Below are 63,278 nucleotides of genomic sequence, written 5' to 3'. Positions count from 1 at the left end.
TGAACATGTATATGTCTCAGTACCTTATGAACTTGAGAATTCTAGTGAGTAGATGATGAAAGCCTATTCCAGAACTGGAATCGGTAAATAATTGTAGGTGGAATCTAAATGAAAAGATGGTACAAGTGTTATCATGACACGTGGGCTATAACACAATGGACCGTGTGACAAAGAAGAAAGGAGAGAAAGAAGAGGAAGAAAATGGAACTACCTGTAACATTACGTGATAGTCACTGGTAAGTATCACTTGACAATTCAGGTGAAAAAGGATTCCTTTATTAAAGGGTTCTCAGTCGCCTCAGGATCATGAAATACTAGGGTAAATGATATGAGAATGGGTAAGAAGCACCACTAAAGGAAATATGAGATGCAGGACATATATCTATAAACCCCTGAACTACATGATAGAAATAAAAAGAAGAAAAAAGAAAAAAAAGAAGAAAGAAGAAGAACACATAGAATGCGGAAAGAGAATGGGTACAACTACCTGAGTTACTGCAGGGAGGCCCCTGGTAGGTATTGTGAGGGTTAGTGGAATTCCTTCACTGAAGGGTTCTCAGTTGCCTCAGGTTCGTGAAAAATGCTATAGACAAATAATGCCCGGAGAAAAGGGGTTCATATACAGCGAATAATGGTAATACAAGGTACATGTGTCCCATGTAATAGTATAAATATATATATATTGTACTAAGCTCTACACCAGAAATAGAAAGTAGTCCCTCTGCCTTCTGTCTAGGTGCCCTGAGTTATGTCCTGTAAACTGTCACAGTGACCTAGACACACATGTGTAGTAGGGGAATATCCCTGCTGAGATGCCAGTGCTAGAGCACTCGTTTGCTGTGGAGTTGAACGCTATGTGAGTAGTTCTTACCTTCAATGAGCAGAAGTCTCTTTTTTCAGATTTCAATATCTCTGTGGGTATCTGGCAGAAATATGGAATACTCTTTACTGCTAAGACCCTGTACACCACTCCCACTAAAGGGGGCTTTACACGCTGCGACATCGCTAATGCGGAGTCGTTGGGGTCACGGAATTTGTGACGCACATCCGGCCGCATTAGCGATGTTGCTGCGTGTGATACCGATGAGCGATTTTGCATCGTTGCAAAAACGTGCAAAATCGCTCATCGGTGACATGGGTCTCCATTCTCGATTATCGTTACTGCAGCAGTAACGATGTAGTTCGTCGCTCCTGCGGTAGCACACATCGCTCCGTGTGACACCGCAGAAACGAGGAACCTCTCCTTACCTGCCTCCCAGCCGCTATGAGGAAGGAAGGAGGTGGGCGGGATGTTCCGGCCACTCATCTCCGCCCCTCCGCTGCTATTGGGCCGTCGCTCAGTGACGTCGCTGTGACGCCGCACGGACCGCCCCCTTAGAAAGGAGGCGGTTCGCCGGACACAGCGACGTCGCCGGGCAGGTAAGTATGTGTGACGGGTCTGGTCGGTGTTGTGCGGCATGGGCAACGATTTGCCCGTGTCGCGCAACAGATGGGGGCGGGTACCCACACTAGCGATATCGGGACCGATATCGCAGTGTGTAAAGTAGCCTTTAGTCACATGACCAAGACTGTATCTGTGTCCCTACAACACACTTGAGACAAATGTGTGTGTGAGCCTGCATTGTGGGGTATATATAATATATTATAGAGCTGGGAAGGATCATTCTAAGCAGTGAGCTGTTCCAGTATTTGTAGGAAAATACCCAGTAGAAGCATCAAACACAGCACCAATACCTCCCATCAGTATTCCACCACAGTGCCATGTAACCCATGCCCTACACTCCCATCTACACCAATACTATACAGGCACAAACTAGTATATCTGACTAAAAGCCCCCAAAATATGAAGAACGGCCTATAGTTGAGTGTGGATATAAAATCTATGTGAGCAGAGCTAGAATAGAAATCACTGATCGCATTGAAGTCATTCTGACCATAAATCACCATGATATCAAGGTGAGGAGTTGTGTGTTACTGCTGGGAGGAAAGGGTTAACAGTGGAATATTAAGGTGCATTTCTGTGTGCAGTGTTACTAGTCAATGTAACAATTCAGTATGAGCTGCTCTTGGTGCCGGGGGAGGGAGATGCTCTCCTGAGCAAGATAGATGGGGAATAAACATGATATCTATATAGTGTAAGGCAGGGGGTCTCAAACCAGGTGATCATGTCTGATCAACTGGTTACATTATGTCTGATTACCTTGTCTAACAGTTTTTTCTCCCCTTTCTTTACCTTCCAGGTTCCCATAGTCACGTGAAATATCCCTGTTGCACTTGATTACGGCTCACTATTCACTATAGGATGTCTTATATCTAACATCACACTCTCACCCATCAGCACTCTATAGGTTTGTATAAGGTATGCGCTTACACATCCGGTCCTCCATAGGTATTTCCACTTATGTAACACTATCCCTATGATCACTCATAACTCATACCCTTGTAGTCAATTACAGCCTCCTCTCTCCCCCCTCCCCTTCTCCCTTTCCATCTATAATTTTGCCAGTACAATATTAGTTTACATTAGGCACACACTCACATATTCCTTTCCTTAGTGATTTATTGTAATTCACATTCACATACAATTCTCTATGCCTGCCCCATTACTACATTCATACCTACTTGACCCTATCCTGATACCCCTTGTCTCACCTTGTTGGTCCCTACACCTGTTATCATGTCCTTTCCTGTGTCTGTCTTGTCACACAACACATTTTAGCATATAACTTGTGCTCCTTATTACCTGTCCTGCCTATTAGAATTATGTCCATTATGTCCATGCATGGCCCAATGAATCAAGTCTGTACTTCATATTCATGGTTTAAGCCTTTGGGTTCCAATGTGCCCAGAGTATATATCCAGAAAGATTCCCTTTCTTTGAGCTTCCTAATTCTATTGCCTCCTCTGCGTATGGCTTGGACATGTTCGATGACTTGGAATCTTAATTGGATCACTGTGTGATTATGCGTCACAAAATGGTGTGGGACTGGTAATAGAATCTGCTTACAATGTATTGTTGACTTGTGTTTAGCTCAAAGAAAGAGAATCTTTCTGGATATGTACTCTGGGCATATTAGAACCCAAGGGCTTAAACCGTGAATATGAAGTAAAGACTTGATTCATTGGGCCGTGCACCATGTCACCAAGTGTCCAATTGCATTGTCCAATGGCTCACAATTGTTATGCGTTTTCATTGGATGGATAATCGAAGCCATGTTTTTTTCCTTTCTGTTGGGTTTGTTGTGTGAGTAGCCTATAGGATTAAGTTGGTTACCGCAGGCAGTGGATTTAACTTCCTGTCTTTGGTCCAGTGGTAGATGGATTGTCTGGTCTATGAGCTGTTATTGGTTTGAATGCAGGTGAATGCCCATGGGCTGCTTATGACTGTGTAAAATAGTATTGATTCATGATGGATTTCAGACTACATGTAGATATCTTCAGTCTTTCTATCCACATCATTTAAATGAACATTATCCATGCAGCTTGAAATCCATCCAATAAGAGAAGCAACCTTGTACAACCAATCTGATAAGGGCACAGTATATCCTAAGGGAAGGTTATGGCTATAAAAGGGGACTTCTTGGAGTCACCAGGTTGTTGATGGATGTTGCATGATCTAGTCTAAGCTCTTAGGAGCTGGCTAGGGGATCAGAACCAGGATGCCTTGTGGACTCGGTCTAGGGACTTTGGCTTCAACTAGAGGATCACTTGGCTACATGGCTTCAATCTAGGGGCTCCAATTCCGATTGGAGATCATAACCGCAATCTAGGGATTTCGACTCCGGCTGCCAGGATTATACCATATCATCATACCAGAGACTACTTAAGGAAGAAACCCAGGTTGGACAATTTTGTCACCTGGCTACAGACTTTGCAGACCTCAGCCAGCTTCCTAAATCTGGCGCTATTCTATTGTCGGTGGGTGCCCGACAAATTACACAGCTATGTAAAATTTTGGTTTATGAAACTTCAAATCCAGTGACTGATTATTATGTTTTCTAATGTCCTGATTTAAAAAAAAAAATAAATATTTTTTTTTAACCATCAAATATTGATTTTGTACAATCCATGTGTGAAGTTACATACAAGTGACATGAACAAGAAAAATACTTATTGTAACCAAAAATATTCACAATTTTATATATAAAATACATTTATTTATTGTACAGTCATTCTGCAACTTTATTAGAAATTTATTCTTGCACTTTTTCCTTTTCTCTAGATCCCCCTTTTCTCTTATAGAAGGCCTGTGGATCTTCTCTGTGAAGCATCCGGCAATCATGTTCACGTTTCATTTACTTTGGTATCGTCGTTCCATCTCCTTGATATTCCGATGAAAACCTTCTTGTTCTTCCCACCAGCACCAAGGTTTTCAGACAAGTAGTCCAAATAGGAATGTAAAAAATGTAACTTCAAATTCATTAGACAACCCAAGGCTTTGAAACGTTTCAGCATGTTCTCCACGATGGACTTAAATTTTGATTCTTTGTTGTTACCTAGAAACGTATTTATTGCTTCTTTCAAAGAGTCCCAAGCCCTTTTTTCAACAGTTTTCATTATTGTTTAAAACACGTCATCCTTCATTCATGGGTTTCTGAATATCCGAACCCACAAAAATGCTTTTGTGCTGCCCCTGTGCCAGCAGCCGCCGTTGGTCGGATCCAGACCTTCTAAGAGAGTGGCTCGACCCGGGGGTCTCGCGGACATGTCGAATAAAAGGAGGAATGTAGATGTATGGGCTAGGCCGTATTAAGTTTGTGACGCCACCAACGGTGTGTGGTGAGGTGGGACACCACCGCTGCCGTTATGGGATACCCGGGAGAGATGTAGTGGCAGCTGGATGTTAACCCCTCCGTGTGTAGGGATGATTGCCCCGGGGCCCAGTGTCTTTGTGCAGGGTATGGTGATGGCAAGGGCCGGCGCGCCTGAGCAAGCAGGGGGATGTTTGGTTACTCACAGTAAATGAATCACACGAGTCTTTCGGTAAACCAAAGGTGCTGGTGGCCTGCCGCCCCGGCCGGTTGCATTCAGGTCCCCCACCCAGGCTGGTGGTCGCTGTCCTTTACTCTGCACTTGTTTTTGTGTATGGTGGACTGCCTGGTCTGGAACTCAGGAGTCCGCTCCCGGCTGGATATGGCCTAAGGAGCCGTGCCCGCAGGCGCTGGCCCGTGGGATCTAAGGGCCCTGGCGGTGGCCTTATCCCTATCAGTGGGCTGTTGTCTTCTTTGAGGGACTTTAGGTGGGATAGGACCTATAATCCTGCCCTCAATCATTTAATTAGCTAGGCCGCTGTTTTCGGTCCTGGCTTCAGGGTCCTAGGTGACTAGGGTTTCAGGTCGGCTGTGTGTTTCCTAAGTGAGGAAAGGTGTTGTGCGGGGGCCTATCTGTAACTACCTGGTTTTGCCAGGGCATCACACCTTCCTTCAGACTTGATTCTGACAGTCCCTGAAACTTGGTACACAGGTACTTAAACATCTCTCCTTCTTTCAGTAGCGCTTTCACAAACAGCTTCATCAGTCCAAGCTTACAGTGGAGTGGTGGCAAGAGAACTTTAGGTGGGATCAACTAAGCTTTATGCAACAATGTTCTTGAGTCCCGGTTACAAAGATGTTCTTGTTGGCCAATTTTTTTTGCTCCAGTGAAGAGTCCTAACCTGGCTTTCCAATTCACACAAAAAGCATGTGTTCTGCCTTCTTTTACGTAATGCTGTGAATCTCTAGCATACAGCTAAACCCTAGTTCACATTTCAAATAAACAGACTGTGGAGTTCAATAGCCTTGATTTATTAGCTGGTAACGTGAACTTGATTGCAGTATACATGGAATATACAGTGAATATAGGAATATCCAAGATGCAGTTGAAGACAGAATACGGTATATCCAAGATACTGTTTTATACGGGTAAAAACTATAACAAGAAAATGATTACAGTCAGTACAGTGTTAATACAGAGTTAACATAGCATAACAGTACATGAGATGCAGTTCTTACGAGAATGTAGGTGAAAGGTCACTGCATCTGCAATACATAGAAATCTTATCTAGACAAACAAGACAGGGATGACACTAAAGGTGTAGAAGTACAATGTACAATGCATTTACTACACTCTTCCATCTAGGATTCTATCACTAACACATGTAATTTGCTTTGCTCACCGGATTACACTAGGCAGGGGTGAATGTACAGAGAGGTAAGTCGGCATGTCCTTTCCTGACAAATCCAAAGAGAAAATGGCTGCAGGCTTCTTCTCAGCTCAGGGAGGCATTCCTTACCCAGAATACATTTAGCTTAAAGGGAAACTCAGCAATTCAAAAGAATAACAATGACCTCTAGGGGTTGTAACAGAAATTTTAATGAATGACTATTAGCAGGCTGCCATGAGGCAGAACAGCATGGGTATTTAATATATCCTCCTTGCTGCCCAAGAAGCAATGAGAACATTTTTAGACCACCACATATTGACCATCCATGCTCCTTGTAGTTAAGTTTCTTGAGAATAAAGTCTAAATTCTCACAGCTTTCTTCCAAGTGCATAGCATGTGTGACGCCCTGGACTAGCCAGGTAGTCACAAACACAAAATCACACACACCCCCTCCCCTGGATAGTCTACATCAGTCACACAAAATCCTTGTTGCCTCCTCCAGGGTCTGATGTCCACACCAGGTGGGGCGGAGCCAGGCGGTTGGCCCCACCCACCGAGGAGTTCACAGGCCTGGAGGCGGGAAAAAGCAGTTAGTTTAGTTTTGTAGTGGAAAGTGAGAGGACAGAAACTGTTAGTGTCTGGGTAGGAGCCCAGGCACTGTCAGCAAGGTCGGCAGACGGTGGTGGCCGTCTGCAGGAGGTGGTACAAGTCAGCTGAACCGTAGGATCGGGGACGGGCGGTGACCCGAAGGGAACTGAACCGGTGAGCGGATCTGTACCAAGCACAAAGGCAGGGCCATTGGACCCTGACCAGGCTAGGAGCCGCCGACAATGGTCAAATCCGAGAGTGACCGGAATCCCAGGGGTTCCCTAACACCCAAGACCCGACAGAAGGCAACCGTCCACACCGTGAGGATAAAAAGCCACCGCCATAGGCTAGAGATCCAAGGGCCAGCGCCTGCGGGCAAACGGGCTCCCTCGGTACGTACACCCCAGCCATCCAGCCTCCCCGTACCGCCACCGGGCCCCGGGATCACCAACCCCTACCCACGGAGGGGGAACCAACATCCTAGCTGCTCCCTGCCATCGCTCCCGGGATCCCCGTCACCAGCAGTGGTGGTGCCCATTATCACCACGACCTGTGGGTGACGTCACTAACTATCTCCCCAAACAAACCACCCCCTTTTCACTCGTGGGCGAGGAGCGCTGCTCGAGTCCCCGGATCTGGCCCTCCGCTCGAGCCACCGAGCAGCAGCAGCAGCAGAAGTCCCCGAACCCGAGCGTAGCGTGCGTGGCCCCTCTGCCCGCGACACATGCCCTACACACACTGAAGAATACTTACTGCCATTGAGCAGTAGCACAGCTTTCAGACTTTTTGGATGAAACAATGACGTGTCTCCACTCGCTCACATTGTACTTAATGTTACATTTTCCATCAGCACAGGAACATCGCTTGAATACACTAGAGCACCATCTTCAGAAAAGTATGGAGGGAATCTTTTCAGAATTCTAACCTTTTGGAAACCTATTGTCACGCTCTCCGGGTCCCCTGCTCTGCCCCCCGGCTCACCTGCCACGCTCCCCGGCTTCCCTGCTTCGCTCCCCGGCTCCTCTGGCAGACATCCCCCGCTCCACGGTCTCCAGCCTCCACCACCTGCGGTCCCCAGGCGGCCCGGTCCCCACTCCCGGCGCCCGTCGGCAGCCCTGCTCCAGGCCGGCTCCCCTGCTTCCTATACACCGCTCCCTGCCCTGGCTTCTGGCACCCGGGCCTCGCGCATGCGCATTAGGGCGCGCGCGCGGTCATTGACCCTCTCTTAAAGGGCCAGCGTCCACTGACAGGAAATTGAACACACAGGTACAGGGTATAAAGGGGTTTAATGTCCAAGTGGGCGGGGCCTGTTCTTCGTGTTTCCTAAGCTAGGAGTCAGGTCTCCTTGTGTCTCTGTGATATACTTACCTATCTCTCTTCTAGAGCCGCTCCTGCCTCGCCATCCGGTCCTGCCGATTCCCGAACCCCGAACGCTGACTATCTGCCATCCCGTCAGTCCGTACCATCTCTGATCCCTGTGGTGACCCGTCCTCTCGCTCCATCGGTTCCGGACTCTGCCTGACATCTCGGCCTCCGAACCTGAGCTCCGTCACCCGGACTACCATCAGTGACTCCGTGGTCCCAGGGACTTCTCCATTCCACTCTTTTGCACGGACTGTCCTGCTACCCGTAGTGCTCCGGCTACCGGACCCCTTGCCTTCATTAAGGTGTTCGGCCCAGTGGATCCACCTCCTGGGTCTGCCCGTCCACCTGGCCCTAACACCTATAGAATCAGTGTTTGTGAAAAAACTGTACGTGATGATATTTTTTCAATATTTTTACTGAGTCCAATGATCAAAAGTATGAAAAAAATCACATCTTTCAAAAATTTTTACCCTTGGAAACCTGTGTTATTATTACTATGCACGAGCCCTAAATTGTCTGAAAAACAACAAATATGCTGGTTGGATAGACCTTGACCCAACAATTCAACGGCCACAATTAAGGAGAAAAGTGCTAAGAGAGTTAAATTTGCCCCTGAAATAACCCATGATACGGGCCAAGGAGGGACACACCATTTTGATCCGAAAATAGCCCAACACCATGAGAGACGGGCAAATCCGTGAAAAGACAAAGTTCCAAGCTACAACTGACGCAGGATCTACAGCACATACGCCCATTGTAATTGTTCATGATTTCCGGCCACTACGCATTTCAGCCTTCAGGGACCTGGTAATTCGAATGCTATGTCCAGGAGTAGAGATGAGCGAACCGGTCCCGGTTTGGCTCGAGGTCGGTTCGCCGAACGGAGCTCCCGTTCGAGTTCGGCTCGTCGAACGTTCGACGAACCGAACTCGAGCCAATAGGAAACAATGGCAGGCAATCACAAACACAGTAAAACACCTAGAAAACACCCTCAAAGGTGTCCAAAAGGTGACAAACAACTCACAACACAACACAAACACATGGGAAAGTGACAAGGACATATACTCATGCGAAAACAAAACAGCTGGACAAGGAAAAAGAGGAGGACACACAGATATAGGCATGGCACGCCATTCTAAAATCATGTAAAACACCGCAAGGTGACTCCAAGCGGAGTCTCCCTTTTTTCCAAAAATTGGGCCCCACACACACCCACCCATTCAGTGGCAGCAGTTGTGCCCCAGTTGTACACTTCACAGCTACATTTGCATCAAGCACATTCAAAAATACGCTATTCTTAACCGTCCCCAGGATGACACCGGGGTAGGTAGCAAAGTCTTTCCTGATCCCAGCTCTGTTCATCTTGGCTTCAAGCACATTCAAAAATACGCCATTCTTATCCGTCCCCAGGATGACACCGGGGTAGGTAGATAAAGTTTTTGCTGACCATGACTTGTTCATCTTGGCTTCTTTTAAAAACACAGCAAGCAAGGGTTACTCCAAGCGGAGTCTCCCTTTTTTCCAAAAATTGGGCCACACAGACACCCACCCCATCAGTGGCAGCACTTGGGCCCTAGTTGCAAACAGGATGTTTTGATTTGCATCAAGCACATTCAAAAATACGCCATAATTAACCGTCCCCAGGATGACACCGGGGTAGGTAGCAAAGTCTTTCCTGATCCCAGCTCTGTTCATCTTGGCTTCTTTTAAAAACACAGCAAGCAAGGGTTACTCCAAGCGGAGTCTCCCTTTTTTCCAAAAATTGGGCCACACAGACACCCACCCCATCAGTGGCAGCACTTGGGCCCTAGTTGCAAACAGGATGTTTTGATTTGCATCAAGCACATTCAAAAATACGCCATAATTAACCGTCCCCAGGATGACACCGGGGTAGGTAGCAAAGTCTTTCCTGATCCCAGCTCTGTTCATCTTGGCTTCTTTTAAAAACACAGCAAGCAAGGGTTACTCCAAGCGGAGTCTCCCTTTTTTCCAAAAATTGGGCCACACAGACACCCACCCCATCAGTGGCAGCACTTGGGCCCTAGTTGCAAACAGGATGTTTTGATTTGCATCAAGCACATTCAAAAATACGCCATTCTTATCCGTCCCCAGGATGACACCGGGGTAGGTAGATAAAGTCTTTGCTGACCCATGACTTGTTCATCTTGGCTTCTTTTAAAAACACAGCAAGCAAGGGTTACTCCAAGCGGAGTCTCCCTTTTTTCCAAAAATTGGGCCACACAGACACCCACCCCATCAGTGGCAGCACTTGGGCCCTAGTTGCAAACAGGATGTTTTGATTTGCATCAAGCACATTCCAAAATTCGCCATAATTAACCGTCCCCAGGATGACACCGGGGTAGGTAGCAAAGTCTTTCCTGATCCCAGCTCTGTTCATCTTGGCTTCTTTTAAAAACACAGCAAGCAAGGGTTACTCCAAGCGGAGTCTCCCTTTTTTCCAAAAATTGGGCCACACAGACACCCACCCCATCAGTGGCAGCACTTGGGCCCTAGTTGCAAACAGGATGTTTTGATTTGCATCAAGCACATTCAAAAATACGCCATAATTAACCGTCCCCAGGATGACACCGGGGTAGGTAGCAAAGTCTTTCCTGATCCCAGCTCTGTTCATCTTGGCTTCTTTTAAAAACACAGCAAGCAAGGGTTACTCCAAGCGGAGTCTCCCTTTTTTCCAAAAATTGGGCCACACAGACACCCACCCCATCAGTGGCAGCACTTGGGCCCTAGTTGCAAACAGGATGTTTTGATTTGCATCAAGCACATTCAAAAATACGCCATAATTAACCGTCCCCAGGATGACACCGGGGTAGGTAGCAAAGTCTTTCCTGATCCCAGCTCTGTTCATCTTGGCTTCTTTTAAAAACACAGCAAGCAAGGGTTACTCCAAGCGGAGTCTCCCTTTTTTCCAAAAATTGGGCCCCACACACACCCACCCCTTCAGTGGCAGCAGTTGTGCCCCAGTTGTACACTTCACAGCTACATTTGCATCAAGCACATTCAAAAATACGCTATTCTTAACCGTCCCCAGGATGACACCGGGGTAGGTAGCAAAGTCTTTCCTGATCCCAGCTCTGTTCATCTTGGCTTCTTTTAAAAACACAGCAAGCAAGGGTTACTCCAAGCGGAGTCTCCCTTTTTTCCAAAAATTGGGCCACACAGACACCCACCCCATCAGTGGCAGCACTTGGGCCCTAGTTGCAAACAGGATGTTTTGATTTGCATCAAGCACATTCAAAAATACGCCATAATTAACCGTCCCCAGGATGACACCGGGGTAGGTAGCAAAGTCTTTCCTGATCCCAGCTCTGTTCATCTTGGCTTCTTTTAAAAACACAGCAAGCAAGGGTTACTCCAAGCGGAGTCTCCCTTTTTTCCAAAAATTGGGCCACACAGACACCCACCCCATCAGTGGCAGCACTTGGGCCCTAGTTGCAAACAGGATGTTTTGATTTGCATCAAGCACATTAAAAAATACGCCATAATTAACCGTCCCCAGGATGACACCGGGGTAGGTAGCAAAGTCTTTCCTGATCCCAGCTCTGTTCATCTTGGCTTCTTTTAAAAACACAGCAAGCAAGGGTTACTCCAAGCGGAGTCTCCCTTTTTTCCAAAAATTGGGCCCCACACACACCCACCCCTTCAGTGGCAGCAGTTGTGCCCCAGTTGTACACTTCACAGCTACATTTGCATCAAGCACATTCAAAAATACGCTATTCTTAACCGTCCCCAGGATGACACCGGGGTAGGTAGCAAAGTCTTTCCTGATCCCAGCTCTGTTCATCTTGGCTTCTTTTAAAAACACAGCAAGCAAGGGTTACTCCAAGCGGAGTCTCCCTTTTTTCCAAAAATTGGGCCACACAGACACCCACCCCATCAGTGGCAGCACTTGGGCCCTAGTTGCAAACAGGATGTTTTGATTTGCATCAAGCACATTCAAAAATACGCCATAATTAACCGTCCCCAGGATGACACCGGGGTAGGTAGCAAAGTCTTTCCTGATCCCAGCTCTGTTCATCTTGGCTTCTTTTAAAAACACAGCAAGCAAGGGTTACTCCAAGCGGAGTCTCCCTTTTTTCCAAAAATTGGGCCCCACACACACCCACCCCTTCAGTGGCAGCAGTTGTGCCCCAGTTGTACACTTCACAGCTACATTTGCATCAAGCACATTCAAAAATACGCTATTCTTAACCGTCCCCAGGATGACACCGGGGTAGGTATGTCCAGGAGTAGAGATGAGCGAACCGGTCCCGGTTCGGCTCGAGGTCGGTTCGCCGAACGGAGCTCCCGTTCGAGTTCGGCTCGTCGAACGTTCGACGAACCGAACTCGAGCCAATAGGAAACAATGGCAGGCAATCACAAACACAGTAAAACACCTAGAAAACACCCTCAAAGGTGTCCAAAAGGTGACAAACAACTCACAACACAACACAAACACATGGGAAAGTGACAAGGACATATACTCATGCGAAAACAAAACAGCTGGACAAGGAAAAAGAGGAGGACACACAGATATAGGCATGGCACGCCATTCTAAAATCATGTAAAACACCGCAAGGTGACTCCAAGAGGAGTCTCCCTTTTTTCCAAAAATTGGGCCCCACACACACCCACCCCTTCAGTGGCAGCAGTTGTGCCCCAGTTGTACACTTCACAGCTACATTTGCATCAAGCACATTCAAAAATACGCTATTCTTAACCGTCCCCAGGATGACACCGGGGTAGGTAGCAAAGTCTTTCCTGATCCCAGCTCTGTTCATCTTGGCTTATTTTAAAAACACAGCAAGCAAGGGTTACTCCAAGCGGAGTCTCCCTTTTTTCCAAAAATTGGGCCACACAGACACCCACCCCATCAGTGGCAGCACTTGGGCCCTAGTTGCAAACAGGATGTTTTGATTTGCATCAAGCAAAATCAAAAATACGCCATAATTAACCGTCCCCAGGATGACACCGGGGTAGGTAGCAAAGTCTTTCCTGATCCCAGCTCTGTTCATCTTGGCTTCTTTTAAAAACACAGCAAGCAAGGGTTACTCCAAGCGGAGTCTCCCTTTTTTCCAAAAATTGGGCCACACAGACACCCACCCCATCAGTACTTTACCCTCCACACCAGTCCCAAGCTGGAAGCACTGCAGCACTGCCTCGGCGAAGCGGCAACAGGCTGTGCTGCAGCTAATCTGCATAGGTGACAAACCCCACAATGCAGAAGAGGTGTGGACAGCTCTAAAACAGCATGCAGATCACTGGCTCACACCTCTGAACCTAAAGCCAGGAAAGGTTGTGTGTGACAATGGCCGGAACCTGGTGGCGGCTTTGAGGCGAGGCCAGCTGACACATGTTCCATGCGTGGCCCATGTGCTCAACCTCGTGGTTCAGCGGTTTCTAAACTCATACCCAGAGCTGTCTGATCTGCTGGTAAAAGTTCGCCGCCTGTCTGCACATTTTCGAAAGTCACCTACTGCTTCAGCCGGCCTTGCCGGCTTTCAGCGTCATTTGCATCTTCCGGCTCACAGACTGGTGTGTGATGTCCCCACGCATTGCTGATATGTGCCCGTTCAAGTGTCTCGGGAATTTTCAACAGATCCGTCCGAAGGTGGATGGCCCCTTATTATGTCACGAGGATGGGTCCTTTTTATCGAGATACCAATTTGTGAGTGTTTTTAGGGCATGTTTGAAGTCGTTGGGGTTAGATCCGAAGTCTTTCGGATTGGGGCAGCGAAGGAGGCCTCTATATGCGGCCTACCGGAGGAGACAGTTAAGCAGATTGGTAGGTGGAAGTCGCAGCGCTTTAAGTCGTATGTACGTCCCCAGGTGGTTGTTGGCAATTGAGGGGAAAAGGGGGGGGTATTAGGGTAGCAATGGGGGGGTGAGAGTGTGTGTTTTTTGTCAATTTGGTTTGGTGAGGCAATAAAATGGTGTCGTCTGTACATTTTGTATTGCAGAAGCACCCCCCCTTCCTTCCCTGGTCTGGATCCTTGGCCACTCTTATGTGTATTGGGGAGCCCGACGAGCGGACGCGAGATGGAACGGGAGACAGCTAGGTTTTGAGAAGGACCTGGCTCTCGTGCGATGGCTCGGTGTTCGGGGGTTAGGGTGGAACAGGGTGTTGCAGGAGGTGCATAGATACGCCCGGTTGGACAGACCTCCTGACATCTTAGTGTTGCATGCCGGGGGGAATGATTTGGGTGGGCGTCCTTTTCGAATCTTGATAACGGACATCAAACATGATTTGTTACGGTTATGGGTGTCGTTTCCAGGTCTAACGATAGTCTGGTCGGAGATAGTAGCGAGAAAGAGTTGGCAGAAAGCGCGGTCAGTTGACAGGTTGAACAAGGCGCGGGCGAAGGTTAAAAGGGCGATCTCGAAGTTTGTTAGTCGGAACGGGGGTATAGCAATACGGCATGTTGAGTTGGAAAGGACGGAAGAGGAATTTTGGTTGGCTGACGGGGTACACCTTAATGCGGTGGGAACTGACTTATGGGCTCTTGGCTTGCAGGGAGGTATTGAGAGGGCCCTTTGCTTGCGGGGGGTCTCAGGCACTTGAAGGGTTTCAAGGTGCCTTCGTTGTGGTGTTGTTTATTGGTGGGTCCTTGAAGTTGGTTTAAAATTGGTTCGGGGATTCATCCGGGTATGGATCCCCTCATTGGCAGAATTGATGGTCCCCTAGTGATTTTGGGGGGGAACCCCGACGGGGTATGTCGGGGCCCCTGGGGGTGTGGTTGGGGTTGACGGAGGATTAACCCTAACCATTTGGTGCTACTGAGTCAGTGTGGGTAACGGCTGGGAGCAAGTTGAGGTTTTTTATTGCTCGGTTATGGGAATCACCAGGGTTTTGGTAGCTTCAAGGACCTTACCACATTGCAAATTTTATTGGTTATGTATTCTTGTTAATAAAATGGCTGCTATGGCCAAAATTATCCAAAGATAAATTTGTGTCTGTGTAATTACTTTTAAATAAGAAATGGGAATGGAGGTGTGGGGTATGAAAGGAAGACCGGAGTCAACAATTCCAGGGTCAAGCATGTTTATTTGCGTAAGCTTCGTTCCAGGGTAGAAAGGGTAAGAGTGCCTTTCAGAATTCGAAGTGGTCGGACTGTACGGACCACCAAGAACTGCAGGAGAGCTTGAACATCTTCCCATGGATGTGCGACATCCTCCCTCATCAGTTACGTAGGTAAGCAGGTTCTCAGCATTGCAGCCCATTTGTTGTCTTAAGTTAGTTAAGCGGGGTTAACTAACCTGTCAGTTCAGCCTCAGGTCTAAAGCAGAGGCCTGGACTCCACTCCTTACTCCTCACTCCACAACTCTCCTTAAAAACAACTGACTCCTTTTTCCTGCCCCGGGGTCTCCAGACCCTTAGGTGGGCGTTTCCTTCCGTCTGGTCCTGCCCACTGGTGTGCCTGTCTTTCCCTGGGGGAGGTGACTAGGGTTTTCTGGTTGGCTTTGTGTGACTTAGGTGAGGGAAGTTGTTATGCGGGGGCCTATGTGTGACTACCTGCAGTGTCAGGGCATCACATATGTATGTGTGTATGTCTGCTAAAGGAATCCGCACCGTCATATTTACAAACACAAAATTTTGACTCTATGCACAGAAGAGAGTCATGCTATTTACATGATTTGTGTTTTTTTACCTTTTAAAACTATCATTAAATGTTAAGTTTTAGTTAGGGATTTATGCTTCTGTCTGTCTCTCTCCCAGTCTCTGTCATCTGTCTGTCTCTGTGTGTCTCTATCTCTATCCATGTCTCTCTGTCTCTCTATCTCTGTCTGTCTCTCTGTGTCTGTCTGTCTTTCTCTCTTTGTGGCTGTCTGTTTCTATGTCTGTCTGTCTCTTTTCCAGGTCTGTCTCTTTTCCAGGTCTGTCTCTTTCCCTGTCTGTCTGTCTCTTCCCCTGTCTGTCTCTTCCCCTGTCTGTCTCTTCCCCTGTCTGTCTCTGTATTTCTTTGTCTGTCTCTGTCTGTCTCTTCCCCTGTCTGTCTCTTTCCCTGTCTCTCTCTGCCTGTCTCTCTTTGTCTCTCTCTGTCTGACTCATTCCCCGTTTGTCTCTTTCCCTGTCTATCTCTGTATTTCTTTGTCTGTCTCTATCTGTCTGTCTCTCTCTGTCTGTCTCTTCCCCTGTCTGTCTGTTTCCCTGTCGGTCTGCCTTTTCTCCTGCCTGTCTCTGTATGTTTGTCTTTGTCTGTTTCCCTATCTGCCTCTGTCTCTTTCTCTGTCTCTGTCTGTCTGCCTTTTTTCCCTGTCTATCTCTGTCTGTCTCTTTCCCTGTCTGCCTCTGTCTGTTTGTCTCTGTCTCTTTCCCTGTCTGTCTATGCCTATCTGTCTCTGTCTGTTTGTCTCTCAGTCTGTGTCTGTCTCTCTCTATCTGTCTCCCCACTGACATCATATTATCTCACACATAAGCTTCTTATACTATGAATGTCCTTTGTTCCTATAGCAACCAATCACAGCTGCTATTAATAACTTGCAGCTCCCACCTCCATTCAGTTTAATGGAGGCAGGTTTTTTGGAGAGTAACTGTAAAGGTTAAATATTCCTGTTAAAACATAGTCTACAACGTTCCCTGAGTCACATGAGGTGTCTGCAAAATTTTGTGTTTGTAAATATGACGGTGCGGATTCCTTTAGCAGACATACACACATACATATGTGACGCCCTGACACTGCAGATAGTCACACATAGGCCCCCGCATAACAACTTCCCTCACCTAAGTCACACAAAGCCAACCAGAAAACCCTAGTCACCTCCCCTAGGGAAAGACAGGCACACCAGTGGGCAGGACCAGACGGAAGGAAACGCCCACCTAGGGGTCTGGAGACCCCGGGGCAGGAAAAAGGAGTCAGTTGTTTTTAAGGAGAGTTGTGGAGTGAGGAGTAAGGAGTGGAGTCCAGGCCTCTGCTTTAGACCTGAGGCTGAACTGACAGGTTAGTTAACCCCGCTTAACTAACTTAAGACAACAAATGGGCTGCAATGCTGAGAACCTGCTTACCTACGTAACTGATGAGGGAGGATGTCGCAAATCCATGGGAAGATGTTCAAGCTCTCCTGCAGTTCTTGGTGGTCCGTACAGTCTGACCACTTCGAATTCTGAAAGGCACTCTTACCCTTTCTACCCTGGAACGAAGCTTACGCAAATAAACATGCTTGACCCTGGAATTGTTGACTCCGGTCTTCCTTTCATACCCCACACCTCCATTCCCATTTCTTATTTAAAAGTAATTACACAGACACAAATTTATCTTTGGATAATTTTGGCCATAGCAGCCATTTTATTAACAAGAATACATAACCAATTAAATTTGCAATGTGGTAAGGTCCTTGAAGCTACCAAAACCCTGGTGATTCCCATAACCGAGCAATAAAAAACCTCAACTTGCTCCCAGCCGTTACCCACACTGGCTCAGGAGCACCAAATTATAAGGGTTAATCCTCCGTCAACCCCAACCACACCCCCAGGGGCCCCGACATACCCCGTCGGGGTTCCCCCCCAAAATCACCAGGGGACCATCAATTCTGCCAATGAGGGGATCCATACCCGGATGAATCCCCGAACCAATTTTAAACCAACTTCAAGGACCCACCAATAAACAACACCACAACGAAGGCACCTTGAAACCCTTCAAGTGCCTGAGACCCCCCGCAAGCAAAGGGCCCTCTCAATACCTCCCTGCAAGCCAAGAGCCCATAAGTCAGTTCCCACCGCATTAAGGTGTACCCCGTCAGCCAACCAAAATTCCTCTTCCGTCCTTTCCAACTCAACATGCCGTATTGCTATACCCCCGTTCCGACTAACAAACTTCGAGATCGCCCTATTAACCTTCGCCCGCGCCTTGTTCAACCTGTCAACTGACCGCGCTTTCTGCCAACTCTTTCTCGCTACTATCTCTGACCAGACTATCGTTAGACCTGGAAACGACGCCCATAACCGTAACAAATCATGTTTGATGTCCTTTATCAAGATTCGAAAAGGACGCCCACCCAAATCATTCCCCCCGGCATGCAACACTAAGATGTCAGGAGGTCTGTCCAACCGGGCGTATCTATGCACCTCCTGCACCCTAACCCCCGAACACCGAGCCATCGCACGAGAGCCAGGTCCTTCTCAAAACCTAGCTGTCTCCAGTTCCATCTCGCGTCCGCTCGTCGGGCTCCCCAATACACATAAGAGTGGCCAAGGATCCAGACCAGGGAAGGAAGGGGGGGTGCTTCTGCAATACAAAATGTACAGACGACACCATTTTATTGCCTCACCAAACCAAATTGACAAAAAACACACACTCTCACCCCCCCCATTGCTACCCTAATACCCTAATACCCCCCCCCTTTTCCCCTCAATTGCCAACAACCACCTGGGGACGTACATACGACTTAAAGCGCTGCGACTTCCACCTACCAATCTGCTTAACTGTCTCCTCCGGTAGGCCGCATATAGAGGCCTCCGTCGCTGCCCCAATCCGAAAGACTTCGGATCTAACCCCAACGACTTCAAACATGCCCTAAAAACACTCACAAATTGGTATCTCGATAAAAAGATATATGTAATAAGGGGCCATCCACCTTCGGACGGATCTGTTGAAAATTCCCGAGACACTTGAACGGGCACATATCAGATGCCACAACCATCCCCAAACGGACTAGTCTACCCACACCTCTCTGATCAGTTTTCGATTTCCTAATCCAAAATTCAACTCCGTTTTCCACTGACATAATGTCACCCCAATCCAAGCCCCCGGGGAACGCCTTACTGGGCGATACCAACTCCCCAACCCGCAGGGCTCCAAAAAACGCCAAAGAAAAGGCTAACTTAAACAAACTCACCTCAAACGGAGATAGACAAACCCCCCACAACGCCCTACCCAGCCGGGTAGGGACCCAGCCCAGCCCAGCTGGGACCCAGTTTGAGCGAGGAACGGAACAAGTCCTTCCCACACCAAGGTTTGCAGGCCCTACCTCAGTCAGGGTTTCACCCACACTCTACAGCTCCGGAATGTCATGCTCTTCAGCCTCCTCCTCCTCCTGCGCATCCTCATCCACTTTACCCTCCACACCAGTCCCAAGCTGGAAGCACTGCAGCACTGCCTCGGCGAAGCGGCAACAGGCTGTGCTGCAGCTAATCTGCATAGGTGACAAACCCCACAATGCAGAAGAGGTGTGGACAGCTCTAAAACAGCATGCAGATCACTGGCTCACACCTCTGGACCTAAAGCCAGGAAAGGTTGTGTGTGACAATGGCCGGAACCTGGTGGCGGCTTTGAGGCGAGGCCAGCTGACACATGTTCCATGCGTGGCCCATGTGCTCAACCTCGTGGTTCAGCGGTTTCTAAACTCATACCCAGAGCTGTCTGATCTGCTGGTAAAAGTTCGCCGCCTGTCTGCACATTTTCGAAAGTCACCTACTGCTTCAGCCGGCCTTGCCGGCTTTCAGCGTCATTTGCATCTTCCGGCTCACAGACTGGTGTGTGATGTCCCCACGCATTGGAATTCAACTCTGCACATGTTGATCAGGATATGTGAGCAGAAGAGGGCAGTTGTTGAGTACCTGCATCACCTAAGCCATCGGGAAATGGGTCAAACTCCACACATAACACCTGAGGAGTGGAGATGGATGTCCGACCTATGTACCATCCTCCAAAACTTTGAGGACTCCACCAAGATGGTGAGCGGCGATGACGCCATTATTAGCGTCACCATACCGCTTCTCTGCCTTCTAAAACGGTCTCTGCTCAAAACCAAACATGATGCATTGCAGGCGGAACACGATGAGTTGGAGCAAGAAACAGTAGTGGGTGTGGGTGATAACACACAGCCCAGCCTCGTCTCATCACAACGTGCAGTGGAGGACTATGACGAGGAGGAAGATGAAGACATGGAGCAACTCTCCGACCAAATTGAGGATATGACATGCATACCAGTCATATGCTCAGTTCAGCGTGGCTGGCCAGAGGACAGGGTAGATGAGGAGGAGGAGGAGGAGAAGGAGGAGGACAGCATGTTCAGTCATCGTGTTGGTCTGGATATTGAAGTGATGGCTGTTAAGAGTCTGGCGCACATGGATGACTTTATGGTAAGCTGCCTGTCTCGTGACCCTCGCGTTAAGAACATCTTGGCCGACAATCATTACTGGTTGGTAACACTGTTAGACCCACGCTACAAGGAGAACTTTATGTCTCTTATTCCCGAGGCGGAGAGGTCAGCCAAAATGCAGCAGTTCTGGAAGGCCATAGTCACGGAAGTAGGCAAAGCATTCCCTTCACAAAACGCTAGCGTCATAATAGTAACACTATTAGTTAAAAGAAAGGGATAAACTGTAAAAAAAACAAAATAAGGCATAACTTTTTTTTAACATCAATTTTTTTTTTTTAGATTTAACCAAAGAATGTGCACATTTGTTATAATAAACAAGTGAAAAATGTTGAAAATCAGTCATCCAAAGGTGTGTGAAAAAAAAATATATATATGGTACCAATAAAAATGTCACTTTGTCCTGCAAAGAATGCAGCCCCCCACATTATTTTTTTCCTCTGTGCGGCCCATACACCCAGCCGAGTTTGAGACCCCCTGCCTTACACTATATAGATATCATGTTCATTCCCCATCTATCTTGCTCAGGAGAGCATCTCCCTCCCCCGGCACCAAGAGCAGCTCATACTGAATTGTTACAATGACTACATTGACACCCCCATACTTTGCACTGACGAGGGGCAAGCACCCCGAAACACCGTGTCTGCAAATTGGGATTCTGATCTGGCTTATATATCCTGAGTCATATTGCAATGGATTGTTGAAAATCCACTTGTGACTTTTAGGATCGCTACTTCCAATAGGTGGCGCTGTGCTAGAGTTTGTCTCCTTTACTGGAGAGACAATTTGTACATTGACTAGTAACACTGCACACAGAAATGCACCTTAATATTCCACTGTTAACCCTTTCCTCCCAGCAGTAACACACAACTCCTCACCTTGATATCATGGTGATTTATGGTCAGAATGACTTCAATGCGATCAGTGATTTCTATTCTAGCTCTGCTCACATAGATTTTATATCCACACTCAACTATAGGCCATTCTTCATATTTTGGGGGTTTTTAGTCAGATATACTAGTTTGTGCCTGTATAGTATTGGTGTAGATGGGAGTGTAGGGCATGGGTTACATGGCACTGTGGTGGGATACTGATGGGAGGTATTGGTGCTGTGTTTGAGGCTTCTACTGGGTATTTTCCTACAAATACTGGAACAGCTCACTGCTTAGAATGATCCTTCCCAGCTCTATAATATATTATATATACCCCACAATGCAGGCTCACACACACATTTGTCTCAAGTGTGTTGTAGGGACACAGATACAGTCTTGGTCATGTGACTAAAGGCTACTTTACACACTGCGATATCGGTCCTGATATCGCTAGTGTGGGTACCCGCCCCCATCTGTTGCGCGACACGGGCAAATTGCTGCCCATGCTGCACAACACCGAACAGAACCAGTCACACATACTTACCTGCCCGGCGACGTCGCTGTGACCGGCGAACCGCCTCCTTTCTAAGGGGGCGGTTCGTGCGGCGTCACAGCAACGTCACTGAGCGACCGCCCAATAGCAGTGGAGGGGCGGAGATGAGTGGCCGGAACATCCCGCCCACCTCCTTCCTTCCTCATAGCGGCTTTGAGGCAGGTAAGGAGAGGTTCCTCGTTTCTGCGGTGTCACACGGAGCAATGTGTGCTGCCGCAGGAGCGACGAACTACATCGTTACTGCTGCAGTAACGATAATCGAGAATGGAGACCCATGTCACCGATGAGCGATTTTGCACGTTTTTGCAACGATGCAAAATCGCTCATCGGTGTCACACGCAGCAACATCGCTAATGCGGCCGGATGTGCGTCACAAATTCCGTGACCCCAACGACTCCGCATTAGCGATGTCGCAGCGTGTAAAGCCCCCTTTAGTGGGAGTGGTGTACAGGGTCTTAGCAGTAAAGAGTATTCCATATTTCTGCCAGATACCCACAGAGATATTGAAATCTGAAAAAAGAGACTTCTGCTCATTGAAGGTAAGAACTGCTCACATAGCGTTCAACTCCACAGCAAACGTGTGCTCTAGCACTGGCATCTCAGCAGGGATATTCCCCTACTACACATGTGTGTCTGGGTCGCTGTGACAGTTTACAGGACATAACTCAGGGCACCTAGACAGAAGGCAGAGGGACTACTTTCTATTTCTGGTGTAGAGCTTAGTACAATATATATATATATACTATTACATGTGACACATGTACCTTGTATTACCATTATTCGCTGTATATGAACCCCTTTTCTCCGGGCATTATTTGTCTATAGCATTTTTCACGAACCTGAGGCAACTGAGAACCCTTCAGTGAAGGAATTCCACTAACCCTCACAATACCAACCAGGGGCCTCCCTGCAGTAACTCAGGTAGTTGTACCCATTCTCTTTCCGCATTCTATGTGTTCTTCTTCTTTCTTCTTTTTTTTCTTTTTTCTTCTTTTTATTTCTATCATGTAGTTCAGGGGTTTATAGATATATGTCCTGCATCTCATATTTCCTTTAGTGGTGCTTCTTACCCATTCTCATATCATTTACCCTAGTATTTCATGATCCTGAGGCGACTGAGAACCCTTTAATAAAGGAATCCTTTTTCACTTGAATTGTCAAGTGATACTTACCAGTGACTATCACGTAATGTTACAGGTAGTTGCATTTTCTTCCTCTTCTTTCTCTCCTTTCTTCTTTGTCACACGGTCCATTGTGTTATAGCCCACGTGTCATGATAACACTTGTACCATCTTTTCATTTAGATTCCACCTACAATTATTTACCGATTCCAGTTCTGAAATAGGCTTTCATCATCTACTCACTAGAATTCTCAAGTGCATAAGGTACTGAGACATATACATGTTCACACCATTATAAAGAACACAGTATAAACATTGAGGTTTTTCTCACACCCATGTTCCTGTGTTCTTTGATATGATATGTGTTCATTTCCTTCACTATATAGGATTGCAAGTTTTCCATTTGTACCTTAATGGCAATGACGCTATACAATTGAACACATATCATCCTGTTATCCATATAGGTGTGTATTTACCTGCTTGACTATTTTTGGTTGTTTGATCCAGAATGTTTCTCCAGATAGGTCATGTGGAAATTTTCTTTCCTCAGTACAAATGTTTTCACTATGGCTTTGGAAAAATTTTTTGTATGTGCATCATGGTTATTTGACCCATTGTACTCTCAAGTAGCAATATATTGTACTGTTATGTTGTACTATGTACTAATTACGTGTTTATATGGTTTTGTAACCCTTTATGATCTTAGATAACTTTATCCTTGATAAAGACCTAAAAACAAGGTCGAAACGTTGGATGAATTATCCTTTTGCACAAATAAAGAATTTTCAGCATTCCAAGAGTTCTTTTCTTACGTTATTGATCACTATAGTGTGCCAGAGCTATTTCTATTGAATTGACTCTTATTTTTTCTGAGCACCTGCTATATACACAGTGAGCCAGACATATTCAAGTTTCATTCAGAAGGCAGAGGGAAGCCTTAGCAGCTGAGCCTATATCTTGGCTTGTGAGCATTAGAACAGGCCGGCGATTACAGGGTAACATGAAAAATGTCCAGCTTGCATTATGACTAGAACATGACAATATCCTTTTAAGTACTAACCTATGATGCGTTCCTAAGCAGTTGATGTTATATGTTCTACATTTCATTTTCTGCATACTTTACAAGTAGTAGAATTTGCTTTGATATAGGCAACTGGATTTTCACAATGAAAAGGCAAAGGATAACGCCCGAAAAAGACGCCATACATTATGTCAGTGCCATCACTGACAAACCTGGATTGACCATGAAATACATCAATCCCCTTAAAGGTGAGTTAAAACAAGTTTTAACTAAATTGCCTTAATATTGTCATGCATTAGAATGACTGTCTTAGGTAATGATAAATATTTTCTACAGGAAGAGGAGTGTTTGCTGAAACTGAAATCGAAAAAGGGAGTTTTGTTGCAGAATATCGAGGCGAGCTCACGTATGCACTTACGATGGTAGACAACTACTCGAGATTTATGGTTGTGGTACAAGTCAAAGATCTAATGGCCCATACTGCAGCGAAGGTCTTCCAAGCACACTTATGCAGACCTCATGGCTACTCAGAGAGAGTCCTCACAGATCAAGGCACTGCCTTTGAAGCGGAAATCTTCAAGGACTTCTGCAGCTTTTACCGATGCAGGAAGATGCGCACTACACCCTACCATGCTCAAACCAATGGTTATCAACCTGCTCAGGACTTTACCCCATATTCCAGATGTGGCCTTACAAGTGATTTATAGAGGGTTAACAATACGTTGGGATCACCGGATCTAATCTCCCTTTTTATACACCCTAAAATCTTGTTTGCTTTAGAATAAACAATAACATCATAAAGGTATAGCAGTACCGTTTCAAAGTTTCGGTGTCCCAAGCAGCATTCCATCAGCCTCTGGAAGGTTCCTGGCAAATTGCACAGCTCGAAGGGCATGCTTTTGAACTCGCAGAGACCCATCGGGGTGGCAAAGGCGGTCTTCTCCCGGTCTGCCTCAGCAACGGACACTTGCCAATAGCGACTAGTGAGATCAAGGGTAGAAAAATAATTTGCAGTTCTCAATGCAGCTAGCTATTCCTCAATACAGGGGAGTGGTGCTGTCCTTCTTCTTTAACAGGACCAACGGAGCTGCCCAGAGGCTACAACTGTCACGGATAACCCCAGCCTCCTTCATGTTGCTCAACATGTCCTTGGTACACTGGTAATGTGCAGGTAGTTTTGGCTTATATCTCTCTTTGATGGGTGGGTGTGCACTTGTGGGGATGTAGTGTTTGACCCCTTTTATTCTTCAAAAGTCTAGCGGATGTTTGCTGAAGACTTGCTCGTATTCTTGCACTAGCCTGTAGACCCCCTTCTTGTGATGTGAAGGTGTGGAGTCAGTGCCTACGTGTAATTCCTTACACCACTCCTCTGGCTGACTTGGTGAGCTGTCACTGAATGGGTGGGCTGAAGCAATGGTGGATGCTGCTGTTTGGATAGCATGTGTATCTACTGAGAACAGCTTATCAATGGTGGCAAATCGGAGCAGCTTAATCTCTTGCTCTCCGCAGTTCAACACTCTCATGGGCACTCTTCCCTTCCATATTAATGAATAAAACTATGATGTAAATAGCATATAGATACCCCACAAATGCAGATAAAAGTAGGTTATGGGAAAAGGGGGAAGAGAGAAACAGGAAAATAGTGGAATAAAGTATACCTTCCAGGTGGGAGAGGAAATGGCAGCACAGCCAGTGGAGGTGAAGCAAGGGGAGCCTGCAACTAAAGAGTTGAGAGCGTTATCACATGGTGACTGAGCCTGATTGTAACGGGAGCATAGAGGTGCCGATCCTGTCTTACCTGCGTTGGTGTAGAAGTGGGTGTCCTGTGGTGGAGTCAGCTGTGTGCAGTGGTGGCCGTGGGTTCTTTTATGTGCGACCGTAGTAATAGCTGCGCCCACTTCCTGTATGGGAGTGGAATGCAGTGAGGCTAATGGAACGCACGCCTGCGCATTTGTGTTTAACGTCGCGCATGTGCAGAACGGAGAAAAGGCTGCGCTCACTTCCTAATGAAAGGGAGTGAGACGCAGCTGGGAAGGGAAGGGAAAAGATTAGGGTTTGGGGATGATGAAAGGGCTTTCTACGGGCAAGGATGGCAAAGGGTGGCAGTGACGGAAAGTCAGGCAGCCTGTCCTGTCCTGTCCTGTCCGTCCGTCTTTTTGTATCATGAATTGGAAAGACTGCAAGGGGGAGGGGAGGTGCTTGGAGGAGGAGGAGTTATTCAGATTAATTGCAGTGGGCGGCGGCTGCAAAAAGCATCATTCTTCTTGTTTTTGCTCTGCAAAACAGCCTTTTCAAGGGTTGGCTTGGGTGACAAAATGTCTTCTGTAGGCGTGGGTTTGTCTCCCTCTCCCTAAGATGTGTCCGGTATAGGCCAGGGTGCCACTCAAGGCCGTAACCAATTCGGGTTATAGCTTCTCGGCCTTTTGGCTAAGATCAAGTGTAGTTTCGGAGGACGCTACCTTGGTCGGTACTGGAAGGTGCCTGGGATTGCACGTCTGCCGGCCTTGAGGAAGTGTGTGCGCCTTCTGGTGACACATAGCCCTCTTGTGCCTGGACGGTTCCCAGGCAACGGGAGGCGATCACCTTTGTTATTTTGAAGTCCTACTGATAAACAGAAAAAAAAAAAAATTAAATCTGTTCTTATCAGTTTAATATCTGATACGTCCCCTCTCTGGGGACCATATATTAAATGGATTTTTAGAACAAGGAGATGGAAAAAATCTTGCTCTGTCCACTCCACGCATTGACCTGGTATTGCAGTACCTCCAGGACCGGTGCACCCCTTCTTAACCCAGTTTCCAAAAGCAGAACTCAATTCACCTGATTCAAATGAGCCCCATTAGTGAATTGAAAGAAAGCAAAAACTTTATATGCACCTCAATTTGGCCAATTCACTTTTCACACTTTCACCCTTTTTTTTATCTTTCACACCTTTTACTTGCTTTATTGATGCAAAAGCTGTGCCAAATAGCAAACTCATCTCCACTCAACTTGACCAACTCTGCTATGTCCCGTGCAGTATCTTATTCTCAGTCTTATCTAGATCATTTGCAATTGAATAGAATAGATCCCTTTTGGACACATTGGATTCAGCTGCTGCAGTGACTGCAGGTGTTAGAAGATGCAGACTTGGCATCAGGTGCTGTCTATCAGATTCCACTCCAATTAAAGCTTCCATTGTTTTTCGGTGTTTTCTTTGAGCAATGATGATGTCTTTAGTGATCTGTTGGCTCCCTCTCCTGGAGGAAGAGTTTGCTTGCTCTTGGACTTTCAAAAAGAGAGGTCATGATTAGAGTTGAGCGCGGTTCGTGGTTCGTGGTTCTCCAGTTCGCGGCTCGAGTGATTTTGGGGCATGTTCTAGATCGAACTAGAACTCGAGCTTTTTGCAAAAGCTCGGTAGTTCTAGAAACGTTCGAGAACGGTTCTAGCAGCCAAAAAACAGCTAAATCATAGCTTGGTTTCTGCTGTAATAGTGTAAGTCACTCTGTGAATCAAACTATTATCACATTTCAGTGTATAGTGTGCGTGAACAGCGCCTTCAGATCACTGCTGTTTCTATAATGGCGATCGCCATTTTTTTTTTTTTTTTTTCTTGTCTTCCTTCCCTAAGCGCGCGCGTCTTGTGGGGCGGGCCAGCATGTCAGCCAATCCCAGACACACACACAGCTAAGTGGACTTTGAGCCAGAGAAGCAACGGCATGTGTGATAGGATCTGCATGTCACATGTCCCTGCATTATAAAACCGGACATTTTCTTCACGGACGCCATTATCTGCCTTCTGCGTCTTTGGTGTCAGACATCACTGTCGCAGCTCCGTCTTCCTGAGTCCTATAGCCGATACAGCTGTATGCGCTGCATACACAGCGTTAGACAGCTTAGGGAGAGCACTTTATAGCAGTCCTTTTAAGGGCTCCAACCGGCAGGGTCAGAGAGCCATAGGTGACAGGTCCTGCAAACAGCAACAGCGTCTGTGTAGCCCAGGTCAGGGATTTCCTACCTGCATTTCACCATTAGGAGGGAATAGAAAGGCAGGCTTCCATTCCTCTACCCAGAGCACCACAATCCTGCCACTGTACCCTCTTGTCCTCTGCACACTCCAACTGATAACTAAGCCATTATACTAGCAAACACTCAGTGTACCTAGTGGCATCCTATACGTGGCTATTGGACTTTGCTATAGTCCCACTAGTGCAAAGACATTTGCAGAGCGCGTCTGCCTGCATTGCACACTACAACTCATTCTAACCAAGCCATTATACTAGCAAACACTCAGTGTACCTAGTGGCATCCTATACGTGGCTATTGGACTTTGCTATAGTCCCACTAGTGCAAAGACATTTGCAGAGCGCGTCTGCCTGCGTTGCACACTACAACTCATTCTAACCAAGCCATTATACTAGCAAACACTCAGTGTACCTAGTGGCATCCTATACGTGGCTATTGGACTTTGCTATAGTCCCACTAGTGCAAAGACATTTGCAGAGCGCGTCTGCCTGCGTTGCACACTACAACTCATTCTAACCAAGCCATTATACTAGCAAACACTCAGTGTACCTAGTGGCATCCTATACGTGGCTATTGGACTTTGCTATAGTCCCACTAGTGCAAAGACATTTGCAGAGCGCGTCTGCCTGCGTTGCACACTACAACTCATTCTAACCAAGCCATTATACTAGCAAACACTCAGTGTACCTAGTGGCATCCTATACGTGGCTATTGGACTTTGCTATAGTCCCACTAGTGCAAAGACATTTGCAGAGCGCGTCTGCCTGCGTTGCACACTACAACTCATTCTAACCAAGCCATTATACTAGCAAACACTCAGTGTACCTAGTGGCATCCTATACGTGGCTATTGGACTTTGCTATAGTCCCACTAGTGCAAAGACATTTGCAGAGCGCGTCTGCCTGCGTTGCACACTACAACTCATTCTAACCAAGCCATTATACTAGCAAACACTCAGTGTACCTAGTGGCATCCTATACGTGGCTATTGGACTTTGCTATAGTCCCACTAGTGCAAAGACATTTGCAGAGCGCGTCTGCCTGCGTTGCACACTACAACTCATTCTAACCAAGCCATTATACTAGCAAACACTCAGTGTACCTAGTGGCATCCTATACGTGGCTATTGGACTTTGCTATAGTCCCACTAGTGCAAAGACATTTGCAGAGCGCGTCTGCCTGCGTTGCACACTACAACTCATTCTAACCAAGCCATTATACTAGCAAACACTCAGTGTACCTAGTGGCATCCTATACGTGGCTATTGGACTTTGCTATAGTCCCACTAGTGCAAAGACATTTGCAGAGCGCGTCTGCCTGCGTTGCACACTACAACTCATTCTAACCAAGCCATTATACTAGCAAACACTCAGTGTACCTAGTGGCATCCTATACGTGGCTATTGGACTTTGCTATAGTCCCACTAGTGCAAAGACATTTGCAGAGCGCGTCTGCCTGCGTTGCACACTACAACTCATTCTAACCAAGCCATTATACTAGCAAACACTCAGTGTACCTAGTGGCATCCTATACGTGGCTATTGGACTTTGCTATAGTCCCACTAGTGCAAAGACATTTGCAGAGCGCGTCTGCCTGCGTTGCACACTACAACTCATTCTAACCAAGCCATTATACTAGCAAACACTCAGTGTACCTAGTGGCATCCTATACGTGGCTATTGGACTTTGCTATAGTCCCACTAGTGCAAAGACATTTGCAGAGCGCGTCTGCCTGCGTTGCACACTACAACTCATTCTAACCAAGCCATTATACTAGCAAACACTCAGTGTACCTAGTGGCATCCTATACGTGGCTATTGGACTTTGCTATAGTCCCACTAGTGCAAAGACATTTGCAGAGCGCGTCTGCCTGCGTTGCACACTACAACTCATTCTAACCAAGCCATTATACTAGCAAACACTCAGTGTACCTAGTGGCATCCTATACGTGGCTATTGGACTTTGCTATAGTCCCACTAGTGCAAAGACATTTGCAGAGCGCGTCTGCCTGCGTTGCACACTACAACTCATTCTAACCAAGCCATTATACTAGCAAACACTCAGTGTACCTAGTGGCATCCTATACGTGGCTATTGGACTTTGCTATAGTCCCACTAGTGCAAAGACATTTGCAGAGCGCGTCTGCCTGCGTTGCACACTACAACTCATTCTAACCAAGCCATTATACTAGCAAACACTCAGTGTACCTAGTGGCATCCTATACGTGGCTATTGGACTTTGCTATAGTCCCACTAGTGCAAAGACATTTGCAGAGCGCGTCTGCCTGCGTTGCACACTACAACTCATTCTAACCAAGCCATTATACTAGCAAACACTCAGTGTACCTAGTGGCATCCTATACGTGGCTATTGGACTTTGCTATAGTCCCACTAGTGCAAAGACATTTGCAGAGCGCGTCTGCCTGCGTTGCACACTACAACTCATTCTAACCAAGCCATTATACTAGCAAACACTCAGTGTACCTAGTGGCATCCTATACGTGGCTATTGGACTTTGCTATAGTCCCACTAGTGCAAAGACATTTGCAGAGCGCGTCTGCCTGCGTTGCACACTACAACTCATTCTAACCAAGCCATTATACTAGCAAACACTCAGTGTACCTAGTGGCATCCTATACGTGGCTATTGGACTTTGCTATAGTCCCACTAGTGCAAAGACATTTGCAGAGCGCGTCTGCCTGCGTTGCACACTACAACTCATTCTAACCAAGCCTTTATACTAGCAAACACTCAGTGTACCTAGTGGCATCCTATACGTGGCTATTGGACTTTGCTATAGTCCCACTAGTGCAAAGACATTTGCAGAGCGCGTCTGCCTGCGTTGCACACTACAACTCATTCTAACCAAGCCATTATACTAGCAAACACTCAGTGTACCTAGTGGCATCCTATACGTGGCTATTGGACTTTGCTATAGTCCCACTAGTGCAAAGACATTTGCAGAGCGCGTCTGCCTGCGTTGCACACTACAACTCATTCTAACCAAGCCATTATACTAGCAAACACTCAGTGTACCTAGTGGCATCCTATACGTGGCTATTGGACTTTGCTATAGTCCCACTAGTGCAAAGACATTTGCAGAGCGCGTCTGCCTGCGTTGCACACTACAACTCATTCTAACCAAGCCATTATACTAGCAAACACTCAGTGTACCTAGTGGCATCCTATACGTGGCTATTGGACTTTGCTATAGTCCCACTAGTGCAAAGACATTTGCAGAGCGCGTCTGCCTGCGTTGCACACTACAACTCATTCTAACCAAGCCATTATACTAGCAAACACTCAGTGTACCTAGTGGCATCCTATACGTGGCTATTGGACTTTGCTATAGTCCCACTAGTGCAAAGACATTTGCAGAGCGCGTCTGCCTGCGTTGCACACTACAACTCATTCTAACCAAGCCATTATACTAGCAAACACTCAGTGTACCTAGTGGCATCCTATACGTGGCTATTGGACTTTGCTATAGTCCCACTAGTGCAAAGACATTTGCAGAGCGCGTCTGCCTGCGTTGCACACTACAACTCATTCTAACCAAGCCATTATACTAGCAAACACTCAGTGTACCTAGTGGCATCCTATACGTGGCTATTGGACTTTGCTATAGTCCCACTAGTGCAAAGACATTTGCAGAGCGCGTCTGCCTGCGTTGCACACTACAACTCATTCTAACCAAGCCATTATACTAGCAAACACTCAGTGTACCTAGTGGCATCCTATACGTGGCTATTGGACTTTGCTATAGTCCCACTAGTGCAAAGACATTTGCAGAGCGCGTCTGCCTGCGTTGCACACTACAACTCATTCTAACCAAGCCATTATACTAGCAAACACTCAGTGTACCTAGTGGCATCCTATACGTGGCTATTGGACTTTGCTATAGTCCCACTAGTGCAAAGACATTTGCAGAGCGCGTCTGCCTGCGTTGCACACTACAACTCATTCTAACCAAGCCATTATACTAGCAAACACTCAGTGTACCTAGTGGCATCCTATACGTGGCTATTGGACTTTGCTATAGTCCCACTAGTGCAAAGACATTTGCAGAGCGCGTCTGCCTGCGTTGCACACTACAACTCATTCTAACCAAGCCATTATACTAGCAAACACTCAGTGTACCTAGTGGCATCCTATACGTGGCTATTGGACTTTGCTATAGTCCCACTAGTGCAAAGACATTTGCAGAGCGCGTCTGCCTGCGTTGCACACTACAACTCATTCTAACCAAGCCATTATACTAGCAAACACTCAGTGTACCTAGTGGCATCCTATACGTGGCTATTGGACTTTGCTATAGTCCCACTAGTGCAAAGACATTTGCAGCACGTCTGCCTGCGTTGCACACTCCAACTAATTATAACTAAGTTGCATTGTCAGGGATATTTATTCTTTATTATTCTGCTGTTAATAAAGCTAGACCACCACTGCAATCTTCACCACCTCTCAATTTTTACTACCACATTTTCAGTCCACAATCTTGTCGCAATCAACATGAGTGGCAAAATGACAGATGCTGGTGGAAAGGGGAAGAGGCGTGGTGGAAAAGGCAAAAAAGGTTTTGTCCGTGGGGAAGGTGGCAAAGCTCCATTATCATCTGCTGAAGATAGACCATCTACCAGCAAAAGTAAGATGTCTACTACTTACCGTGGACAATCCGATGTGCTCCCTTTTTTACGGACACGAACAACAGGAAGAAAGGTAGATGATGGGCAAAAAAGGAAAATGCTTGAATGGATCTCAAGTGGTCCAACAAGTGCCCTCTCAGCCACTTCAAGTACCGCATCCAAAAAACACCAGTCCTCTGAGTTGTCATCCCAATCACACTTGATTTCTCCCAGCTCTGAAGTCTCCATCAGCCCTGCACAGTATGGTGGAACTGAGATGGCTGAGTCTGCAGAGCTGTTCAGTCACACTATAGCCTGGGAATCAGAGGTCTGCTCCCAAGCTACAGTGAGTACAGAACAGGAAATGGTCTGCAGTGATGCCCAGAACCTTTGTGACTCAGATTCAGGCCGTGAGGACCAAGTTTCTGAGCATAATGTTGACCCTTTGTCACAAACTGTAACACCTGTGGTTATAGACAATGAGGAACATACTGATGAAGATGAGACGCAGATACCCGATTGGGATGACAACTTAAATATTCCGTCAGGGCAAGAAGAGGCTCGGTCTGAGGGGGAGGGGAGTGCAAACACAACAATTGATGATGACGTTCTAGATCCCACCTACTGTCAACCCCCAGTCAGGCACTCGAGGAGGTCAACAGAGGCGGTGGAGGAGGATGCAACCGACGACGAAGTTACCTTGCGCCTTCCTGGACAGAGTCGGAGCACTGGTAGCACGTCTACAACTGCATCCTCAGCCACCACTCTGCCTATGAGCATTATTCGGGGTGGATCAACAGGTCGCATGGCCTCTAAGCCTTGCCTAGCCTGGTCCTTTTTTCACATCGAAAAAGATCGCCCAACTCATGTGATATGTAACATTTGTCATGATTCTCTTAGTAGAGGTCAAAAGCTCAGCAGTTTGACAACTTCTTCCATGAATCGTCACATGAATAAATATCATAAGTCCCGGTGGGAAGCTCACCGTGCTGCAATGCGGCCTAGCGGAGCGAACCATCCACCGCCCGCCCCTTCCACTGCATCCGCGCGCTCTTCATCTTCTAGGACTGTGGGGACAGCTGCCACACCTGTTTTTCCACGCAAAACTTCCACCACTGTAACCGCAACAGGCAGTTTGCTTGTAAGGTCGTCAGTTGGTTTGGAAGGGGAAACAAGTGAGTGTGTACAGCTCTCTCAGACATCGATAGCACCAACGTTGGATGAAGGCAACATCATGTCTCCGCCTGCACTTTCCTCACAAACCTGCATTTTTCCAGGGACACCCTACTCAACACCGTCTACACACAGCAGCCAGATCTCTGTCCCTCAGATGTGGTCAAATAAAAGGCCACTTCCTCCGACCCATGACAAAGCTAAGAGGTTGACTCTATCCCTCTGTAAGCTGTTGGCTACCGAAATGCTGCCTTTCCGCCTAGTGGACACACAGGATTTTAGAGACCTTATGTCTGTCGCTGTGCCCCAGTACCAGATGCCTAGTCGCCACTACTTCTCTAAGAAAGGTGTGCCCGCGCTACACCAGCATGTCGCACACAACATCACCGCTTCCTTGAGAAACTCTGTGTGTGAACGGGTGCATTTCACCACCGATACTTGGACCAGTAAGCATGGACAGGGACGTTACATGTCGCTGACTGGGCACTGGGTAACTATGGTGATAGATGGTGAAGGGTCTGCTGCACAAGTCTTGCCGTCCCCACGACTTGTGTGTCAATCCTCTGTCTGTCCAAGTTCCGCCACTGCTTCTGCATCCTCCACCTCATCTGGGTCCTCCACCTCCGCCCCAAGCCTGCCTGGTCAGGCCACCAGCGTTCTCACTGCGCAGAAGGAATCACGCACCCCTCATTACTATGCTGGCAGCAGAGCGCAACGGCATCAGGCGGTCTTTAGCTTGACATGTCTTGGTAATAAGAGTCACACAGCTGAGGAGTTGTGGTCAGCTTTGCGGTCCGAGTTTAATAAATGGTTGTCTCCACTCAAACTGCAGCCTGGTAAGGCCGTGTGCGACAATGCTGCAAACCTGGGTGCGGCACTTCGCCTGGGCAAGGTGACACACGTACCTTGTATGGCTCACGTTTTGAACCTTGTCGTGCAGCAATTTTTAACACACTATCCCGGCCTAGATGGCCTTCTGAACAGGGCACGAAAACTGTCAGCTCACTTCCGCCGTTCAAGCGCCGCAGCAGAGCGACTTGCATCGCTCCAGAAGTCTTTCGGCCTGCCTGTTGGTTCATCGCCTGAAATGCGATGTGGCGACACGCTGGAATTCAACTCTCCACATGTTACAGCGACTGTGGCAGCACCGCAGAGCCCTGGTGCAATACGTCATGACGTATAGCCTGGGCCAACGAGATGCAGAGGTGGGGCAGATCACCCTGATGGAGTGGTCTCAGATCAAGGACCTATGCACCCTTCTGCACAGTTTCGACATGGCGACGAATATGTTTAGCGCTGACAATGCCATTATCAGCATGACGATTCCAGTCATTTACATGCTGGAGCACACGCTAAACACTATTCGGAGTCAGGGGGTGGGACAACATGAAGGGGAGGAACTACAGGAGGATTCATATGCGCAAGGGACAACAACATCACGAAGGTCCAGACGTTCATCATCACCAACGCAGCAGGCATGGGACCATGGGGGACAGGGATCGACAAGGGCGCATAGTAGCAGGCGAAATGTTGAGCAAGGTGCAGGAGAACATGAAGAAATGGAGGACGAACTGTCCATGGACATGGAAGACTCAGCGGATGAGGGAGACCTTGGTCAAATTTCAGTTGAAAGAGGTTGGGGTCAGATGTCAGAGGAAGAAAGAACGGGTAGCACCTCTATGCCACAAACACAGCATGGACTTGGTCCGCATGGCTGCGCAAGACACATGAGTGCCTTTTTGTTGCACTACCTCCAACATGACAGTCGTATTGTCAAAATTAGAAGTGATGATGACTACTGGATTGCCACACTATTAGATCCCCGGTACAAGTCCAAATTTTGTGACATAATTCCAGCCATAGAAAGGGACGCACGTATGCAGGAGTATCAGCAGAAGCTGTTACTAGATCTTAGCTCGGCTTTTCCACCAAACAACCGTGCAGGTGCAGGGAGTGAATCTCCCAGTTGTAACTTGACAAACATGGGACGGTCTCGTCATCTTCAACAGTCTACCCGTACCAGTAGGACCTTTTCTGGTGCCGGTAACAGCAATTTTATGGAATCTTTTCATAATTTTTTTAGACCCTCTTTTGCAAGGCCACCAGAGACAACAAGTCTGACACATAGTCAACGGCTGGAGAGGATGATACAGGAGTATCTCCGAATGAACATCGATGCCATGACTGTGCAACTGGAGCCTTGCTCCTTTTGGGCTTCAAACCTACAAAAATGGCCAGAGCTCGCAACTTACGCCTTGGAGATTTTGTCGTGTCCAGCTGCCAGCGTTGTCTCTGAACGTGTATTCAGTGCTGCTGGGTGTGTGCTGACAGATAAGCGCACGCGTCTGTCCAGTGACAATGTGGACAGACTGACGTTCATCAAAATGAACAAGTCATGGATCCAGAAGGAATTTACTACCCCTGTGTCATCCTGGGGAGAGTAAATGCTTGTGGATTTGGAATGTGCTTGATGCAAATCAAAACATCCTGTTTGCAACTAGGGCCCAAGTGCTGCCACTGATGGGGTGGGTGTCTGTGTGGCCCAATTTTTGGAAAAAAGGGAGACTCCGCTTGGAGTAACCCTTGCTTGCTGTGTTTTTAAAAGAAGCCAAGATGAACAGAGCTGGGATCAGGAAAGACTTTGCTACCTACCCCGGTGTCATCCTGTGGACGGCTAAGAATAGCGTATTTTTGAATGTGCTTGATGCAAATCAAAACATCCTGTTTGCAACTAGGGCCCAAGTGCTGCCACTGATGGGGTGGGTGTCTGTGTGGCCCAATTTTTGGAAAAAAGGGAGACTCCGCTTGGAGTAACCCTTGCTTGCTGTGTTTTTAAAAGAAGCCAAGATGAACAGAGCTGGGATCAGGAAAGACTTTGCTACCTACCCCGGTGTCATCCTGTGGACGGCTAAGAATAGCGTATTTTTGAATGTGCTTGATGCAAATCAAAACATCCTGTTTGCAACTAGGGCCCAAGTGCTGCCACTGATGGGGTGGGTGTCTGTGTGGCCCAATTTTTGGAAAAAAGGGAGACTCCGCTTGGAGTAACCCTTGCTTGCTGTGTTTTTAAAAGAAGCCAAGATGAACAGAGCTGGGATCAGGAAAGACTTTGCTACCTACCCCGGTGTCATCCTGTGGACGGCTAAGAATAGCGTATTTTTGAATGTGCTTGATGCAAATCAAAACATCCTGTTTGCAACTAGGGCCCAAGTGCTGCCACTGATGGGGTGGGTGTCTGTGTGGCCCAATTTTTGGAAAAAAGGGAGACTCCGCTTGGAGTAACCCTTGCTTACATTGTTTTTAAAAGAAGCCAAGATGAACAAGTCATGGGTCAGCAAAGACTTTGCTACCTACCCCGGTGTCATCCTGGGGACGGCTAAGAATAGCGTATTTTTGAATGTGCTTGATGCAAATCAAAACATCCTGTTTGCAACTAGGGCCCAAGTGCTGCCACTGATGGGGTGGGTGTCTGTGTGGCCCAATTTTTGGAAAAAAGGGAGACTCCGCTTGGAGTAACCCTTGCTTGCTGTGTTTTTAAAAGAAGCCAAGATGAACAGAGCTGGGATCAGGAAAGACTTTGCTACCTACCCCGGTGTCATCCTGTGGACGGCTAAGAATAGCGTATTTTTGAATGTGCTTGATGCAAATCAAAACATCCTGTTTGCAACTAGGGCCCAAGTGCTGCCACTGATGGGGTGGGTGTCTGTGTGGCCCAATTTTTGGAAAAAAGGGAGACTCCGCTTGGAGTAACCCTTGCTTACATTGTTTTTAAAAGAAGCCAAGATGAACAAGTCATGGGTCAGCAAAGACTTTGCTACCTACCCCGGTGTCATCCTGGGGACGGCTAAGAATAGCGTATTTTTGAATGTGCTTGATGCAAATCAAAACATCCTGTTTGCAACTAGGGCCCAAGTGCTGCCACTGATGGGGTGGGTGTCTGTGTGGCCCAATTTTTGGAAAAAAGGGAGACTCCGCTTGGAGTAACCCTTGCTTACATTGTTTTTAAAAGAAGCCAAGATGAACAAGTCATGGGTCAGCAAAGACTTTGCTACCTACCCCGGTGTCATCCTGGGGACGGCTAAGAATAGCGTATTTTTGAATGTGCTTGATGCAAATCAAAACATCCTGTTTGCAACTAGGGCCCAAGTGCTGCCACTGATGGGGTGGGTGTCTGTGTGGCCCAATTTTTGGAAAAAAGGGAGACTCCGCTTGGAGTAACCCTTGCTTGCTGTGTTTTTAAAAGAAGCCAAGATGAACAGAGCTGGGATCAGGAAAGACTTTGCTACCTACCCCGGTGTCATCCTGTGGACGGCTAAGAATAGCGTATTTTTGAATGTGCTTGATGCAAATCAAAACATCCTGTTTGCAACTAGGGCCCAAGTGCTGCCACTGATGGGGTGGGTGTCTGTGTGGCCCAATTTTTGGAAAAAAGGGAGACTCCGCTTGGAGTAACCCTTGCTTGCTGTGTTTTTAAAAGAAGCCAAGATGAACAGAGCTGGGATCAGGAAAGACTTTGCTACCTACCCCGGTGTCATCCTGGGGACGGTTAAGAATAGCGTATTTTTGAATGTGCTTGATGCAAATCTAGCTGTGAAGTGTACAACTGGGGCCCAAGTGCTGCCACTGAAGGGGTGGGTGTGTGTGGGGCCCAATTTTTGGAAAAAAGGGAGACTCCGCTTGGAGTAACCCTTGCTTGCTGTGTTTTTAAAAGAAGCCAAGATGAACAGAGCTGGGATCAGGAAAGACTTTGCTACCTACCCCGGTGTCATCCTGGGGACGGATAAGAATGGCGTATTTTTGAATGTGCTTGATGCAAATCTAGCTGTGAAGTGTACAACTGGGGCACAACTGCTGCCACTGAAGGGGTGGGTGTGTGGGGCCCAATTTTTGGAAAAAAGGGAGACTCCGCTTGGAGTCACCTTGCGGTGTTTTACATGACTTTAGAAGGGCGTGCCATGCCTATATCTGTGTGTCCTCCTCTTTTTCCTTGTCCAGCTGTTTTGTTTTCGCATGAGTACATGTCCTTGTCACTTTCCCATGTGTTTGTGTTGTGTTGTGAGTTGTTTGTCACCTTTTGGACACCTTTGAGGGTGTTTTCTAGGTGTTTTACTGTGTTTGTGATTGCCTGCCATTGTTTCCTATGGGCTCGAGTTCGGTTCGTCGAACGTTCGACGAGCCGAACTCGAGCCAGACCCCCCGTTCGGCGAACCGCCTCGAGCCGAACCGGGACCGGTTCGCTCATCTCTAGTCATGATAGACATTTAGCTTCTGAGCCCAATTGGGGACAGTCATGGGTGATGAATGTTTTGCAACCTGCTGCGAAGCCTGATACCGCAATATAAGGAACGTCAAATACTAAGAATGGGCGGCCTATGAAAGAATTAGTACTTTCATTAAGCATACTTAAACGGCTAATTGGGAATAGACAAACTGTAAAAAGCCCTCTGAGAAAGCCCCTCTCTAACCTTTGTTAGTAAGCTTTTCTGTAGTCTGCCTGTTGATGTATTTTCCGTTTGAACAGTGCACAACATGAAGTGACGGAACACTGGCTTGTCACAATGTCCCCCGCTGACATCACGATAGCGCTGCTGCCTAGAAAGCCAGCTGCGCAGCAGAAGTTGCTCTTTGGGTGGGATGGTGGGCTAATGTATCTATTCCTACTTGGTGTGAGTTTGACATGATCTAGAGCAACGAGTTCCAGCGGCTAGCGGTTGATTATTGGCTGTAATGGGGCTTTCTGGCTGGTGCCAGCCTTTCTTCTTAGCACACAGGAACCACAATCCCTACACCATGCTTCGATGGATTCTCTCATCCCAGCCCAGTAAAACTACATATTTCACACAGTTATAAGCAGCCCATGGGCATTCACCTGGATTAAAACCCATAACAGCTCATAGACCAAACAATCAATCTACCACTGGACCAAAGACAGGAAGCTAAATCCACTGCCTGCGGTAACTAACTTAATCCTATAGTCTACTCACACAACAAACCCAAGAGAAAGGAAAAAAACATGGCTTCGATTATCCATCCAATGAAAACGCATAACCATTGTGAGCCATTGGACAATGCAATTGCACACATGGTGACATGGTGCACGGCCCAATGAATCAAGTCTGTACTTCATATTCACGGTTTAAGCCCTTGGGTTCTAATGTGTCCAGAGTACATATCCAGAAAGATTCCCTTTCTTTGTGCTAAGCACAAGTCAACAATACGTTGTAAGCAGATTCTATTACCAGTCCCACACCATTTTGTGACGCATAATCGCACAGTGGCCCAATTAAGATTCCAAGTCATCGAACATGTCCCAGCCATACGCAGAGGAGGCGATAGAATTAGGAAGCTCAAAGAAAGGGAATCTTTCTGGATATATACTCTGGGCACGTTGGAACCCAAGGGCTTAAACCATGAATATGAAGAACCGACTTGATTCATTGGGCCGTGCACATTTTTTCTAACGCCCGGTTCTTTTTCGTGTTCACACTATATATGGTTCCAGTATGTATGGAGTTCCATTCTTCCTTGTTTTTTATTTGTCATGTTTGTCTGATTACCTTGTCTAACAGTTTTTTCTCCCCTTTCTTTACCTTCCAGGTTCCCATAGTCACGTGAAATATCCCTGTTGCACTTGATTACGGCTCACTATTCACTATAGGATGTCTTATATCTAACATCACACTCTCACCCATCAGCACTCTATAGGTTTGTATAAGGTATGCGCTTACACATCCGGTCCTCCATAGGTATTTCCACTTATGTAGCACTATCCCTATGATCACTCATAACTCATACCCTTGTAGTCAATTACAGCCTCCTCTCTCCCCTCTCCCCTTCTCCCTTTCCATCTATAATTTTGCCAGTACAATATTAGTTTACATTAGGCACACACTCACATATTCCTTTCCTTAGTGACTTATTGTAATTCACATTCGCATACAATTCTCTATGCCTGCCCCATTACTACATTCATACCTACTTGACCCTATCCTGATACCCCTTGTCTCACCTTGTTGGTCCCTACACCTGTTATCATCTCCTTTCCTGTGTCTGTCTTGTCACACAACACATTTTAGCATATCCCTTGTGCTCCTTATTACCTGTCCTGCCTATTAGAATTATGTCCATTATGTCCATGCATGGCCCAATGAATCAAGTCTGTACTTCATATTCATGGTTTAAGCCTTTGGGTTCCAATGTGCCCAGAGTATATATCCAGAAAGATTCCCTTTCTTTGAGCTTCCTAATTCTATTGCCTCCTCTACGTATGGCTTGGACATGTTCGATGACTTGGAATCTTAATTGGATCACTGTGTGATTATGCGTCACAAAATGGTGTGGGACTGGTAATAGAATCTGCTTACAATGTATTGTTGACTTGTGTTTAGCTCAAAGAAAGAGAATCTTTCTGGATATGTACTCTGGGCACATTAGAACCCAAGGGCTTAAACCGTGAATATGAAGTAAAGACTTGATTCATTGGGCCGTGCACCATGTCACCATGTGTCCAATTGCATTGTCCAATGGCTCACAATGGTTATGCGTTTTCATTGGATGGATAATCGAAGCCATGTTTTTTTCCTTTCTGTTGGGTTTGTTGTGTGAGTAGCCTATAGGATTAAGTTGGTTACCGCAGGCAGTGGATTTAACTTCCTGTCTTTGGTCCAGTGGTAGATGGATTGTCTGGTCTATGAGCTGTTATTGGTTTGAATGCAGGTGAATGCCCATGGGCTGCTTATGACTGTGTAAAATATGTAGTTTTACTGGGCTGGGATGAGAGAATCCATTGAAGCATGGTGTAGGGATTGTGGTTCCTGTGTGCTAAGAAGAGAGGCTGGCACCAGCCAGAAAGCCCCATTGCAGCCAATAATCACTTAATAACTTTTTCAACTTGTCATCATATGGGAGGCCTTCCATTCCTTGTAGTAGTCTAGTTGCCCACCTTTGAACTGACTCTAACTTCTGAATGTCCTTTTTAAAATGTGGAGCCCAAAACTGGTTCCCATATTCCAGATGTAGCCTTACAAGTGATTTATAGAGGTTGATCATCTTTACTTATCATTTAAAACTTTCAAACTGGTACACTCAACACATAAAGCCCCCCCCTTTTAAAGAGTAGTTTCCCTGTACCTAAGTGGGGGTCTACCTAGGTTGGAGCGAGTGGACCTTCGGGGTCCGGTGTCAGTGGTGACAGGCAGTGGGGCAGAGGGAACAGTCAGTTCCTCCTCCCTGCTATCATGTGGGGCAGGCGGAGGCGTAGGGGAGCTGGGTACAGGTACATCCCTGGGCACTGGCTCGCGGTTAACCGTTTCCATCATTTCTTCATCCACGGGTTGTGGGAACAGTATCACTGGAAGGATCACCGCACCGTTCTGTGTAGGCCAGTCTGCTGGAAAATCACCCATCATGGTGTGGATTACCTCTTTTTCCTTCTCCACTGGACTGGGAACTGGAGCCTCATCCGCTACTCTCAATGCTGGTGGGCACTTCTTCAGGTGGTCTCGGGAAACCGTGGCCAAAGTCCCCCCCTGGTCACGGCTGATCTGGTAGGCCTTCCCATTCTCCCATCCTGTGGGCTGGACTACATACGGGGTTTTTTCCCATTGATCATCCAGCTTGTGGGCCCTTCTTTTCCGCTTCAGCACTACATCCCCAGGTTGGAAGGAACCGGCAGGCGCCTTCTTGTTGAAGCACTGCTCCTGTTGTCCCTGACTCCGGCACAAGTTCTTTTCAACATACTCCTGGACCTGTCGGTACTGTGTCCTCCGCCGAGTGTCCCATTCAGCTGTCGACAGGAGTGCTTCTGAAGCTTCCAAGCCCATTTCCAGATCCACTGGTAGCCGGCCGGGACGAGCTCTCATCAGGTATGCTGGAGTGCATTTCGTAGAGCTGGAAGGGATGTTGTTGTACATATCGACCAGGTCAGGTAGCTTCTCCAGCCACAGGTTCCGCTCTTCCAGTGGTAACGTCTTGAGGAGGCCCAGGACCAAGTGGTTCATCTTTTCACAAATGCCATTGGTTTGGGCGTGGTAAGGCGTGGTCCGGATTTTCTTGCAGCCGTACAACTGGCAGAATTCCTGGAATACCTCTGCTTCAAAGGCCGGACCCTGGTCGGTAAGCACCCTCTCCGGGTACCAATGCGGTCAACAGAAATAAGCCTGGAAAGCCTTAGCAGCGGTGCGGCCGGTTAAGTCCTTAACTGGGACAACCACCAGGAACCTCGAGTAGTGGTCTACGATGGTCAGAGCGTAGGTGTACCCACTTCGGCTGGGGGTGAGCTTTACATGGTCAAGGGGAACCAGCTCCAGCGGTTGGTGTGTAATGATCGGGTGTAGGGGTGCCTTCTGGCTGGCCTCGTCCTTCCTTCTCAATGCGCAAGGGCCACATTCTCGGCACCAGGCCTCCACAGATTCCCGCATTCCACTCCAATAGAACCGCTCTCTTAACAACATCTCTAGCTTCTTCCACCCGAAGTGCACTGCACCATCATGGTATGCTTGCAGGACGGTGGGCACTTTAGCCTGGGGAATCACCAGCTGGCGGATCTTCTCGTGAGTCTTTGGATTAATCAGCTCGCGATACAACTTCCCCTGGTGTAGGTATAGCCGGGTCCGTTCTTGCCACAGACGTTGGGCTTCGGCAGGGGCAGCAGGGTCTATCCCAGCAGAACCCTGTTCCACTAGAGTCTTGACCAGGCGGACAGCAGGTGCCTGGTCCTGAGCTTCCTGCCAGTCCTGTCGGGGCAGCGGATCCAGGTTCACCCGTTGTTGGTAGACGTGCACCTTCTCAGTGAATGGCCGGTGAAATGCAGGCAACTCGATCTCTTCGAGGTCATCATCCTCTGGCCCCTCTTCCGACAGGTGGGGCATCCGGGAGAGTGCATTGGCATTGACGTTGGTACGGCCGGCCCGGTACTTGATGGTGAAATCGTAGTTGGCTAACCTGGTCACCCACCGCTGCTCCAACGCGCCCAGCTTGGCCGTATCTAGATGGGTCAGCAGGTTATTGTCTGTGTACGCGGTGAACTTGGCTGCTGCCAGGTAATGGCGGAAACGCTCGGTGATAGCCCACACCAGTGCCAAGAGCTCAAGCTTGAAGGAGATGTAGTTCTCAGGGTTCCTCTCAGTCGGTCGGAGTTTTCGGCTAGCATAAGCTATTACCTTTTCCCTTCTGTCTTGGACCTGGGATAGAACAGCCTCCAAGCCCACATTGCTGGCGTCGGTGTAGAGGATGAATGGGCGGCTGTAGTCAGGGTACGCTAGGATTTCCTCTCCGGTCAGGGCTGTTCTCAGCTGGCGGAAGGATTCCTCATGCTTTTCTTCCCACACCAATGGGGCTACTAGGGATCTACCACCCTTGGTCTGTCCTACGAGGAGGTCTTGCATGGGGGCAGCCATCTTTGTGTACCCCTTAATGAAGCGACGGTAATATCCCACCAGGCCCAGAAACTGCCTCACTTCCCTCACTGTGGTCGGTCTCGGCCAGTCTTGGATGGCGGTGATCTTCTCGGGGTTGGGGGCGACACCTTCCGCACCAACCACATGTCCTAGGTACTGCACTCTGGGTTTCAGCAGATGACACTTTGAGGGCTTCAACTTCATCCCATACTTGGCAAGGGACGCGAACACCTCGGCTAGGTGCTCCAGGTGGGCTTCATACGTCTGTGAGTACACAATCACATCATCCAAGTACAGCAAAACGGTCCCATAGGCAGTCTTCTCTCGGTCTTCCGGTGCCACGGCCACCTGCCAGTACCCGCTGGTGAGGTCAAGGGTGGAGAAGTAGTTAGCGGTTCTCAGCGAGGCCAGGGACTCTTTGATGCGGGGCAGAGGGTAAGCATCCTTATGCGTTATCTGGTTAATCTTCCGGTAATCCACACACATCCGCATGGTGCCATCCTTCTTCTTAACCAGCACCAACGGAGCGGCCCAGGGACTACAGCTGTCCCTAATAACCTCTGCCTCCTTCATGTTCCTCAACATGTCTTTGGCGCATTGGTAGTGCGCAGGGGGAATAGGCCTGTATCTCTCTTTAATAGGGGAGTGTGTACCGGTAGGGATGTGGTGTTGAACCCCTTTAATCTGCCCAAAATCTAGAGGGTGCTTGCTAAAAACCCGCTCATACTCCTGTACCACCCGGTATACCCCTTCCTTGTGGTGTATGGGGGTATCATCAGTGCCGACATGTAGCTCTCGATACCACTCGCCTAACTCCCCCAGGGATGAGTGGGAACCGGCAGCAGGCGGTGTGACCGGGGGAACGGCTTCATGGATCGTGTGGGGATCTAGAGTGAACAATTTGGCAAGGGTAGCGTACCGGGTGGTGCATGAATGCACACATATTGGTTTTATAATCTTATTGTATTACTTTATATTCTTATTTCACTTGTGCATATCTCCACCATAATCCTGGCTAAGAAATATAGCTTTTTTTGGGGTACACAGGTAGTAAGGTCTTCTTTCTATTTCTTTAGGGGTGATATAGCCTGGTGGAACTCTAGACCTCTAACATTATATATGCACCCTTTTTCTTTATGGTTCTTGGACACCTTATAACATTCTTCCATACATATATATCTTTCTCATAAATTATAAATAATTAGGCATTTTTATATATTTTATTTACATTTTCATAAATAACTTTTTACAAAGCATGGGGGACATTCTCACATACATATAATTTTCATGTACGCATTCTGAAAATTTACGCATAAACCGTACACACTCCTTTTTGTAACAATTTCTATAACTCATTCGCTGAACTCTCATCCCGGATATTCATTCTTACACCGAATTTCCTGTTATAACACAACATTCATGATTTTTATTCAATTTATTTTTATTTTTTAGGTTTATTAGTAGTGATGAGCGAGTACTAAAAAGCTCGGGTGCTCGAAGCTCGGGCCGAGCCTCCCAAGATACTCGTGTACTCGGCCCGAGCACCGAGCCCAATGTTATCCTATGGGAGACCCGAGTATTTTTGTGAAATGACCACCGGCAGCATGTAGAAACCCTAAAAATGGCACAAAAGTCTCCGAAGAGTGCTCAAATGACATGGCAACAGCATGGGGAAGACCCCTTGAAGCATTTATCACTCAAAAGTCACAGCTGTGAATAATTTTGTCCACGTTTTACGCCATTTTTACGGACTCACCAGAAAACCTTCCAAAATGACACCAAAATGATTTTTCATAGCGGAAATGTTAAGGGCACATACCCAATAGTGAGATAGAGCTAATGTATGTTACTTTTTGAGATCAATACATGAAAGATTTTACGTAAAACATTGTGTGGCACTCCGATGTCCCTGAGAAGAGACGTACATAAAGGCCTCTGAGTCTAATGTGCCCATTTTGAGGAACTGAGTCTTTGTAGTATTTTCCTTTGCCAGGGCAGTCCAAAATTGTGAGGTTCACCAATGCCCCTGCATACAGACGTGCATGATGGCCTGTAAACCTGAAGTGCCCATTGTAAGGAAGTGGGTCTATTGTAGTATAGCCCTTAGGCAGGGCAGCCAAAAATTGGGAGGCTCCACGTTGTCCCTGGATAGAGACGTGCATGAGGGCCTCAAAACATTAAGTGTCCAGTGTCAGGAAGTGGGTGTATTATAGTATAGCCCTTAGGCAGGGCAGCCAAAAATTGGGAGGCTCTACGTTGTCCCTGGATAGAGACGTGCATGAGGGCCTGTAAACCTGAAGTGCCCATTGGAAGGAAGTGGGTCTTTTGTAGTATAGCCCTTTGGCAGGGCAGCCAAAAATTGGGAGGCTCCACGTTGTCCCTGGATAGAGACGTGCATGAGGGCCTGTAAACCTGAAGTGCCCATTGGAAGGAAGTGGGTCTTTTGTAGTATAGCCCTTTGGCAGGGCAGCCAAAAATTGGGAGGCTCCACGTTGTCCCTGGATAGAGACATGCATGAGGGCCTCAAAACATTAAGTGTCCATTGTCAGGAAGTGGGTGTATTATAGTATAGCCCTTAGGCAGGGCAGCCAAAAATTGGGAGGCTCCACGTTGTCCCTGGATAGAGACGTGCATGAGGGCCTGTAAACCTGAAGTGCCCATTGGAAGGAAGTGGGTCTTTTGTAGTATAGCCCTTTGGCAGGGCAGCCAAAAATTGGGAGGCTCCACGTTGTCCCTGGATAGAGACGTGCATGAGGGCCTCAAAACATTAAGTGTCCATTGTCAGGAAGTGGGTGTATTATAGTATAGCCCTTTGGCAGGGCAGCCAAAAATTGGGAGGCTCCACGTTGTCCCTGGATAGAGACGTGCATGAGGGCCTCAAAACATTAAGTGTCCATTGTCAGGAAGTGGGTGTATTATAGTATAGCCCTTAGGCAGGGCAGCCAAAAATTGGGAGGCTCCACGTTGTCCCTGGATAGAGACGTGCATGAGGGCCTCAAAACATTAAGTGTCCATTGTCAGGAAGTGGGTCTTTTGTAGTATAGCCCTTTGGCAGGGCAGCCAAAAATTGGGAGGCTCCACGTTGTCCCTGGATAGAGACGTGCATGAGGGCCTCAAAACATTAAGTGTCCATTGTCAGGAAGTGGGTGTATTATAGTATAGCCCTTAGGCAGGGCAGCCAAAAATTGGGAGGCTCCACGTTGTCCCTGGATAGAGACGTGCATGAGGGCCTCAAAACATTAAGTGTCCATTGTCAGGAAGTGGGTCTTTTGTAGTATAGCCCTTTGGCAGGGCAGCCAAAAATTGGGAGGCTCCACGTTGTCCCTGGATAGGGACGTGCATGAGGGCCTCAAAACATTAAGTGTCCATTGTCAGGAAGTGGGTGTATTATAGTATAGCCCTTTGGCAGGGCAGCCAAAAATTGGGAGGCTCCACGTTGTCCCTGCATAGAGACGTGCATGAGGGCCTCAAAACATTGTTCCCATTGCAAAGGAGCGGGTCTCCTGTCGTTGTAATGTCCATTCTGCAAAGAATGGGCGAAAAAAATTACCACTGGGGGTATACCTGAAACAAAGGCCTAACTCTTGTAACGGTCATCATGGTGGCGCATGAGGAGAAGGAGGAGCAGTCCAGCGATTATCCAAAGTCCAGAAGTGTGTACCCATGGGTGACTGGAGGTACATGGCAAATTCCCGTTACAAACTTTAAATTCCGCTCTCATTTGCTGGTGGTGTGGTGAAGTCTGGCCCAATCCAACCCTTGTTCATCTTGATCAGAGTCAGCCTGTCAGCATTTTCAGTTGACAGGCGGGTGCGTTTATCTGTAATGATTCCACCTGCGGCACTAAAAACACGCTCTGACAAAACGCTAGCGGCAGGGCAGGCCAGGACTTCCAAGGCGTAGAGAGCCAATTCATGCCACGTGTCCACCTTGGATACCCAATAATTGTAAGGCACAGAGGAATGTCGGAGTACAGTTGTTCGATCTGCAAGGTACTCCTTGAGCATCTGGGCAAACTTAGGATTTCTTGTGGCACTACCCCGCACCTCAGGGGCTGTGGTACGTGAGGGGCTGAGAAAACTGTCCCACATCTTAAAGACTGTTCCCCTACCTCTGGCGGATTGGACTTGTGCCTCTCTCGGCTGTACGCCTTGGTTGTCCACTGATTCCTGACCTATGCCGCTAGCGTTTTGTGAGGGGAATGCTTTGCCTACTTCCGTGACTATGGCCTTCCGGAACTGCTGCATTTTGGTTGACCTCTCCGCCTCGGGAATAAGAGACATAAAGTTCTCCTTGTAGCGTGGGTCTAACAGTGTTACCAACCAGTAATGATTGTCGGCCAAGATGTTCTTAACGCGAGGGTCACGAGACAGGCAGCTTACCATAAAGTCAGCCATGTGCGCCAGACTCTTAACAGCCAGGACTTCAGTAGCCTGACCAACACGTTGACTGAACATGCTGTCCTCCTCCTCCTCCTCCTCCTCATCTACCCTGTCCTCTGGCCAGCCACGCTGAACCGAGGATATGACTGGTGTGCATGTCATATCCTCAATTTGGCCGGAGATTTGCTCCATGTCTTCATCCTCCTCCTCGTCATAGTCCTCCACTGCACGTTGTGATGAGACGAGGCTGGGCTGTGTGTTATCACCCACACCCACTACTGTTTCTTGCTGCAACTCATCGCGCTCCGCCTGCAATGCATCATGTTTGGTTTTGAGCAGAGACCGTTTTAGAAGGCAGAGTAGCGGTATGGTGACGCTAATAATGGCGTCATCTTATACCTTTATGATGTTATTGTTTATTCTAAAGCAAACAAGATTTTAGGGTGTATAAAAAGGGAGATTAGATCCGGTGATCCCAACGTATTGTTAACCCTCTATAAATCACTTGTAAGGCCACATCTGGAATATGGGGTAAAGTCCTGAACAGGTTGATAACCATTGGTTTGAGCATGGTAGGGTGTAGTGCGCATCTTCCTGCATCCGCCATAACCTTCCCTTAGGATATACTGTGCCCTTATCAGATTGGTTGTACAAGGTTGCTTCTCTTATTGGATGGATTTCAAGCTGCATGGATAATGTTCATTTAAATGATGTGGATAGAAAGACTGAAGATATCTACATGTAGTCCATCATGAATCAATACTATTTTACACAGTCATAAGCAGCCCATGGGCATTCACCTGCATTCAAACCAATAACAGCTCATAGACCAGACAATCCATCTACCACTGGACCAAAGACAGGAAGTTAAATCCACTGCCTGCGGTAACCAACTTAATCCTATAGGCTACTCACACAACAAACCCAACAGAAAGGAAAAAAACATGGCTTCGATTATCCATCCAATGAAAACGCATAACCATTGTGAGCCATTGGACAATGCAATTGGACACTTGGTGACATGGTGCACGGCCCAATGAATCAAGTCTTTACTTCATATTCACGGTTTAAGCCCTTGGGTTCTAATGTGCCCAGAGTACATATCCAGAAAGATTCTCTTTCTTTGAGCTAAACACAAGTCAACAATACATTGTAAGCAGATTCTATTACCAGTCCCACACCATTTTGTGACGCATAATCACACAGTGATCCAATTAACATTCCAAGTCATCGAACATGTCCAAGCCATACGCAGAGGAGGCAATAGAATTAGGAAGCTCAAAGAAAGGGAATCTTTCTGGATATATACTCTGGGCACATTGGAACCCAAAGGCTTAAACCATGAATATGAAGTACAGACTTGATTCATTGGGCCATGCATGGACATAATGGACATAATTCTAATAGGCAGGACAGGTAATAAGGAGCACAAGTTATATGCTAAAATGTGTTGTGTGACAAGACAGACACAGGAAAGGACATGATAACAGGTGTAGGGACCAACAAGGTGAGACAAGGGGTATCAGGATAGGGTCAAGTAGGTATGAATGTAGTAATGGGGCAGGCATAGAGAATTGTATGTGAATGTGAATTACAATAAATCACTAAGGAAAGGAATATGTGAGTGTGTGCCTAATGTAAACTAATATTGTACTGGCAAAATTATAGATGGAAAGGGAGAAGGGGAGGGGGGGAGAGAGGAGGCTGTAATTGACTACAAGGGTATGAGTTATGAGTGATCATAGGGATAGTGTTACATAAGTGGAAATACCTATGGAGGACCGGATGTGTAAGCGCATACCTTATACAAACCTATAGAGTGCTGATGGGTGAGAGTGTGATGTTAGATATAAGACATCCTATAGTGAATAGTGAGCCGTAATCAAGTGCAACAGGGATATTTCACGTGACTATGGGAACCTGGAAGGTAAAGAAAGGGGAGAAAAAACTGTTAGACAAGGTAATCAGACATAATGTAACCAGTTGATCAGACATGATCACCTGGTTTGAGACCCCCTGCCTTACACTATATAGATATCATGTTCATTCCCCATCTATCTTGCTCAGGAGAGCATCTCCCTCCCCCGGCACCAAGAGCAGCTCATACTGAATTGTTACATTGACTAGTAACACTGCACACAGAAATGCACCTTAATATTCCACTGTTAACCCTTTCCTCCCAGCAGTAACACACAACTCCTCACCTTGATATCATGGTGATTTATGGTCAGAATGACTTCAATGCGATCAGTGATTTCTATTCTAGCTCTGCTCACATAGATTTTATATCCACACTCAACTATAGGCCGTTCTTCATATTTTGGGGGCTTTTAGTCAGATATACTAGTTTGTGCCTGTATAGTATTGGTGTAGATGGGAGTGTAGGGCATGGGTTACATGGCACTGTGGTGGAATACTGATGGGAGGTATTGGTGCTGTGTTTGATGCTTCTACTGGGTATTTTCCTACAAATACTGGAACAGCTCACTGCTTAGAATGATCCTTCCCAGCTCTATAATATATTATATATACCCCACAATGCAGGCTCACACACACATTTGTCTCAAGTGTGTTGTAGGGACACAGATACAGTCTTGGTCATGTGACTAAAGGCTACTTTACACACTGCGATATCGGTCCCGATATCGCTAGTGTGGGTACCCGCCCCCATCTGTTGCGCGACACGGGCAAATCGCTGCCCATGCCGCACAACACCGACCAGACCCGTCACACATACTTACCTGCCCGGCGACGTCGCTGTGTCCGGCGAACCGCCTCCTTTCTAAGGGGGCGGTCCGTGCGGCGTCACAGCGACGTCACTGAGCGACCGCCCAATAGCAGCGGAGGGGCGGAGATGAGTGGCCGGAACATCCCGCCCACCTCCTTCCTTCCTCATAGCGGCTGGGAGGCAGGTAAGGAGAGGTTCCTCGTTTCTGCGGTGTCACACGGAGCGATGTGTGCTACCGCAGGAGCGACGAACTACATCGTTACTGCTGCAGTAACGATAATCGAGAATGGAGACCCATGTCACCGATGAGCGATTTTGCACGTTTTTGCAACGATGCAAAATCGCTCATCGGTATCACACGCAGCAACATCGCTAATGCGGCCGGATGTGCGTCACAAATTCCGTGACCCCAACGACTCCGCATTAGCGATGTCGCAGCGTGTAAAGCCCCCTTTAGTGGGAGTGGTGTACAGGGTCTTAGCAGTAAAGAGTATTCCATATTTCTGCCAGATACCCACAGAGATATTGAAATCTGAAAAAAGAGACTTCTGCTCATTGAAGGTAAGAACTGCTCACATAGCGTTCAACTCCACAGCAAACGAGTGCTCTAGCACTGGCATCTCAGCAGGGATATTCCCCTACTACACATGTGTGTCTAGGTCACTGTGACAGTTTACAGGACATAACTCAGGGCACCTAGACAGAAGGCAGAGGGACTACTTTCTATTTCTGGTGTAGAGCTTAGTACAATATATATATATTTATACTATTACATGGGACACATGTACCTTGTATTACCATTATTCGCTGTATATGAACCCCTTTTCTCCAGGCATTATTTGTCTATAGCATTTTTCACGAACCTGAGGCAACTGAGAACCCTTCAGTGAAGGAATTCCACTAACCCTCACAATACCTACCAGGGGCCTCCCTGCAGTAACTCAGGTAGTTGTACCCATTCTCTTTCCGCATTCTATGTGTTCTTCTTCTTTCTTCTTTTTTTTCTTTTTTCTTCTTTTTATTTCTATCATGTAGTTCAGGGGTTTATAGATATATGTCCTGCATCTCATATTTCCTTTAGTGGTGCTTCTTACCCATTCTCATATCATTTACCCTAGTATTTCATGATCCTGAGGCGACTGAGAACCCTTTAATAAAGGAATCCTTTTTCACCTGAATTGTCAAGTGATACTTACCAGTGACTATCACGTAATGTTACAGGTAGTTCCATTTTCTTCCTCTTCTTTCTCTCCTTTCTTCTTTGTCACACGGTCCATTGTGTTATAGCCCACGTGTCATGATAACACTTGTACCATCTTTTCATTTAGATTCCACCTACAATTATTTACCGATTCCAGTTCTGGAATAGGCTTTCATCATCTACTCACTAGAATTCTCAAGTTCATAAGGTACTGAGACATATACATGTTCACACCATTATAAAGAACAAAGTATAAACATTGAGGTTTTTCTCACACCCATGTTCCTGTGTTCTTTGATATGATATGTGTTCATTTCCTTCACTATATAGGATTGCAAGTTTTCCATTTGTACCTTAATGGCAATGACGCTATACAATTGAACACATATCATCCTGTTATCCATATAGGTGTGTATTTACCTGCTTGACTATTTTTGGTTGTTTGATCCAGAATGTTTCTCCAGATAGGTCATGTGGAAATTTTCTTTCCTCAGTACAAATGTTTTCACTATGGCTTTGGAAAATTTTTTTGTATGTGCATCATGGTCATTTGACCCATTGTACTCTCAAGTAGCAATATATTGTACTGTTATGTTGTACTATGTACTAATTACGTGTTTATATGGTTTTGTAACCCTTTATGATCTTAGATAACTTTATCCTTGATAAAGACCTAAAAACAAGCTCGAAACGTTGGATGAATTATCCTTTTGCACAAATAAAGAATTTTCAGCATTCTAAGAGTTCTTTTCTTACGTTATTGATCACTATAGTGTGCCAGAGCTATTTCTATTGAATTGACTCTTATTTTTTCTGAGCACCTGCTATATACACAGTGAGCCAGACATATTCAATTTTCATTCAGAAGGCAGAGGGAAGCCTTAGCAGCTGAGCCTATATCTTGGCTTGTGAGCATTAGAACAGGCCGGCGATTACAGGGTAACATGAAAAATGTCCAGCTTGCATTATGACTAGAACATGACAATATCCTTTTAAGTACTAACCTATGATGCGTTCCTAAGCAGTTGATGTTATATGTTCTACATTTCATTTTCTGCATACTTTCCAAGTAGTAGAATTTGCTTTGATATAGGCAACTGGATTTTCACAATGAAAAGGCAAAGGATAACGCCCGAAAAAGACGCCATACATTATGTCAGTGCCATCACTGACAAACCTGGATTGACCATGAAATACATCAATCCCCTTAAAGGTGAGTTAAAACAAGTTTTAACTAAATTGCCTTAATATTGTCATGCATTAGAATGACTGTCTTAGGTAATGATAAATATTTTCTACAGGAAGAGGAGTGTTTGCTGAAACTGAAATCGAAAAAGGGAGTTTTGTTGCAGAATATCGAGGTGAGCTCACGTATGCACTTACGATGGTAGACAACTACTCGAGATTTATGGTTGTGGTACAAGTCAAAGATCTAATGGCCCATACTGCAGCGAAGGTCTTCCAAGCACACTTATGCAGACCTCATGGCTACTCAGAGAGAGTCCTCACAGATCAAGGCACTGCCTTTGAAGCGGAAATCTTCAAGGACTTCTGCAGCTTTTACCGATGCAGGAAGATGCGTACTACACCCTACCATGCTCAAACCAATGGTTATCAACCTGCTCAGGACTTTACCCCATATTCCAGATGTGGCCTTACAAGTGATTTATAGAGGGGTAACAATACGTTGGGATCATCGGATCTAATCTCCCTTTTTATACACCCTAAAATCTTGTTTGCGTTAGAATAAACAATAACATCATAAAGGTATAGCAGTACCGTTTCAAAGTTTCGGTGTCCCAAGCAGCATTCCATCAGCCTCTGGAAGGTTCCTGGCAAATTGCACAGCTCGAAGGGCATGCTTTTGAACTCGCAGAGACCCATCGGGGTGGCAAAGGCGGTCTTCTCCCGGTCTGCCTCAGCAACGGACACTTGCCAATAGTGACTAGTGAGTTCAAGGGTAGAAAAATAATTTGCAGTTGTCAATGCAGCTAGCTATTCCTCAATACAGGGGAGTGGTGCTGTCCTTCTTCTTTAACAGGACCAACGGAGCTGCCCAGAGGCTACAACTGTCACGGATAACCCCAGCCTCCTTCATGTTGCTCAACATGTCCTTGGTACACTGGTAATGTGCAGGTAGATTTGGCTTATATCTCTCTTTGATGGGTGGGTGTGCACTTGTGGGGATGTAGTGTTTGACCCCTTTTATTTTTCAAAAGTCTAGCGGATGTTTGCTGAAGACTTGCTCGTATTCTTGCACTAGCCTGTAGACCCCCTTCTTGTGATGTGAAGGTGTGGAGTCAGTGCCTACGTGTAATTCCTTACACCACTCCTCTGGCTGACTTGGTGAGCTGTCACTGAATGGGTGGGCTGAAGCAATGGTGGATGCTGCTGTTTGGATAGCATGTGTATCTACTGAGAACAGCTTATCAATGGTGGCAAATCGGAGCAGCTTAATCTTTTGCTCTCCGCAGTTCAACACTCTCATGGGCACTCTTCCCTTCCATATTAATGAATAAAACTATGATGTAAATAGCATATAGATACCCCACAAATGCAGATAAAAGTAGGTTATGGGAAAAGGGGGAAGAGAGAAACAGGAAAATAGTGGAATAAAGTATACCTTCCAGGTGGGAGAGGAAATGGCAGCACAGCCAGTGGAGGTGAAGCAAGGGGAGCCTGCAACTAAAGAGTTGAGAGCGTTATCACATGGTGACTGAGCCTGATTGTAACGGGAGCATAGAGGTGCCGATCCTGTCTTACCTGCGTTGGTGTAGAAGTGGGTGTCCTGTGGTGGAGTCAGCTATGTGCAGTGGTGGCCGTGGGTTCTTTTATGTGCGACCGTAGTAATAGCTGTGCCCACTTCCTGTATGGGAGTGGAATGCAGTGAGGCTAATGGAACGCACGCCTGCGCATTTGTGTTTAACGTCGCGCATGTGCAGAACGGAGAAAAGGCTGCGCTCACTTCCTAATGAAAGGGAGTGAGACGCAGCTGGGAAGGGAAAAGATTAGGGTTTGGGGATGATGAAAGGGCTTTCTACGGGCAAGGATGGCAAAGGGTGGCAGTGACGGAAAGTCAGGCAGATGGTCCTGTCCTGTCCTGTCCGTCCGTCTTTTTGTATCATGAATTGGAAAGACTGCAAGGGGGAGGGGAGGTGCTTGTGCCCAAAAGGAGGAGTTATTCAGATTCATTGCAGTGGGCGGCGGCTGCAAAAAGCACCATTCTCCTTGTTTTTGCTCTGCAAAACAGCCTTTTCAAGGGTTTGGCTTGGGTGACAAAATGTCTTCTGTAGGCGTGGGTTTGTCTCCCTCTCCCTAAGATGTGTCCGGTATAGGCCAGGGTGCCACTCAAGGCCGTAACCAATTCGGGTTATAGCTTCTCGGCCTTTTGGCTAAGATCAAGTGTAGTTTCGGAGGACGCTACCTTGGTCGGTACTGGAAGGTGCCTGGGATTGCACGTCTGCCGGCCTTGAGGGAGTGTGTGCGCCTTCTGGTGACACATAGCCCTCTTGTGCCTGGACGGTTCCCAGGCAACGGGAGGCGATCACCTTTGTTATTTTGAAGTCCTACTGATAAACAGAAAAAAAATGAAAATCCAGTTGCCTATATCAAAGCAAATTCTACTACTTGTAAAGTATGCAGAAAATGAAATGTAGAACATATAACATCAACTGCTTAGGAACGCATCATAGGTTAGTACTTAAAAGGATATTGTCATGTTCTAGTCATAATGCAAGCTGGACATTTTTCATGTTACCCTGTAATCGCCGGCCTGTTCTAATGCTCACAAGCCAAGATATAGGCTCAGCTGCTAAGGCTTCCCTCTGCCTTCTGAATGAAAATTGAATATGTCTGGCTCACTGTGTATATAGCAGGTGCTCAGAAAAAATAAGAGTCAATTCAATAGAAATAGCTCTGGCACACTATAGTGATCAATAACGTAAGAAAAGAACTCTTAGAATGCTGAAAATTCTTTATTTGTGCAAAAGGATAATTCATCCAACGTTTCGAGCTTGTTTTTAGGTCTTTATCAAGGATAAAGTTATCTAAGATCATAAAGGGTTACAAAACCATATAAACACGTAATTAGTACATAGTACAACATAACAGTACAATATATTGCTACTTGAGAGTACAATGGGTCAAATGACCATGATGCACATACAAAAAAATTTTCCAAAGCCATAGTGAAAACATTTGTACTGAGGAAAGAAAATTTCCACATGACCTATCTGGAGAAACATTCTGGATCAAACAACCAAAAATAGTCAAGCAGGTAAATACACACCTATATGGATAACAGGATGATATGTGTTCAATTGTATAGCGTCATTGCCATTAAGGTACAAATGGAAAACTTGCAATCCTATATAGTGAAGGAAATGAACACATATCATATCAAAGAACACAGGAACATGGGTGTGAGAAAAACCTCAATGTTTATACTTTGTTCTTTATAATGGTGTGAACATGTATATGTCTCAGTACCTTATGAACTTGAGAATTCTAGTGAGTAGATGATGAAAGCCTATTCCAGAACTGGAATCGGTAAATAATTGTAGGTGGAATCTAAATGAAAAGATGGTACAAGTGTTATCATGACACGTGGGCTATAACACAATGGACCGTGTGACAAAGAAGAAAGGAGAGAAAGAAGAGGAAGAAAATGGAACTACCTGTAACATTACGTGATAGTCACTGGTAAGTATCACTTGACAATTCAGGTGAAAAAGGATTCCTTTATTAAAGGGTTCTCAGTCGCCTCAGGATCATGAAATACTAGGGTAAATGATATGAGAATGGGTAAGAAGCACCACTAAAGGAAATATGAGATGCAGGACATATATCTATAAACCCCTGAACTACATGATAGAAATAAAAAGAAGAAAAAAGAAAAAAAAGAAGAAAGAAGAAGAACACATAGAATGCGGAAAGAGAATGGGTACAACTACCTGAGTTACTGCAGGGAGGCCCCTGGTAGGTATTGTGAGGGTTAGTGGAATTCCTTCACTGAAGGGTTCTCAGTTGCCTCAGGTTCGTGAAAAATGCTATAGACAAATAATGCCCGGAGAAAAGGGGTTCATATACAGCGAATAATGGTAATACAAGGTACATGTGTCCCATGTAATAGTATAAATATATATATATTGTACTAAGCTCTACACCAGAAATAGAAAGTAGTCCCTCTGCCTTCTGTCTAGGTGCCCTGAGTTATGTCCTGTAAACTGTCACAGTGACCTAGACACACATGTGTAGTAGGGGAATATCCCTGCTGAGATGCCAGTGCTAGAGCACTCGTTTGCTGTGGAGTTGAACGCTATGTGAGTAGTTCTTACCTTCAATGAGCAGAAGTCTCTTTTTTCAGATTTCAATATCTCTGTGGGTATCTGGCAGAAATATGGAATACTCTTTACTGCTAAGACCCTGTACATCACTCCCACTAAAGGGGGCTTTACACGCTGCGACATCGCTAATGCGGAGTCGTTGGGGTCACGGAATTTGTGACGCACATCCGGCCGCATTAGCGATGTTGCTGCGTGTGATACCGATGAGCGATTTTGCATCGTTGCAAAAACGTGCAAAATCGCTCATCGGTGACATGGGTCTCCATTCTCGATTATCGTTACTGCAGCAGTAACGATGTAGTTCGTCGCTCCTGCGGTAGCACACATCGCTCCGTGTGACACCGCAGAAACGAGGAACCTCTCCTTACCTGCCTCCCAGCCGCTATGAGGAAGGAAGGAGGTGGGCGGGATGTTCCGGCCACTCATCTCCGCCCCTCCGCTGCTATTGGGCCGTCGCTCAGTGACGTCGCTGTGACGCCGCACGGACCGCCCCCTTAGAAAGGAGGCGGTTCGCCGGACACAGCGACGTCGCCGGGCAGGTAAGTATGTGTGACGGGTCTGGTCGGTGTTGTGCGGCATGGGCAGCGATTTGCCCGTGTCGCGCAACAGATGGGGGCGGGTACCCACACTAGCGATATCGGGACCGATATCGCAGTGTGTAAAGTAGCCTTTAGTCACATGACCAAGACTGTATCTGTGTCCCTACAACACACTTGAGACAAATGTGTGTGTGAGCCTGCATTGTGGGGTATATATAATATATTATAGAGCTGGGAAGGATCATTCTAAGCAGTGAGCTGTTCCAGTATTTGTAGGAAAATACCCAGTAGAAGCATCAAACACAGCACCAATACCTCCCATCAGTATTCCAACACAGTGCCATGTAACCCATGCCCTACACTCCCATCTACACCAATACTATACAGGCACAAACTAGTATATCTGACTAAAAGCCCCCAAAATATGAAGAACGGCCTATAGTTGAGTGTGGATATAAAATCTATGTGAGCAGAGCTAGAATAGAAATCACTGATCGCATTGAAGTCATTCTGACCATAAATCACCATGATATCAAGGTGAGGAGTTGTGTGTTACTGCTGGGAGGAAAGGGTTAACAGTGGAATATTAAGGTGCATTTCTGTGTGCAGTGTTACTAGTCAATGTAACAATTCAGTATGAGCTGCTCTTGGTGCCGGGGGAGGGAGATGCTCTCCTGAGCAAGATAGATGGGGAATGAACATGATATCTATATAGTGTAAGGCAGGGGGTCTCAAACCAGGTGATCATGTCTGATCAACTGGTTACATTATGTCTGATTACCTTGTCTAACAGTTTTTTCTCCCCTTTCTTTACCTTCCAGGTTCCCATAGTCACGTGAAATATCCCTGTTGCACTTGATTACGGCTCACTATTCACTATAGGATGTCTTATATCTAACATCACACTCTCACCCATCAGCACTCTATAGGTTTGTATAAGGTATGCGCTTACACATCCGGTCCTCCATAGGTATTTCCACTTATGTAACACTATCCCTATGATCACTCATAACTCATACCCTTGTAGTCAATTACAGCCTCCTCTCTCCCCCCTCCCCTTCTCCCTTTCCATCTATAATTTTGCCAGTACAATATTAGTTTACATTAGGCACACACTCACATATTCCTTTCCTTAGTGATTTATTGTAATTCACATTCACATACAATTCTCTATGCCTGCCCCATTACTACATTCATACCTACTTGACCCTATCCTGATACCCCTTGTCTCACCTTGTTGGTCCCTACACCTGTTATCATGTCCTTTCCTGTGTCTGTCTTGTCACACAACACATTTTAGCATATAACTTGTGCTCCTTATTACCTGTCCTGCCTATTAGAATTATGTCCATTATGTCCATGCATGGCCCAATGAATCAAGTCTGTACTTCATATTCATGGTTTAAGCCTTTGGGTTCCAATGTGCCCAGAGTATATATCCAGAAAGATTCCCTTTCTTTGAGCTTCCTAATTCTATTGCCTCCTCTGCGTATGGCTTGGACATGTTCGATGACTTGGAATCTTAATTGGATCACTGTGTGATTATGCGTCACAAAATGGTGTGGGACTGGTAATCGAATCTGCTTACAATGTATTGTTGACTTGTGTTTAGCTCAAAGAAAGAGAATCTTTCTGGATATGTACTCTGGGCACATTAGAACCCAAGGGCTTAAACCGTGAATATGAAGTAAAGACTTGATTCATTGGGCCGTGCACCATGTCACCAAGTGTCCAATTGCATTGTCCAATGGCTCACAATGGTTATGCGTTTTCATTGGATGGATAATCGAAGCCATGTTTTTTTCCTTTCTGTTGGGTTTGTTGTGTGAGTAGCCTATAGGATTAAGTTGGTTACCGCAGGCAGTGGATTTAACTTCCTGTCTTTGGTCCAGTGGTAGATGGATTGTCTGGTCTATGAGCTGTTATTGGTTTGAATGCAGGTGAATGCCCATGGGCTGCTTATGACTGTGTAAAATAGTATTGATTCATGATGGATTTCAGACTACATGTAGATATCTTCAGTCTTTCTATCCACATCATTTAAATGAACATTATCCATGCAGCTTGATGCCTTGTGGACTCGGTCTAGGGACTTTGGCTTCAACTAGAGGATCACTTGGCTACATGGCTTCAATCTAGGGGCTCCAATTCCGATTGGAGATCATAACCGCAATCTAGGGATTTCGACTCCGGCTGCCAGGATTATACCATATCATCATACCAGAGACTACTTAAGGAAGAAACCCAGGTTGGACAATTTTGTCACCTGGCTACAGACTTTGCAGACCTCAGCCAGCTTCCTAAATCTGGCGCTATTCTATTGTCGGTGGGTGCCCGACAAATTACACAGCTATGTAAAATTTTGGTTTATGAAACTTCAAATCCAGTGACTGATTATTATGTTTTCTAATGTCCTGATTTAAAAAAAAAAAAAATATTTTTTTTTTAACCATCAAATATTGATTTTGTACAATCCATGTGTGAAGTTACATACAAGTGACATGAACAAGAAAAATACTTATTGTAACCAAAAATATTCACAATTTTATATATAAAATACATTTATTTATTGTACAGTCATTCTGCAACTTTATTAGAAATTTATTCTTGCACTTTTTCCTTTTCTCTAAATCCCCCTTTTCTCTTATAGAAGGCCTGTGGATCTTCTCTGTGAAGCATCCGGCAATCATGTTCACGTTTCATTTACTTTGGTATCGTCGTTCCATCTCCTTGATATTCCGATGAAAACCTTCTTGTTCTTCCCACCAGCACCAAGGTTTTCAGACAAGTAGTCCAAATAGGAATGTAAAAAATGTAACTTCAAATTCATTAGACAACCCAAGGCTTTGAAACGTTTCAGCATGTTCTCCACGATGGACTTAAATTTTGATTCTTTGTTGTTACCTAGAAACGTATTTATTGCTTCTTTCAAAGAGTCCCAAGCCCTTTTTTCAACAGTTTTCATTATTGTTTAAAACACGTCATCCTTCATTCATGGGTTTCTGAATATCCGAACCCACAAAAATGCTTTTGTGCTGCCCCTGTGCCAGCAGCCGCCGTTGGTCGGATCCAGACCTTCTAAGAGAGTGGCTCGACCCGGGGGTCTCGCGGACATGTCGAATAAAAGGAGGAATGTAGATGTATGGGCTAGGCCGTATTAAGTTTGTGACGCCACCAACGGTGTGTGGTGAGGTGGGACACCACCGCTGCCGTTATGGGATACCCGGGAGAGATGTAGTGGCAGCTGGATGTTAACCCCTCCGTGTGTAGGGATGATTGCCCCGGGGCCCAGTGTCTTTGTGCAGGGTATGGTGATGGCAAGGGCCGGCGCGCCTGAGCAAGCAGGGGGATGTTTGGTTACTCACAGTAAATGAATCACACGAGTCTTTCGGTAAACCAAAGGTGCTGGTGGCCTGCCGCCCCGGCCGGTTGCATTCAGGTCCCCCACCCAGGCTGGTGGTCGCTGTCCTTTACTCTGCACTTGTTTTTGTGTATGGTGGACTGCCTGGTCTGGAACTCAGGAGTCCGCTCCCGGCTGGATATGGCCTAAGGAGCCGTGCCCGCAGGCGCTGGCCCGTGGGATCTAAGGGCCCTGGCGGTGGCCTTATCCCTATCAGTGGGCTGTTGTCTTCTTTGAGGGACTTTAGGTGGGATAGGACCTATAATCCTGCCCTCAATCATTTAATTAGCTAGGCCGCTGGTTTCGGTCCTGGCTTCAGGGTCCTAGGTGACTAGGGTTTCAGGTCGGCTGTGTGTTTCCTAAGTGAGGAAAGGTGTTGTGCGGGGGCCTATCTGTAACTACCTGGTTTTGCCAGGGCATCACACCTTCCTTCAGACTTGATTCTGACAGTCCCTGAAACTTGGTACACAGGTACTTAAACATCTCTCCTTCTTTCAGTAGCGCTTTCACAAACAGCTTCATCAGTCCAAGCTTACAGTGGAGTGGTGGCAAGAGAACTTTAGGTGGGATCAACTAAGCTTTATGCAACAATGTTCTTGAGTCCCGGTTACAAAGATGTTCTTGTTGGCCAATTTTTTTTGCTCCAGTGAAGAGTCCTAACCTGGCTTTCCAATTCACACAAAAAGCATGTGTTCTGCCTTCTTTTACGTAATGCTGTGAATCTCTAGCATACAGCTAAACCCTAGTTCACATTTCAAATAAACAGACTGTGGAGTTCAATAGCCTTGATTTATTAGCTGGTAACGTGAACTTGATTGCAGTATACATGGAATATACAGTGAATATAGGAATATCCAAGATGCAGTTGAAGACAGAATACGGTATATCCAAGATACTGTTTTATACGGGTAAAAACTATAACAAGAAAATGATTACAGTCAGTACAGTGTTAATACAGAGTTAACATAGCATAACAGTACATGAGATGCAGTTCTTACGAGAATGTAGGTGAAAGGTCACTGCATCTGCAATACATAGAAATCTTATCTAGACAAACAAGACAGGGATGACACTAAAGGTGTAGAAGTACAATGTACAATGCATTTACTACACTCTTCCATCTAGGATTCTATCACTAACACATGTAATTTGCTTTGCTCACCGGATTACACTAGGCAGGGGTGAATGTACAGAGAGGTAAGTCGGCATGTCCTTTCCTGACAAATCCAAAGAGAAAATGGCTGCAGGCTTCTTCTCAGCTCAGGGAGGCATTCCTTACCCAGAATACATTTAGCTTAAAGGGAAACTCAGCAATTCAAAAGAATAACAATGACCTCTAGGGGTTGTAACAGAAATTTCAATGAATGACTATTAGCAGGCTGCCATGAGGCAGAACAGCATGGGTATTTAATATATCCTCCTTGCTGCCCAAGAAGCAATGAGAACATTTTTAGACCACCACATATTGACCATCCATGCTCCTTGTAGTTAAGTTTCTTGAGAATAAAGTCTAAATTCTCACAGCTTTCTTCCAAGTGCATAGCATGTGTGACGCCCTGGACTAGCCAGGTAGTCACAAACACAAAATCACACACACCCCCTCCCCTGGATAGTCTACATCAGTCACACAAAATCCTTGTTGCCTCCTCCAGGGTCTGATGTCCACACCAGGTGGGGCGGAGCCAGGCGGTTGGCCCCACCCACCGAGGAGTTCACAGGCCTGGAGGCGGG

The 63,278-nt window shown here is 46.5% G+C and overlaps 1 pseudogene; it reads left to right on the top strand.

Moving 5' to 3' along the window:
* The first annotated feature begins 26,333 nt into the window (after positions 1-26,333).
* LOC142269898 (U2 spliceosomal RNA) lies at positions 26,334-26,540 on the top strand (annotated as a pseudogene).
* The last annotated feature ends 36,738 nt before the right edge of the window (positions 26,541-63,278 follow it).

Source organism: Anomaloglossus baeobatrachus, unplaced genomic scaffold (genome assembly GCF_048569485.1).
Source record: "Anomaloglossus baeobatrachus isolate aAnoBae1 unplaced genomic scaffold, aAnoBae1.hap1 Scaffold_3237, whole genome shotgun sequence".
In the NCBI taxonomy this organism is placed as follows: Eukaryota; Metazoa; Chordata; class Amphibia; order Anura; family Aromobatidae; genus Anomaloglossus; species Anomaloglossus baeobatrachus.
Note: the sequence above shows the minus strand (reverse complement) of the source record. Positions and strands in the feature narration are given on the sequence as shown.